The 63941-nt window shown below is 44.4% G+C and overlaps 7 protein-coding genes, 2 long non-coding RNA genes and 1 other non-coding gene across 10 annotated transcripts; 5 read left to right on the top strand and 5 right to left on the bottom strand.

Moving 5' to 3' along the window:
- Positions 1–7840: 7840 nt before the first annotated feature.
- Positions 7841–11794, top strand: LOC117842543 (uncharacterized). Its single transcript, XM_034723018.2, has 2 exons — positions 7841–8328; positions 11457–11794. Exons 1-2 carry the CDS (start codon positions 7951–7953, stop codon positions 11526–11528), a joined length of 450 nt encoding a protein of 149 aa, XP_034578909.1. The 5' UTR covers positions 7841–7950; the 3' UTR covers positions 11529–11794.
- Positions 11795–13464: 1670 nt separating this feature from the next.
- On the top strand, positions 13465–14439 carry LOC117843208 (uncharacterized). Its single transcript, XM_034723769.2, has one exon. The coding sequence runs from the start codon at positions 13568–13570 to the stop codon at positions 14066–14068; it is 501 nt and encodes a 166-aa protein (XP_034579660.1). The 5' UTR covers positions 13465–13567; the 3' UTR covers positions 14069–14439.
- Positions 14440–19146: 4707 nt separating this feature from the next.
- LOC117842189 (uncharacterized oxidoreductase At1g06690, chloroplastic) lies at positions 19147–22401 on the top strand. The gene is made up of 10 exons (XM_034722559.2): positions 19147–19502; positions 20364–20455; positions 20549–20586; positions 20675–20836; positions 20927–20949; positions 21028–21099; positions 21207–21374; positions 21602–21684; positions 21786–21848; positions 22012–22401. Exons 1-10 carry the CDS (start codon positions 19265–19267, stop codon positions 22195–22197), a joined length of 1125 nt encoding a protein of 374 aa, XP_034578450.1. The 5' UTR covers positions 19147–19264; the 3' UTR covers positions 22198–22401.
- A 4205-nt stretch (positions 22402–26606) lies between these two features.
- LOC117842087 (transcription factor PHYTOCHROME INTERACTING FACTOR-LIKE 13) lies at positions 26607–30298 on the top strand. Its single transcript, XM_034722437.2, has 9 exons — positions 26607–26789; positions 26896–26982; positions 27091–27562; positions 27655–27753; positions 27837–27902; positions 27991–28056; positions 28165–28458; positions 28545–28710; positions 29570–30298. The coding sequence occupies exons 2-8, from the start codon at positions 26936–26938 to the stop codon at positions 28671–28673; spliced, it is 1173 nt and encodes a 390-aa protein (XP_034578328.1). The 5' UTR covers positions 26607–26789; positions 26896–26935; the 3' UTR covers positions 28674–28710; positions 29570–30298.
- An 890-nt stretch (positions 30299–31188) lies between these two features.
- Positions 31189–31275, top strand: TRNAM-CAU (transfer RNA methionine (anticodon CAU)). The gene is given in 2 exon segments: positions 31189–31226; positions 31240–31275. It is a non-coding gene; the product is annotated as a tRNA-Met (tRNA).
- A 2064-nt stretch (positions 31276–33339) lies between these two features.
- On the bottom strand, positions 33340–37813 carry LOC117843291 (F-box/LRR-repeat protein 13). The gene is made up of 5 exons (XM_034723857.2): positions 37672–37813; positions 36595–36653; positions 34710–35621; positions 34463–34606; positions 33340–33945 (listed from the first exon to the last, which is right to left on the bottom strand). The coding sequence occupies exons 1-5, from the start codon at positions 37718–37720 to the stop codon at positions 33628–33630; spliced, it is 1482 nt and encodes a 493-aa protein (XP_034579748.1). The 5' UTR covers positions 37721–37813; the 3' UTR covers positions 33340–33627.
- Positions 37814–40344: 2531 nt separating this feature from the next.
- Positions 40345–41547, bottom strand: LOC117845238 (uncharacterized). The gene is made up of 3 exons (XR_011897521.1): positions 41234–41547; positions 40984–41130; positions 40345–40854 (listed from the first exon to the last, which is right to left on the bottom strand). It is a non-coding gene; the product is annotated as an uncharacterized lncRNA (long non-coding RNA).
- A 498-nt stretch (positions 41548–42045) lies between these two features.
- Positions 42046–48619, bottom strand: LOC140222026 (uncharacterized). The gene is made up of 3 exons (XR_011897522.1): positions 48533–48619; positions 43078–48457; positions 42046–42139 (listed from the first exon to the last, which is right to left on the bottom strand). It is a non-coding gene; the product is annotated as an uncharacterized lncRNA (long non-coding RNA).
- A 5542-nt stretch (positions 48620–54161) lies between these two features.
- On the bottom strand, positions 54162–56066 carry LOC117844795 (uncharacterized). The gene is made up of 3 exons (XM_034725584.2): positions 55835–56066; positions 55459–55720; positions 54162–54988 (listed from the first exon to the last, which is right to left on the bottom strand). Exons 1-3 carry the CDS (start codon positions 55937–55939, stop codon positions 54555–54557), a joined length of 801 nt encoding a protein of 266 aa, XP_034581475.1. The 5' UTR covers positions 55940–56066; the 3' UTR covers positions 54162–54554.
- A 374-nt stretch (positions 56067–56440) lies between these two features.
- LOC117844794 (DEAD-box ATP-dependent RNA helicase 53) lies at positions 56441–60229 on the bottom strand. The gene is made up of 7 exons (XM_034725583.2): positions 59629–60229; positions 58723–58850; positions 58223–58631; positions 57834–57932; positions 57524–57748; positions 57230–57391; positions 56441–57126 (listed from the first exon to the last, which is right to left on the bottom strand). The coding sequence occupies exons 1-7, from the start codon at positions 59959–59961 to the stop codon at positions 56671–56673; spliced, it is 1812 nt and encodes a 603-aa protein (XP_034581474.1). The 5' UTR covers positions 59962–60229; the 3' UTR covers positions 56441–56670.
- Between the last annotated feature and the right edge of the window lie 3712 nt (positions 60230–63941).

The raw sequence follows: 63941 nt of genomic DNA on the forward strand, positions 1-63941 counted from the left end.
AAGTGCTTACAAAGCGAAACCAAACCCAATAATATATTTTTAATTTAACATGTTTGATAATTATCGAGGAACAATATAGACTAAAGCTAATATGATTACCTTAAGGAAGAATAGAACTCCATAATATACATTGCTTATCATAAAAAGATAGTTCTTCGGGCATTTCTTGATGCAAAATCATCAAGGACGGTATTGAGATCAATAGTGTCCAAGATATCCCTCTCGATGGTGCACATAGCCAATCCATTTAACCTTTCTTGTGACATAGTTGATCTCAAATAGTTCTTCAACAACTTCAATTTTGAGAAACTTCTTTCTGCCAAAGCTACAGTCACAGGTACAGTTAAGAGGATTGGATAGGCAACTGAAACATTTGGATAGCAATCTGCAGCTATAACAAACTCCAGAATCTCAAACGCTGACATCAAAGAATCTGGCAAAGTCACTTGTAGCACATTTAATTCTGAAAAAAATCATTGATCTCAACATCGGATGAGTTATCCTGAGAAAATGTTTCCACAAAATTCTTGCAGTGCAGCCAAAGATCAGCTTCATCCAAAGATTTCAAATTTTTTGAGTTGAACAAGAACCCAAAAATGTTATCAAATTTTTTCATCTGCCCAAATCTACTAGTCAATGAATCAATTGCAGCATCAATCATAACATTGAAGTACTCTACTCTAAATGAGTCCACAGCAGATCGTTGTATTTCCTCATCTTAGTCATCTTGTTCATCAAATTGTTTCTTTCTCTTTCCTTGACGTTTTGTACGAAATTTTGGCTCTATATCCATTTCAGATGCAATGTTTTTTGTTGTATCCATACTAGAAGTGAAACTTTCATCTCTATACTTCTTAAAATATGATATGACACCTTCAATATGTTTGAGAGTATCATCTATACTCACAATTTTAGATTGCAACTTCTTGCTCACCTTATTTATAGAGAATAAAATATCGTGCCAAATAACCAAACCAACTAAAATTTCAAAATTCTCTAGTGCACTCACCAAAGATTGACATTCACTAACTGCCATTGGATCATCAGTTGAAGCCTTCTCTAGCGCTATTAAAGCTGATCTTATTTGAGGAGTTTGGAATCTGATAGCTTGAACACTTTTTATTCGACTTTCCCAGCGTGTATTAGACTATGACTTAACTGTCAATCCTGGAAAATTATCCACTAAAATCTTCCACCTTTTAGTAGATTTTGCAAACAATGTGTATATACGTTGGATGAGACAAAAAAAAGAAATAGCTTGCCTGCAAGATTTAACAAATAGTAAGTTTGAAACTTTTCCCAAAACATGACATATTATATGAAAAGAATGTATAATAGAAATAATAGTTTACCTGCAAGATTTTTCCATATCATAAAGAGTAAGATTCAGACTATGACATGCACACGGCATCTATAGTGCTTTTCGATTAATTTCAAGCAAGCGCTTCTGAACATCTTGGTGAGAACCCTTCATATTTGAACCATTATCATAGCCTTGTCCTCTCACATCATCAATATTCAAATCAAGAGAGGCCAATACATTCTTTAATTCATTAAAAAGACCTAATCCTGATGTGTCATCTACCTTCAAGAACTCTAGGAAGAACTCCTCTACCCTTGGAACATTCCTTGACATATTGACACACCGAATAATTAGAGTCATTTGTTTTTCATGGCTCACATCTGGAGTACAATCTAAAATAACATAAAAGTACTTGGCATCTTTGATGATCTTTAGTATAGTTTATTTCACACAATCTGCAAGAAGAGAAATCATCTCATTCTGAATTTTATGCCCAAGATAATGATGATGAATCTCACTATTTTGAATCCGCCTAATATGGTCTTGCATCACGGGATCAAATTCACCCATCATTTCAATTGTGCCCAAAAAGTTACCATTGCTATCTTGATATAATTTCTCATTTTTCCCTCGAAAAGTCAAATTATGTTTAGCAAGAAACTTGACAGCAGAAACAATTCTTACTAAAATTTATCTCCAACGCTCTCTCTCCTTTGCAATTTCTCATTGCAAATCATCATCAATTGTTTTATTTTTTGCTCAACCTTAGCCTAAGTTCATTCCAAGTATTCATGCTTGTTATATGCTCAACACTATTCTCATGTTGTTTGAGTATAAAACTAAGATGTTTCCAATCCCTCAATCCATCATGTGCTAGCAAACTTTTGCTCTGACTTGATTTGAACAATTTGTAGCAAAAACAAAAAACTTTGTCCACATGTTTAGAGTAAACCAACCATTTTCTATCAACCACCTCACCATTGCTTAACTTTCTGGAGTAGTAAGCATATGAAAAATGTCTATTAAGAGCATCTGCAGGGAACTCAAGATTCAATTCTCTCACCGGCCCCTTTTCAATCAATATATCTCTACCCTTATTATCAAGATTTTCCCAAGTTCTAGGATCAAAGACATCATGAATAGAAGCTTCTTGCACATCATCAATTGAATTTTCAGGTTCACAGGAAGGCTGTAAATTTTCATTCTCTGTAGCATCATCAATGTCATCAACTTGTTCACTTAAATTATCATTAATTTGTTGATATTGCTGCCCTTGTTCTTCAATATCAAGTGCATCTACAGGATTATCATCAGGCACAATACTGCTTGTAGCCGGAAAAAACTTATGTATAGCACCTTTTTGAGATTCAATAAATTGATCTTCTACTCTTTTCCGTTTTCTTTTCTGAGACCCCGACAAATGTTTCTTAGGTAACATTCTAAGTTTCTAACACCTAAATTAGAAGAAAAATACGACTATATGAGTACTGAGTACTAGAAGTCCGAAGTAATTAATTTAGATTAAAAACGATCAAGAAAAAAAAACCTAGATCATACCTATGCGGCTGACCCGCTGTGCGCCTATCAGCCTGTGCCGCACGCGCGGTGCTGCGCGGTGTGCCGGTGTCGCCGTCAGACTGTGCAGCCACGCAGGCCAATCCCCTCCGGTGGCAGTGCGGCACGGTAATCGACTAATCGCCTAATTGGCGAGACGGCGACTCACGACTCGGCGACTCACGGGTGAACGGCGTGCCGATTCGCATTCACGGATGATGGACCGACGGACGGGCGGTAGGCGTTTTGGCTTTCTCATGCTAGAAGCCTAGCGCTGGTGGCCTGCTGCAGTAGTCCGGTTGTGGCCTGTATGGCTGTATCTGTATACGTGGGGTCCTGGGCTAGGCCCCCCTTCTGTGGGCTCTAGGCCATCGCACCCCGTGCCCCCTCCCAGGGCCGGCACTGCTCCACGCCGCCCCTACCCCCTCCTCTTCTAAGGCCGCAGGTCATTGGAGCCCCTACCCCGCAACCCCGAACGGCCGAACCCTAACCCTAACCTCGCCGCCACCTCGACCACCACCCCAGCCGCCGGCCGCTCCCCCCATCTCCCACCCTTCCTCAGCTCTCACTCCGGCCAAGCAACTTGCCCGTAGGCGTGCGAGAGCAGCGGCGCAAGTCAGCGGTGCCGCGGCGCGGGCGTGAGGAAGAAGAAGAGATCGGGCCACACGAATCTCAAACACCGGAAGGTTCAATGCCTTCCCGCAGATCAGATGGTCTTTCCTTTTTTTTCTTCAGGGAGAAAGAGAGAAAAGAACGAACGGATTTATTACCTGCCCGCTCAAGCCAGCGACGGCCCATCAACCGGCCCGTGTTCTCATGTCCGTGGGCTAACAAACAGATAAGACAGACAGGCAGGCAGAAGCCGCGATCGCAGCCCATATCAGGGCATCCCGCCACAACCATGGGCCTGGTAGCGTTTAATGGGCTGGACTGGAAAGCGCGCGAACGGGGGATGATGGACCGGTGCGGTCCAGTCCAGCATGGCGCGCGCGGCATGCATGGGGGCTGAGGAGGGAACGTGCATGGCGGGGCGCCTCCACGTGGAGACCGTGCCCGGCGGCCGCTCGCCATGAGCACGCCTCAGCCCCGCGCCACCTCGGACGGCCGCGCCCTCACGGTGGCCACCGTCGCCAGGAGCCCTGATCTCCTGCGGCCTGTGTGCCCTGGCTGCGTAGTTGCCTCGCTGAGGCTCCAAACTCCAGTTGGCAGCGTTCGTTGATGCTTGATTAGAGCTTCACTAACCTAACGCCTTTGGTCAAATCCCATACTGCCAATACTAGTTCTGCTTTGCTCTCTTCACGCATGATTTTTTTGACAAAGCTAGGCAGCAACAACCATACGCCTTCCTTGGGGAAGGATTAGATTTAGAGTCACGTGTCAGCAACAAAACTACTAATTCCTGAGAGGTTGTGGTCTATATATGTATATGTAGATACGTAGCAAAAACTATATATCTAGAAAAGTTAAAAAGAATAGTAATTTAAAACGGAGGGAGTGCGTGACATCGGTAGACACGCATTTGCGACGTGACCCCAAAATGCTAAGACGACAAAATAAGGTAATATTTGGATCCGTTAGTGCTAATATTTAGCTGGCTACGCAGACAATAGTTGCTTCATTTTATTATTAGCATAGGGTTGTATCATGTATGGATCAGATAGTTGTTTGTTTGTGCCCACCAACTATTAGCACCCGTTACATGCAGTTTCCAACCAACTAATGGACTAATTGTTTGCGTATGCCTGTTTGGATCCCAAACTGCTAATTCAGTAATTCTATACATGCTAACTATTAGTCGTAATGGATCGAAATAGAGCCTTGACCAAGTAATTAGGGCTTCCGTCTTCCAACAACTCGATCTTAGTGGTTAACTATAAAGTATAAAGTCACTGTCAAGGACATCGCCTAATATAATATACTGCCCCGCTCAAGACTATACACACACACACACGCCCGTAGAAGGCCTATTTCTGCATGGACTAATAATTCCCCAGCTTTGACAGTAGATATCCGAGTAAGGAGAGTGATGGGAGTGCGGATGATGCCTGGGCTATACTGTTGGCTTGTAGGTACCAAGGTAAATATACTTTTCTAGTACCCCCATAATTAATTGTTGTTTCCTAATTCCTATACACTATGCTTAACAAAAGTAACTAGCTGGCACAGACAATCCAACGCCGTGAAGCCACGTCGGATCACGAGGTGCACGTCTCGGAAAAACTGGAAAGGAGCCGGCGGCATCTATGCTCTCCCAGCTTTCCAACGAGATCTGTCGATCGGCTGCTCGTGCAAAGCCACACCCCAGTGACCACAGTTGAAAGCCATCATGTCATCATCGTCGTCTTTCCCCCATCCGCACAGATACTGTAAGATCTTTTCCACAGCCGGCCGGCCGGCGACCATTCCTCCGGCGATTAACCGCAACCTCCATCTCTCTCCCGGCCCTACTCTGTGAAGAGAGCTCAAGGCTTCGATCTCGACCGCGTATGCTATATACCTGCGACGTGGCAACACGGACGCCGAGGAAAGAGACAGAGCAGCGCCTGACGACAATGGCTATAAATAGCCTGTTACCTGCTCCCCAAACCCTCCAGCAACCTGGCAAGCTTGCTTTCACACCAGCCAGCTCCACACTCACTGACTCACTCTCCTCGTTACTAATACTACTCCTGCTTGCTCGAGGCCGAGGTAGGTGGTGCGGCATGGCCAGGTCTGATCAATACGATCCCTTTGTATGGGCGCTGCCCATGGTGGAGGGCAGCAGCAACCTCAGGGGCTGCGGCGGCGCCACCGGCGACGACGACGACGACGACTTCGACGTGGCTCCGGCTGCATAACAACTGACGGATCTCTGCAGTGTATGCATGTGTTCTCGGCCATGCTGATCTATGAGCTGAGAGATCGTATATAGCGATGAGCTAGTACGTTTGCTGAGGTTTCCGATCGAGGTGCTGTATATTTCATGCCTCCGAGCTAGAAATAATTTCGCTCCCCTAATAGCTTGCTTAGCTAGCTCTAGTAGTTATTACTAACAATAAAGAAGCATCCATGCATGGCCATGTGTGTATATATGGAGCGCAGAGACCTAATGTGGGGGTTCTACTGATAGTTTTGGTCGAAAATAAGGGTAATTGCTGTCCAGGGCTTCATGATTAATGGATGCTCGTGCATCTTTGTTGGTGCACGAGGTCAGGAGTTGTACTTCCATTATGTTAAAGAGGCATTATTCATGCATGATTGATCTTGAATGATTGTTAGCAATCCTCTACTCTTTGGTTTAAATTCTCTGTTTGGATTTGAAGTGGGAGGGGTTTACTTAGGTCATTCTACATCATCTGGTGTATGGATTGATTTATATATGAACTCTTAGGATTAACTGACCAAAATTCACACATCATGGGGGAAAGGGTGAAATTGAAATGAATGGATATGGCTTAATGTACCACAAATTAACACAAAGGAAACAAATGAACTTGTATCGAGTAGTAGACTCAAAAGTTCTTTTTACCTTAAAGTTCTTTTTACCTTAAAGTTGTGCTTAATTACTTTTGGGCCTTACTCCTACCTTTTTAATACACAAAGAAAACTTCTGTGCCAAACCACAAATTAACATAAAGAAAAGTTAGATTTAGCTAAATGTGGGACCGTTCTAGGCCTTTACTTCTACTTTTTAACATAACAAGCAGCTCCCTAGGGTCAAAAAATATATATTCCAAAAATAATCTTCAAGAAAACAACCGATCTGAAAAGTATATAGTATTTCCCTAGGGCACCTTGGTAATCTTGTTCTGAATTAAATCATTCTCTTTCAACATTATTCCTGAAACAATTTTCTCTGAGCGTCTGCCAGAAAAGTTTGTGGCAAATCCTTTTGATCTTGACTCAGTTAATCATATACTTATTTAAAATAGTTTGAGATGTCTATGACTGATTTAGCACAACAAGGATGATTATTATTCCATTGGAGTTCATCTACGTGTTTAGATATAATTAAGTAGGAATCTTTTATTTTGGTGAATGTTTGTTTGTAATATAAGTTCATTTTTCCTTATCTTATAAATTTTTTAAAAGAATTGTGAATTCAACAAGAACAATGAGGATGATCTACTTAATCCATCATTTCAGATAGGTTAGAAACTTAGAACCCACCCCTACAACCATGGGAGTGCAAAAAACTAATTAAGGATGTTCGTCATGGCTAAGACTAAAAACAAGTACTACGCTGACGATGAGGCTTTTATAAGTAATTTCTTCTCAGACGAAAAAAAAAGAAAATTAATTTCTCATGAATGCAAAGTTAAGGCTTCAAAACTCATCTATGTGAGAAGTTTCTCTTGCGTTTCAATACAAGAACTATTGTTTATTCCATGATTATATTGATGTGCCAACTAGACGTACAACTTCTATCTGAAATAAGTCTCAGACACATTTCTAAGAAAATTTCTTTTCTTTGAGAGTACAACAGTTCATTCCAGAATTTATCCCTAATTGACATATACTACTCAATCATATGTAGCTTAATCGATTAGGGTCTATATGTATTGTTCTCAAGCAGCCAATTGTGTATTGTGCCCCATAATAATAATTACTGAATTTCCCTAACAATTAATATTAGGTTAATGGGACGACTCTATGCTATTCCAAGATCAGCACACAGCTTATCGTATGTACTAGTCGTTACTCGTTAGGTACACTACAGGCAGAGGAAAATAAGTCCACAGTTGTTGTACTTGCACGGTTGTGCCTAAGAAAACATGCCTACCTCAGCTTGTCAAGCAGAGGTCCTAAGACCATCAGGAATTCAGAACGCAGCAGTCCAACATCTCGCGTCATGCAAAGTGGTTTCAGCAGCTACAAGAAGGTGAGCTAATCAACCAAACTCCAGCGAAGCAGCCGCCATGGCTGCCCATGCTTTTGGAAGGCCAACAACCAATGCCACGTGGCGACACAGTTCTCAACTTCTGAAGCTATAAATTGCCCGGCAAAAGACCCGTGTCCTCGCATCTCCAGCAAGCAAAGCGGCTTCAGTTTCTATCTAGTTCTTAGGAACTCTTCCTGTTAACCTAGTAGCAAAGAGAACACCAAGATCAGTCATGGCTTCCGCCTCGGCTCTCTTCGCCACGGCGCTCGTCATGGCGCTCATGCTCGCCGGCAGCAGCACGAGCCACGCCGCGCGCCACCTCGCCGACACGACTCCGGCAGCAGCGCCCGCCGCCGTGCCGGGCATCCCTGCGGTTCCGAAGCCGCCGGTGCCCACCGTGCCCGCGGCCGCCCTGCCACCGATGCCCGCCGTGCCGACGATGCCCGCGGCGGCAGGCATGCCACCCATTCCCGCGGTACCGGCGGTCCCCGCGGTCACCGTGCCACCGATGCCCACTGTACCAGCTGTCCCCGCGGCGACCCTGCCGCCGATGCCCGCGGTGCCCACCGTGCCGAACGCGGCGTTGCCACCCATGCCTGCCGTCCCCAAGGTTACCTTGCCGCCGATGCCTACCGTGCCGAAGGTGACGCTGCCGCCGATGCCCTCCATCCCCAGCGCCGTGCCGATGCCGTTCTTGGCGCCGCCTCCTTCGGCGTAATCAAGCATGCGCGCAGTGCATGTGTGGAGACGCTGAGTGTCCTCTGTCAATTTCCCATGTCTGATTGTTGAGTCGTTCGTTCGATCGAGTATTTGCTGTATTTTCATGAACAGATTTGTTGGAGTTTCTTTCTTGGCTTCCATTTGATTTGTGTGTTTAATTTCTATTGTATATGTATTAGTTGGAGAGGTCTCAGGTTTTGTCATTGATTACTTTGTACGTGTACAGAGTGATCAGGATTCTCGTGTTGTATATGGATTCAGTTTGGTGACATTGTGTTTCATCATTGTATAATGGAAGTACTCATATCTTCTTTGCAATCTTACACTGAATTTTGCCCCTGCAAAAGCAAAAAAATAAAAAATAAAATAAATCTTCTCTTTCAACATACTTAGTTTTAGAAGGCCTTAAAAAGACAAGTTGGCTATTGATGGCTAGTGCGGAAAAGGCCTTAAAAAATTGTCCAAATGTTATTCCTCACAATATTGTGGATATAATGCCATTGATATCACAGGAGATGGCATTAGCCTAACACATTTTCATCACAAGATGTAACATGCATGTTGAAACCATTTTGTATCATTGCCAATTAATAATTAGTCATGACATTTACATAAAAGCCGAAGCAATTTCGTATGGATTATCTTATTGTCATGTAGTTCTATGCGCATGAACAAATATTTCAGGAAATTAAAAAACATCTAATAGATGTAAAATTTGACTACAAAAATTAAAATAGGTCTTATATATGGTGTTAGCAGTTTTTTTATGGTCAACCCCACCTGATTTGCCCGGGTGATAGGTAGAATTCGTTTCTACGTTTTACATTGTCGCATATTACATCGCGTCCGAAAACAATTGGCACCAGACATTAGCGACATGAGCCGAGCACCTCGGCAGCCTGCAGCGCCATAGCTGGGCATCGCTCCTGCAGTGTTGTAGTGTTTCCCGTAGCATCCACCGTACCACTCGCCCCGAAACACACCTTCATTCCACCGCTTCCACAACTGCCAGCAGCAGAGTACAAGTGCTCCTCTGGAATCCTCGCTGGCCGCTCCATCGTCTTGCACTCATGTGGACAGTGGCAGGTTGAACCCCAGCGCCGACCAGAAGGACCTCGCGAACGGGCAGCTGAAGAAGATGTGTTGTGCCGTCTCCTCTGCAGCGTCGCATATTTCACATGTTGCATCCTGCTGGATCTGCTTCCCCCACAGGTTGGCTTTACTTTGCACTCGATCACTGATGAGCAGCCAGCCGAAGAACACACCATCATATCCAACAGCGGAACCAGTTGGCCTAAAACACACAAAATCTCAAGCAGTCAGAAAGTCTTCACAAAATGGTCGTTGTGTGCCTCTGCTGCAAAATAAAAAGCAATATCTTACCTTGGCTCATTGGATGTGCAGCTTTAGCTTACCTCTCGGTCTCTCCCCGGCTGGGCTCATTCATGGTGTGAAAATAAAGGTAGAGTAGCATGGAAGCCCCACTCAAGGTTTAAAATTTTGGAGAAATTTCACAAACTTCATGCTTTGAGCCAAATAGTCAAATAAATAATTTGAGTCCAGCAATTTCATTAATTTAAATTTTGCTTGCGTTATATAGCTTAGACGAACCAATTGCAGCTTGTAGCATAGCCGGTGGGAGGCTCCTTCCCCATGAATTCTTTCTTGAAGAATAAGGAGAGAACCAGTAACAGTAAGTTATAGATCATGTTGAGTACTGCGTCTATAAACTTTATTAATAAGCTTTACAGAAATTTAAATTTGCTAATTTTTAAAAAAAATTGTGCCCGGAATTTGGAATGTCCCTGATGACTGATGAAATTTGGAAAACAAAATTAAAACCCTGGTCCCACTATCCTACAAAAAAAATCACACATGCATATGAGTTCCACAGGAATTTTACAATAAACTTTTGTCCTAGACCTTTTCTTTATTGCTATACATACTGACATCATTGGTCGTTGCTTATTTGTTAATCAAAGAGTTAAAAATCACTTTGTTATACCGGTACAATAGAGTCGTATAAACCATTTCTTTAAACAAATTGGGTAGGAAACTAGTCGATTATGTTAAAAAAAAGTTGTGTAAACCAATTGGATGCAGAGCATTTCCCCTTTTTACTAGTCAAACACATAAAGTTGTGGTGGGCAGAGGAGAGGACAACTGCCTACCCTCAACCTGATGCCTTTTTTCCATAACCTGAAGCTTTCTGAGAAAATCTTGTTGACTGTTGTTCTACCTAATGGTTAAGGAGAGGACTCTGTGGCTATATAAAAGTTCTACTGCTGACATGATCAGAGTTCAAAACCAACCATACCTGCAGATGCACAGCTTTGCTGTCATGCAGAAGGAAGGTGAGCTAACCAGAGAAGAAGCCCGAAACTGGCCGGTACCCACTTGGATCGCAAAGTTCATTGGTGACGAACAAATGGACACGCTGTGGCCTATAAATTGGCATGCATTGCCCATGTCTTGGCATCACCAGTAAACAAAAAGCTTCAGTTCCTAGCTAGTTCTTGATCTTGCAGCAGTCTTTCTAGCAGCTAGTAACCTGCTGCAGTGAGGACATCAAGATCACCCATGGCTTCCGGCTCAGCTCTCTTCGCCGCGGCGCTCGTCATGGCGCTCATGCTCGCCGGCAGCACCACGAGCCACGCCGCGCGCCGCCTTGCGGACACGGCGCCGGCAGCTGCTCCCGCCGCCGTCCCGGGCATTCCTTCCGTGCCCAAGCCTCCGGTGCCGACGGTGCCAACCGTGCCGGCGTCCGCTCTGCCACCGATGCCCGCCGTACCGACTGTGCCGGCGGTCACCGTGCCGGCAGTTCCCCAAGTCCCAGCGATCCCCGCGGCGACCTTGCCGCCCATGCCGGCAGTGCCGGCGATCCCCGCGGTGCCCGCCATGCCGAACGCGGCGGCGTTGCCCCCCATGCCGGCCGTTCCCGCCGTGCCGAAGGTGACGCTGCCGCCGATGCCCGCCGTTCCTAAGGTCACCTTGCCACCGATGCCCTTCGTCCCGAAGGTGACGCTGCCGCCGATGCCATCCATCCCCGGCGTGCCGATGCCATTCTTGGCGCCTCCTCCTTCGGCGTAATGAAGCATGGGTTCAGTGCATTTGTGGAGTAGTGTCTGCCATTGCCGATGTCTGATTGTCGAGTCGCTCGATCGAGTTTTCCATTTGCTTCCTTTTTAATGTGTGTGGTTTTGTATTTTTGCGTATTGGTTTGGAGAGGTGCCGGGTTTTGTCATTGATTACTTTGTATATGTACAGATTGAGTGCTCGACTATTTATGTGTATGGGTTCGATTTGGTCATTTGTGTTTCATTGTATAATGGAAGTACTTATGTCTCATTCGACAATGAATTTGTTTCATATACTGAATTTTGGCCCCGTAAAAGACAAACAAAATAAAATCCACTCTCATTCAACATGGTTAGCTTTAGTCCTCGCAAAAATAAAACATACATAGTGTCAAAAGCCACGTGTAACTGTCTTCTCGAAAAAAACAATGTTGCCATAAAAATGCCTAAATAATGCGCCCCTTGATTTACAAGAAAATGTAGATTGAATAATTCGAAGCGATGTCAGTTCAATATACTCCTTCCCTTCTAAATCATAGGTCTTTAAACTTTGTCCTAAGCCAAACTTAATCTGTTTATAGAAAAATATACTAGCATATAGAATATCAAATAAGTGCACTAACAAAATATATTTCATGGTCTATCTAATTATAATAGTTTGATATTGTAATATTTATGCATTTTTTATAAATATGATTAAAGATAAAAAAATTGACTCAAGACAAAGCTAACTTATGATTTGGAACGGGTGAGTAGTTGATAGGTGTATATAATCTCAGCAGGAAATAGTTAGTTTGACTCGAAAAAAATGGTCAGTGCACATCGATTTCTAAGAAGTTAATAATTATTTTTTCCTTTTAACACAAAATAATCATTTCTTATAATGATGAAAAGGTCTCAAATCCTCGAAAGACTGGATTCATCCAAAAAGAGAGGGAGAGCATGGAGGTCCCACCATGCTATAAAATTCACACACACGCATGAGCATGAGCTCCGAAGGAACTTTGCCCAAAAACGCAATAAATGCACATTTAGGAAGGCTTGGATTTATTATGTACTTATTTGGAAATTAAGGTTCAAATCACCTGGTCGTAAAAGAGTTGCGTTATGTAGCAAACCATTCCATTTCTTTAATAACTAGTCAAAAACTTAATAGTTTGTGGTAGGCAAGGGGCCTCAACCTGAAACCTTTTGAAAAATAATCTTGGTGACTGTTGTTCTCCCTGGCTAATGGTTAAAGATAGACTCCGTGGCCGTATAAAGTTCTGTTGGCGTATATTGTATTCCATCCATTTCAAATTGTAGATTATTTTTGCTTTTCTAGGTTTATAGATATTTCTATGCATCTAGACCTACACTATTTTGGGTGCATATATGTATCTAGAAAATCCAAAACGACCTACAATTTGGTACTTTTGGACCTACAGTTTGGTACGGAGGGAGTAATTAAGAAAAAACAACAAGATCCCAGATGTGTCAAAAGGATAACATTGTGTAGGCAGGTATGTAGTTGGAAGGACACAAGTGCCTTAGCCTCCACCTGATCGATGCCTTTTTTTTTAACTAAGCATCTGCTTGTTGACTGTTGTTCCACCTAAATACCTAATGTTTAACGAAAGGACTCCCGTGGCCGTATAAAATTATTCGTGTGCTGGTGTGATCATAGTTCAGAAACCAACCACCTATATGTGCAGATGCCCTTCGTTTTTTTAAAAAAAAACAATGTGCAGATGCCCAGCTTCAGCGTCCTGCGTGTTGATGTCATGCAAGAAGGTGAGCTAACGAGAGAAAATGCGTAACCGGCCGGTATCCACCTCGATCGCCGCATCTCCGCCTTCACCAAATTCTTGAACAACTGTCTCGGCATGGTGCGGAAGCTAACCAAAAGCTCATTTCTGACGACCGATTTGCACAAGCCGCGTGGCCTATAAAATGGCATGCATTGCCCATGCCTTTGCATCACCAGTAAACAGCTTCAGTTTCGAGCAACTTCTTGCAGCTATAGTGATCGACCGGCCGCCGTGACTCGTGAGCACATCAAGGTCACCCCCCATGGCCTCCGCCTCAGGTCTCTTCGCCACGGCGCTCGTCATGGCGCTCCTCATGCTCAGCGGCACGAGCCACGCCGCGCGCCGTCTCGCGGACGACGACACGGCTCCGGCGGCCGCGCCAGCCGCCATCGTGCCGGGTATCCCTGCCGTGCCGAAACCGCCTGTGCCCACGGTGCCTGCCGTCGCCCTGCCACCGATGCCCACCGTGCCTGCCGTCGCCCTGCCACCGATGCCCGCCGTGCCTGCGGTGGGCGCCGTGCCAGCGATCCCCGCGGCCACCGTGCCGCCGATGCCCGCGGTGCCGGCGGTCCCGGCGGCGACCTTGCCACCCATGCCCGCGGTGCCTACCGTCCCCGCGCCGAAGGTGACGCTGCCGCCGATGCCCACCGTACCTAAGGTTACCTTGCCGCCGATGCCCGTCGTCCCCAAGGTTACGCTGCCGCCGATGCCGTCCATCCCGAGCGTGCCGATGCCGTTCTTGGCACCGCCTCCTTCGGCGTAATCAAGCATTTGTGGAGTGTCCGCCATCTGCCGTTGCCGATGTCTGATTGTTTGGTCACGCGGTCTCGTGTGTGTGTGTGTGTGTGTGAGTGTGTGTGTGTGTGTGTGTGTGTGTGTGTGTGTGTGTGTGTGTGTGTGTTTACACTTTACAGGGCAATGTTATCTTGGCATGAACAGATTTGGTTGGAGTTCTTTTTTCTTTAATTCACTTTTGATGCATGTGATTCTATATATACATTTGTGTGTTTTTAGTTGGAGAGGTTTCGATTTTTTGTAAATCCTTGTGTATGTATTACAATTTACAATACGGAGTGCTCAGCTATCTCGTGATGGGTTATTGGGTTGGGTTGTATATGAGTTTAGTTTTTCCCACATTGTGTTCCTTTTTTTTTTGTCAGAATACGTTATCATCATTTTTCCATACACTGAATTTGCCTGCGAAAAAAGAATGATTCTTCCCTTGGGTATGTCCAGTTAGCTTCAGAAGGCACGTATAATGTGCATTTTGTGAAAACATTTGCGTGAAAATACCTAAAAATATGCTCCGATTATTAAAAAAGACATCAATGACATGTCAATTTAGGGGAGAACTCGGTGCAGCTAATTGATTTCATAATGCTATTTCGGGGAAAGAGGACTCTTTCAGCTAGGATTGTTATATATCTAATTCTTAATTCCCCAGTGGATTTTCCCATCTTTTTTCCCTGAAAATAATGAGGATCTAATGTCATCGCCATCCTAGCCCTAGACATTTTCTCAATATGTACCGAGCTCGTTGAATAAATTGCCCTGCTGTACACTATAAAAGCCAGTGCAATATCTATATGTTTTTTGCATCAGTTTTATATATTTATATTTATTAATATTAAAAAACACTATGTAATCCGAGAAGATTGTGTGCATCTCCCTCAACCGTGGGTACTTCGCTGCTTCGTCAGGTTACGGGGCGGTGGTGGCTTTCTGCTTCCGGGCCAAAATTAAATGGGCTGATCCTTTGTTGGGCTGACAACGGGAGGAATCCGAATGAAAGAAAACGCACGGCCGCAAAAATGCCAGGCCGTCTAGCAGCCCACGCGGCCGAGCAAAAACTCTCAACCCGCCGTGTGGACGTACAGGTCAGTAGTCGTGCCTGCACATTCGAAACTCTATACGTGGCGCCTAACCACATCGACTCAGCTGGTCTTTCTCTCAATGAGTATACTGTCATAAAAAAAAACCTAAAGTGTACCGGCTAAAAATTCAGAATTGATGTAGAGGGAGACCTAAAGGAACGTTATTTCCATATCGTCTTTCTCCTTCACCTCCCGCCTCATCTAGTCATCTCCATTCTTCTTTTTCCTTTTTTTTTAAGATAAAAGACCATTGTTGGTCCGGCTTTATAAGAAAGCAGGGGTTTCACTGGTATATCAGTTTACAAGGTTAAAAGCTTTTAGTGCCATTTAACTAGTATTTTCAGGCATATTCTTATACAAACCCGCCACTTAGCACCTGAAATAATCCAATATTCGCATGTGTGTTGTGTTTTGAACTGTATTGCATAATCATAGGAAATACGTCATAAATGAAGGGTTTTTCTACGAGCTGGGCCCGACTTTGAATATTGGAAGGCCCAAACACGAACATCGAACTACAGGCCCGCAGGAAGAGCTGAAACTTGTACGGGTCATATCTTCCTCATTCGAACTCTAATTGTGGTGAATTTACATGGAAAATTGCATAGCTCGACGAGATCTACAACTTTCGTATGAAGCGCTTGGGCATTGGAGGCCAAAATAGGGCAGGCCGATCAGCCCAGAGAGGTCTAGGGTGATCGGCTTGGTCCGTTTCTTGCCCCGATTGTCGTGCCAGAGGAAGCCCACGATGTTCCTAGAGTTATTTTCCAGAAGCTTGGCCTCGAAGGCACCCAACCGATGACACCACTATAAAATATCCAAAACTTTCAACAAGGAGGAGAATCCCGACGAGTTTAGACCCACCCGCCGTCGCTACAAGATGAAAAACAGGGATTAGATCAGATCACCGCGATGACCAAAGCCGGCGGGAGTCAGGAGGCACAAGGAAGGCCTCAGGCCGATCGGCCTAAGAAGCCCTAGGCCCTAGGGTGTTCCTACATCCCTTTGCCACCATCTTCGGTGACGACGTTCTCCAGAGTCTCCTTCACCCTTTTTTTATCAATCTCTATAATATGATGGGGTAAAGCCTCTATTCATCCCTAGGATTGTTTGGATCCTTGATATGTAATTGCTACATGTATTTTATGCCTATCAATTCTTCATGGTCTATGTCATTGCAATGCTTCATTCATATGTGATATGCACCCGCTAGGATTGAATCCCGATCTTTCGATGAGAGGCATGGGATAACTCGATTTGGGGATGGAGACGACGTTCACGGCCCGACTACAACCATCCAAGGATGCTACGCCTTAGCAACCGATACACCACCTCCAATAGTCACCACAATCTTGTGGAGCACGATCAACCAAACCACTAGTATAATTCCTGTAAGCAATCGAGGAATAAGCAAGAACAAGTAGAACAAGCAACTCGATTGCAAATGTGGAGATAGAAACCAATCCTAACTCACAAAGTTGGGGCTTTGAATCGAGTAGAACGGATGGTCTAGTCGACACACGCGTCTACAAGGAAGTAGCAATGGCTAAACTTTCAACAAAACAAAACCCAATCTGTTTGTGGTGGCTCTAATCCTTATTAATACCTAGGAAAATGACCGGGAGGGTGTTGGGGTCGTGCTCCAACCCTAGGACGTGTCCCTAATGGACCCAACTTGATACACGCCCATCGGGCCAAAATAAGGTGACACAACACCTTTGGATAGAAAACCTCTCAGTAGTAATTTGGTCATTACAGCCGCATCAGAAAAGATATGGACATGAGTCCAGATCCGTATGAAAATATACTTTGTAAGGATTCCAAAGAGTATTTGAACGCCCAAAACGGAATCCGGATGAGGTCGTGGCGGCCGTTGCAAGTTGGCGCAGAGCTGCAGTCCGAATCTAGCCCCAAAACATGTTAGATTGGATCTCTTTGTTTCCTTGGACCAAAAGTGACGTAGTGGCCTGGTGGAGGATGTTAAGAATACTTGGACTTGACCCCAATCTACTTCTTTGATTCTCCATACCTTCCATGTGTGTTTAACACTATTTTTGATCCACGTATGTATTTCTGAAATTGACAACGAACACACATCATGGTGCAACATCAATTCATCAAATGTATCAAATACAATCGTGGTAAAGAATTATTTCACCTGTGAATTAAAAGTTACTAATGTGGTTGTATCTGAGCAGGTAATGTCCTCATCAATATGCGTTCTAATCAGCAAATATTCTTAGTAGAGTTTGTGATAATCGTGGTGATTAGCTTAAGGTTGTTGAGTACCCCTGCGTAGTGACGGTATGCAGGAGGGAAAGAGCGGAGCGAGCACATAACCGCTGTGAAGCTAGTGAAGGCAACACCTCTTTTGTGTAGTAGATGCATATTCATGTGATGTGAACCTAGATCCTAAGGAGGGAACACATATCTATCTTTATTTTCTATCATGTATCACCCTTTGCATTTTGTTAGTTTAGATTAGTTTGTCTCTCTACGCAACTCATATTGCTTGATTATGTTAGTAAGATTAGTATAAAGTGAGAGCCAACATCCCACTTGTTCCACGGATTGATAAACTTTGGGGGGATATTTTTAAGGGAAAAGCTACAACTGATCCGTGCGTTTGCAGTTTACGGATTGACACGTTAACTACCGGCAACGATAAACTAACAAACAGCTAATACTTTAGCAAACCCAATCTACTCCTCTCTCTTAGCAAAATAAGCGACGCAACAGATTGTTTTAGGGCTATCGTAAAGTTGATACAGAAAGTTTAGATGAACTTCAAACTCTCTCAAGCACCCTCTGAAGCAGAGAAAAGAACCAGCAGAAATCGTGGGAACTAGATTTTGTTATTCCTTCTTTTTTCTTCTTTTTCCCCTCTTGAAGCTTCATTCCTCTCGCTGGACGTGATCCACGCAATTAGAAAGGTAAAGCCCAACAACAATTCTAATTAGCGTGCAATTCAAGGCAATATGCATGGATGCAAGCGCACAAGTTGCTGATTAGGCATTTTACGACCGTTAGACGTGACTCCTAACTCGTAAACGCGCTCGATATATCTTTACATCGACAGGAAACTACAACATCATAAAAGTTAGTTAGCGAGATGCACAACGTGCTGACCGCATAAAGTGATACGTAAAGGCATACTACGTCTTGAGCAGACTCCAGCCCTTACTGGCACGAGACTTGACAATATCTTTCACATTTATATGCTGATGGTTTATAGAAGGTAGGGGAGCTTATGCCCCACGCACCCATCCACACACACAACACCCATTAAATGTAGTTTGAGATGAATGGATATTGAGGATACATGTATGGAATTTCACTTATTTTTACTATAACTGATATGTAACATAAAGTTTGTGCATCTACACTACATGCTACATCATATTTTATGGTTACTTGTGAAAAACAGATCCATGATGAATCTTAATGTCAATCGGATCGCTTATCTCAAAATTTTTCGAAGTTTTCGAGTTTCATGAAAAATTTTACAAAAGTAGTTCTTGAAAAACTTTTACTTAGCAAGTTTTCCCCGCTCGTTGAGAAAGTTTTTTTTAAAAAAAATATAATTTCTATAAAAGATTTATCGAAAAGTTTTACTCTTTTTTGAAAAAAATAATATATATGTTTTTTTAGAACAAAATGCTTGAGAAGCAGTCATTTGTGCACAAGTTGGCATACTGTCATGACAAATTAGTAGGATCCTTTATCATATGTCAAGTTTTATCGTTATGTACCCAAAATTTTAGGTCACTCGCTCTGATGTGGTGAACCGGTGAACGGTGAACAGCTGAGGTGCGGAAAGAAAAAGAATAAACTGTATCAGGGCCTGCTTGTTCTGGCATCCGACCGAACCGAGCCAGGCGGACAACACGGCCCACAGGCACAAAGCTCCTCCACGAGTCCACGCTCGCTGCCCGCCACCGACCCCGTCGGTCCTCATCTCCTGGCCAGACAAATCTCGCGCCTCCCCGCCACCAGAACACCACGGCCCCCGCGCCAGAAACCCAGAGGAATCCACGGCGAGCCCGTGCACACGCAGCTCGCGCGGCTAGCTGTCTGCCACGACGATGATGGCCCTGCAGGTGGCCGGCGGCGTCCTGCCGCCCCTCCTCGCCCGGCGGGGCCGGCGCCGGGCGTTCCGGCCGCCGCGCGCGGTGGCGTCCGACGCCGCCGCCGCGGCGGCGGCGGCGAAGGAGGAGGACGGCAAGGTGGCGCTGGGAGGGTCAGGCGTCACCGTGACCAAGCTCGGCATCGGGGCGTGGTCCTGGGGCGACACCACCTACTGGAACGAGTTCCAGTGGGACGGTACGTGCTCCTCCTCCTTGCCAATTCTTGATTATTCAGGATTCCGCGAATCCCTCTCTCTGTTTTTCTCCCCTGCAAACTGATCGGTCGCTTAGTACCTAGTAATACTTTCCCATGTTTATAGCCTGGTAAAGCAATAATGCTATGCAAACTTGGTGTCACAATCTCTAGCCGCCCAGGAACAAGCAGTAGAGTGGCATCTCCAGCTGATTGTTGTGTCATAATAAAGTAGATGCAAATGGTACAAGGCATAGTTCTTAGATGAGTGAATCTTGCAGGACAGAGCACACCAACGCTTTTGCAAGTTAGCTCATTCCGTGATCTCTTTGCGCCCAGCTTGCTGCAGCTCTGAAACTCGGTTTAGATTTATGACAAATTCAGAACAAGTGTAGAGACACAAAATTACAGATCGAAATTTGATACTAGGATATACTGACCAAACACGACATGGTTCACCCCACCCCGGAGGACGAAAGAGTGTGACAAGGAATTCTGTACTTGGATTCCTCATTTCTAGCATCTTGTGGCCGTTGGTTTGGTTGGCCTCAAATCCTGGTCACACTTCCCATGCACATCAGGTGCCTGTTGCATTGCCCATAGGAGACCATGTACTGTCCATCTCACATACATGCTCCAACAGATATTTTTCTTGCAACGGCAACCAACGTATAGTTAACTACTGTCTAAAAGACTATGTAATAGTTGGTGCAACTGGCAAAATTGCTTTATACACTCTTCAGCTGTAAGCAAATATACTACCTGCCTTGCTTGCCTGCCAGTTCGGTTACATCATCATTATTTTTCAATTGCAAAACATGGGAATGGCTGATCTGACACGCACAAACACTCTAAAAATACCAGATAGGAAACTGAAAGCAGCGAAAGGAGCATTTGATGCTAGCATCGATTGTGGAATAACTTTCTTCGATACTGCTGAAGTATACGGAGCAGGGGTAAGAACCAAGATAGTTCTTCTTTTATATCCATTCCCCCAGATCATGTTAATGCAAAACTAGCATTACTTTCTGAACTTTTATGCTATTTAGGTATCAGGAGCTATAAATTCAGAAAGTTTGCTGGGAAGGTATGCCATGTATTGGTATTCTTAAATTCCCAGCAGTATTTACCATAAGTTTGCCAAATGCAGTTCTCAAATCCTCTCTTTCTATCAGATTCATCAAGGAAAGGCAACAAAAAGAACCGGTAGAAGTGGCCATTGCAACAAAGTTTGCGGCTCTACCATGGAGGTTTGGCCGTGGAAGTGTCATTTCTGCACTGAAGGCCTCATTAGATCGCCTTGGCGTCTCTTCAGTTGAGCTCTACCAACTTCATTGGTTGGCTCATCAGCCTTTCAACTGACTTTATTGTTTTTCCTCAGTTGACTCCATTAATTAACTTAGCTGCTCTTCGCATCTCCTTTTCAGGCCAGGGATATGGGGCAATGAAGGTATCAACAAAAAAAACTTATCACAGAAATATGTAACCCTCTTTAGGACATCAATTTCACTGTTCTTACATGGTTCAGGTTACCTGGATGGCCTTGGAGATGCTGTTGAGCAAGGTCTTGTAAAAGCTGTTGGAGTCTCAAACTACAGCGGTTGCTCTCTGACTTGAGAATTTAGATGATCTGATCTGTTTGGCTAGTTTCTTCTTTTTCAGTAAAACTAATTCAAGGTCATCTTCAATTTTCATAATCGGTACCAGAAAAACGTCTCCGAGACGCTTACGAGCGGCTCAAGAAGAGGGGGATTCCGCTCGCTTCGAATCAAGTAAATTACAGTCTGATATACAGGAACCCCGAGGAAAATGGTGTGAAGGCAGCTTGCGATGAGCTTGGAATTACTTTGATTGCGTATTCCCCGATCGCGCAAGGTAAAACAACTTTTATCGTGTACACATTTTTTTTCTTTATCGTTGTGCTGGTGCATAAGAATCGTGTCGAGTAATTTCCTATTTCAGCTAGCATTGTGTACTGTGTACACAGATTGCCTATTTCAGAACTGAATGGCTTGCTTAATGGATGCTAAAATCGACCTTTCAGCTGTATTGCCTTATATGAAAAACCCTGTCCTAATGGTTTATCTGTTTTCTTGGTTCAGGTGCTCTGACAGGGAAATACACACCGGACAATCCCCCGAAAGGGCCTCGAGGACGGATATACACTCCAGAGTTCCTGACCAAGGTTGCATTTCCAACTACTATTATACCGAGACTGGTTGTGCCTTGTTCCTTGCTACTCTGTAGTCTGTACCCACTGAAAGTCTCTTTGATGATGCCATGCAGCTCCAACCGCTTATTAACCGGATCAAGGAGATTGGAGGGAACTACGGGAGGACCCCAACCCAGGTGCAGAGCTCAACTGTACAAACTGCAAAGTGCAGGCATCATCGGCAAACACATTCACATATTCAGACAGTTCTTGGGTGTGCAGCACTCTGCTCGAGTAGTACAATGTCAATTAGTCTCTGATGACATGTGGTTGCTGTGCGTTTTGAATCGTGGTTGTCAGGTGGTGCTGAACTGGCTGGTGTGCCAGGGCAACGTGGTGCCGATTCCCGGGGCGAAGAACGCGGAGCAGGCGCGGGAGTTCGCGGGCGCGCTGGGGTGGAGCCTGACGGGGGAGGAGGTGGAGGAGCTCCGCTCCATGGCGCGCCAGGTCAAGCCCGTCATCGGCTTCCCCGTGGAGAAGCTGTGACGAATTTTGGATCGATGGCCATCAGTGGCATCACAAAGACCTCATGACAAACGAAGTAGTAGTAGTACAGCATGTATAGTACTGTAGTATGATACAGAATTACAGATAGGTCGACAAGCATACCATTTCGCAATGAAAACGAGAACATGCATTGGAAAAACAGAAGAAGATTACTAAGGGGGTGTTTGGGATCCTGGAGCTAAAGTTTAGTCCGTGTCATATTGAATATTCGGATGCTAATTAGGAGGACTAAACATGAACTAATTACAAAACTAATTGCAGAACCCCTAGGCTAAATCGCGAGACGAATCTATTAAGTCTAATTAATCCATCATTAGCGAATGTTTACTGTAGCACCATATTGTCAAATCATGACTAATTAGGCTTAATAGATTTGTCTCGCGATTTAGCCTAGGGGTTGTGAAATTGATTTTATAATTAGCTTGTGTTTAATACTTCTAATTAGTATCCAAACATTTGACGTGACAAGAGCTAAAGTTTAGCCTTGGGATCCACACCCCTATAGTTGATGCGTTGGCCTCGCTGCTCTTTTTGTTCGTGCTGACTGCTGAAGTGCTGAGCTCTGGGGCTGGGCGCCGTTGGATGCGATGCTCACGTGCACGGCTGCAGCCTGCAGAGTCTTGTGATGGCGTCACCCAGCGCCAGACGTCCCTGTGCCGCTGTGCGTGTGATGTGATGGTGACCTCCTGCAAAAGGGAGCTCCCTGCTCTGCTCGCCGTGTCGATGCTGATGCATACGCACGCACGCATAGGAACTTTGATACTATGTAAAAAGAAGATTTCCCATCACATCAAACTTGCGATACATGCATGGAGTACTAAATGTAGATGAAATTAAAAACTAATTGCACAGTTTTGTTGTACTTTGCGAGACGAATCTTTTGAGCCTAATTAGTCAATATTTGGACAATAATTCACAAATACAAACGAAACGCTACAGTGTGCTACAGTGCTGTAACAGTAATTTGGCACCTCCCAAATTCCCCAACTAAACAAGGCCCAGCAGAGAGCCATCGCCGGAAGGAAGCATGAAAAGATCTCCGGCTCCTCCATGTGCAGCTTCAACCTAGCAGGCAGCAAGCCTCGGGTCAGCGCAGCATCAGCACAGCTGCACAGGGACCCGACGACCTCTCATATCCTATATTTGGTTTATTTAGGAGCTTCAATTCTTTGGAAATTCAGATTAGAATAAATTGATCAATAAACCATATGGAATCCTCAGGAACTGCTGGCTCGTAGAAACACGTGCTTTTACCTGAGACTGAAGAAAAGAAAGGCTTCTTTACTTGTTGGCATCTGGACTCATGCCATGCCCCAGCAGCAGCGATGGTGATGTGATGCCACGAGAGGCAGAAGAGCAGGTGCCATCCCATCAGCATCAGCACGTCCACGACCGCAAACACCGTCTCTCGAGTATGGACAGGCAGGGAGTACGGGCCTTTGACCCTTCGTCCCCGGCGCCGGCGAGCCGGAGCCGGTCGTTTTGTTGCACTGAGCCTGCAGGGCAGGGGTGGATGACGCATGCGTCCGCGTCCCCGGCGACGGGATCACGGAGACGCAGCCGTCGTGCCCGTTGTGTGCCCAGTGCCACGGCGCAACCCTTTGGGTTGTCCGCGCTACACCCGTGTGTCCACCCACCTAGCACTCGGTGCAAACGTTCACGGTTTTAATTTTTTTTAACAAATGAATACTGTATTTTTACTGATGTATAGTATATCAGACGCTACGGCCGTGCAAATTAGCCCATTCCAAAAGGGAAAAAAAGATCCCCTAGAAGTACAGTGTCTATGAACAATGTTGGTCACAAACTTCAAGGTTTCTTTTAACCACACAATCTCATGACAATTGGTACAGCACTACATAAAAGTGTATAATTTTTATAATGCATGTAGATGGAATTCTTTAATTTGAACCATTCATCATTTAAGTAAATCTACCAAGATTGATTGTATGTAGATAATGAATTTGACGTGAAAAGTATTATCATGGTATAACAATTTTACATTTTTCATCACCATGTTCATATCAAAGGTCACGATTAAAGTTTCGCAATTACGCTAGGTTGATGTCTTAAAGATCTTTTTTTTTTCCTGAAACCCCAAAAGATTAATTTTTGCTGATATCAAGTTTAGAATACTGGACCATGGCGGTGGCGTCCATACCGTTGCAACACAAATCAAAGCGGCTGCCGTTTAGTTCAGATTTTAATCTTTTAACCACGATTAAAAAATCTTAAATTTGGCTCGCCTTTACGTTCGTCACAACCAACACAACACCGTTGCAACCAGACGTTAGCATGGCCCATAACGCAGCCATTTGGGTGTCCTCTGGGGCCCACACGTGTCCAGTTGCCACACTGGCACTGCTACTACTCGTGAAGATCACGAACGCTGCAAAAATATCGAAGTGCAGCCGGAATCGGGTCCCAAGTGGTGTTCAGGGTTCAGAGCAACTGGGGAGTTCTTCCAACTTGTTCAGAACTGACAAGGGCTCCATCAAACTGGAATCCAAGCCTGATCCAGAAATCCACAAGGAAAAAAAAAACACATTGCTCCTGTCCTGTACCACCAGTAGTCCAGTGCAGCAGTGAGCAGTCAGCAACTGGCGACTGGTGCTGTTTGTGCGGAGGAGTTGCCGATTCCGAGGGGTTAGACACCGGTTTTTGACACACGAGGAGAGAGAAAAGGATCGCTGATAAAGTGCGTTGACCACAATTTTGAGAACATATGGAAGACCGAGCGAGTGCAATACTAAGCAGAATCGACTCCACCAAATAAAAGAAAACGTAGAAATTTATCTTTAGTAGTTTTTAGAAATAGTTGTAATAGTCATGTCGTTATCGATTACGATTTTATCTTGCTCTAGGGCATAAGTATAAACCCATAAGCCTTGTAAAGAATAATCATCAATTAATCAATACAACATTTCGGCACCATGCCATCAAAACCTAGGAGTAGGAGTAGAGTAGATTCGATAAATTCCTTCTAGCGTGCAAGACTGCATCGGCTTTGATCTTGGACGAGCTCGTAAGTACCGTCACCCGGTCATTACGACCTCTATCAAAACTTTCTAAATTAAGTCTTATATTCTGATATTGTCGTGTGGCTAGTTATCGAGTTATCTTAGATTGCAAGTAGAACTTTGTAGGCTTTGTCTAATATTCTAATTGTTTTCACGTTGCTCAAGTTATCGAACGGTTTAGATCTGGTTATGTAGCTCCCTTGCCTTGTTTAAACGTTCACAGTTATCAGATCGTATCAGCTGGTAGACTCTCCATGCTTTTACTGCTTGCTTTTTATATGCTAGGTTCGATAGATCTTTACCCATGCTCCTCATATTGCTAACTGTCAGGCCTCTGACGTCAGCATGCTACCATTGAGAGCCGATGCTTCGGTCGGGTCTTATACTTATCTCACGTAAGCATGATGACGTCATTGAACCGATAGGGGCCCATGCGAGGCCTTGCTGCCGCGAGCCTGTCTGTTAAGATTAACGGATCGAAGTTAATGTTCTCTCACCGTGTTACCTTGTCTATCTTAAGATTAACGGATTGACGTTAATTTTCTCTCACTGTGTTACCTTATCTATGTTAAGATTAACGGATCGAAGTTAATACCCTCTCATCGTGTTACCTTATCTAAGTTCAATCATACGGTCAAGACATTGATTAAACTTTGTTACCTAAATAGGCTCGTAAGCGGTACACTAGAGGTCTTTGGTGATTGTGCTCTAATCTTTTACGTTGTCAAATCGAGGTTAATGCCCTCTCATTTATGTTGTCTTGTCTAAGTTCAACACACTTATCAAGACATTAATTAAGATCTGATAATGTATCTGGCTTGCGTATAGTCAGCATCGCCTGATCCTTGTTGCTATGTTCTAATCTTTTAAGGTAGTAGATTGATACCAATGCCCTCTCATTCGTAGTATCTTGTCTGAGTTCAATACAATTATCAAGATATTGGCTAGATCTGATAGCTTATCTAATAAGCGTGTGGTTAACAGGACTCTCCTTTTATGGCTGTTATGTTATAGTGCTTTATCTTAGTTCGTCGGCTGACACAGCCGATGGCACATGTCATTAATATTTTATTCATTTATACCGTATGCTTACATTAAATATCTATGTATATTTTAAGAATGCCTACCCATAAGTTCGAGAGATTTCGTCGCCGATTGGCTCAGGATTTAATGTGTACCACGTCAGCCAATTTGAAACTACGTTGGAGTTAAACAGATCTCCCCATTCCTCCACGTTGTTTAACGTCGAAGCATGAGGTCCATATTTTGAGTCGAGGTGAGCTGACGGCGACGCGTCCCGGCCCAAAGATCTCCGACAGCGATGTCAACTCCTCCCCTCCATACAAATGCCGGACGACCACTGCTACTGTTCTCCCCTCTCTCCTCTCTCTCTCAAACCGACGCAGCCCACGGGTTCTTGCGTTCTCTGAACCTGAAGAGGAAGGAGGGAGAGAGCGAGGGAGCCCGGTTTCGGTTTGCGGCGGCGCACCACACGCGCCTCTGATCGGAGCATCGCTGGTAGATACAAGTTGCGGAGCTCTACAAGAAGAGGTCAGGTTCAGAGCTCAGCTCGTCGATCAATTAATTGTTCGCTGCTCTTTTGCTGTTTCTGCTCTACAGTAGCATCTTGTGTCTGAAATCGGGGTATGGGCGTTAGGTACCTCGGCGAGCCCGGGTCCAAGAAGTGGATACTCGCCATGGACGGCGGTGAGAGGCCGGCGGCGAGCCAGAAGAGGCCATTCCCGTAACCAAACCTTCCCCTGCTCCATTGATTTCGAGTTGCGTGTTTTTTAGTTCGAGTTCTTGATGCGTGCAAGCTTTGTTCTGTTCCTGTCCAATCGGCGCGGCGCAGCCCGGACGGCGAGCTCGTGGAGCTGCTGTGGCAGGACGGCGCCGTCGTGGCGCACTCGCAGGCGCAGCGGGCCTTCGCCGGCGGCGACACGGGCGCGAGCGGCGTCACCGGGGAGCCGCTGCCGGTGTGGCTCCCGTGCGGCGGCGGCGAGGGCGGCGGGGACGTGTACTCGCAGCTCTGGCAGAGCATCGTGCGGGCCGACGGGCCCCGGCCCCGGCCGCCCGCCAGGAGCGGGAACAGCGGCGCCGGGTCGAGCCGGACGGCCGGCGGCGAGGTGGGGTCCAGCTTCTGCGGCAGCAACCTCGTGGCGGCGGCGCTGCACCTGGACGACGACATCGACGACGTAGCGGCGCTGCCGCCGCCGCCGCCACCGGACGAGCCGGGCGCGGGCGCGGGCGCGTCCACGTCCAGCGGCTGGAACAGCAATGCGCTGCTCAAGAGGAGCAGGGACGAGTTCGATAGCCGCGACGAGGTTGTCCTCTTGATTCTCTGTCGGTGACAGTGCGTTTCAGATTGCATAAATTCAGTTCAAATTGGTGAGAGAAAAAAGAAAAGCATTTGCAGGACGCCGACTTCGACACCGTCGACGAGACGCCGCCGTCGAGAAGGCCGGCGTCCAAGCGCAGGACGCGCGCCGCCGAGGTCCACAACATGTCGGAGCGGGTATGTCTTGGGACCTTCAGCTGGTGGTGCCATTTGCAGCTACCATGGTGTGTTCTTGATTTGGTTGATGTCTCCTGTTGCAGAGGAGAAGGGACCGGATCAACGAAAAGATGAGAGCTTTGCAAGAACTGGTGCCCCACTGCAGCAAGGTCTGGAAACAATCTCTTCCCCACGCTTACGTTCTTGTCCAATTTGATTTCTGTTCTGACAGTAGTGTTGATTCGGACAATTGTTCAGACCGACAAGGCGTCGATACTAGATGAGGCAATTGAGTACCTGAAGTCCCTCCAAATGCAAGTTCAGGTCTGAAATGCAACTCCCAATTGCTCTACATATATGCAACATTGTATCCTTCTTGATCATTGCTTGAGTAGTCTTGGTATGTAAACTGATCTGTTTCCTGTGGCTCAGATCATGTGGATGAGTACTGGGATGGCGCCGATGATGCTCCCGGGTGCTCACCAACTCATGCCTCCGATAAGCATGGGCTTGAGTTCAGCTTGTATGCCACCTGCGGCGCAGTTCCTCAGTCAGATGCAAAGAGTACCACCCTTCATGAGCAACCCGTTGCCGAACCAAATGCCTCAGATCTCATCTGCAGCTACCAATGCACCCAATGTGACAAACCAAGTTCCAAGCAACCGCATGGCCCAGCCGAGAAATCCCTTTCTTCATCCTAATGATGCACTGACATCAACACCTCAGGTTACTGTCGGAATTTTCCCTCCTTTATATTCAGAATATTCAGAAACTTCACACCAAGCTTAGCTCAGGGTCCAAATTCTCTGCAGGTGCCAAGTTTATTTGGCTATGGACCACAGATGGCACAACAGAACGAGATTCAAGAGTTACTGGCTTGCACCGCCCCTCCAGCTTTAGGGGTCGAGCCACCGTCTTCCTCTGACGCAACCGGAACGTAACACTAACACCACCACAGTCCAGTAAGATGTTTTACAGGTAAATGCACAGTTTTGTTATTGGTAAATTGAAATGCAAATGGATGTGCACACAACTGATTACCTAATTGCATCACCTTTTTAGCATTTCAGCTTAACTTATTATAGCATTCCAAGTTTGAGCATATTAAATTGTCGTCACTTGGTCTTTTAGAGGAAACATTGTCGTCGATTGATCTGATACCAGCATCGGATAGATAAGTTTTGACATTTAGTTCTTCTTTGGCGGTTTGCAGTCCTATCTTATCACTAGATGCCTAGATGAACTAGGCTGCGGCAGTTGTACATCCATTTCACTCAATCGCTGTTGCATTCAATGGACTGTTCTGTCAAATTAGCGGAAACAAGTGGACTAGTTTACAAACAATTGGGTTCAGCATTACTTTCTTGATACCGACAGGATAAGGAGTGCAACAAGGACTTGCATCAGGGCAGCAAACTAGTGCACATACTAGCATCATGAGTTAGAACCTTTATTCTGCTCTGCATGTATCAACAACCAACATCCGCGTAGCGTAATCTCTGAAAGAATTCATAAATTGGACCTGCTCATTTGGCCGATCCAGAGGCTAATCATACCAAATAAGGCTTGACCATATGGTATTTGGGATCTCATACCATTCCACGTTCTATATAATTTTTTCTACTAGATTGACAATGCAAACATAATATAAAATGTCAGGGGAAAACCGACGCGTCTGTCACATTCTAGCACAGCGGGGTATATAGAATATCTCTCGGCATATAAAAATCTCTTGCATTCCCTAGAACTATAAGCAATACATAGAATATTAGTAACGAAACTATATTTTGCTATTTCCTTTTTCTGATCATCTTTGACCCGTTCGCTATGTGTGCAGTGATCAACCGGCAAGCAGCTAGGGGGAATGAACAGAAGAAGTCAATGCAGGTGGTCCTGCAAGAATCAATTGGATACTAAGATGCAGTGTGCTGTAAGGCCATGGGCAGATCATGCAACCTTGAGATTTTTGGGAACCTCTGAGCATCCAACACGTATGCGCGGTGGCACTGTGCCGACATGATACGGTTCTTATCTGAAGAATAGTCTTGGAGGCTTGAACATCACCTTTCTGTTTGTGGAAGGATTTGGTCTACATGAGACGAACTTGGCGAGGCCATCAGGAGATGTGCTCCTGCTGATGCTTTGGACATGGAGGTGACATGCTGGATTGGTAGCATCTCAGAAGCACAAGGATACAAAGAATCGACGTTCTTTTCCCTCCTTTTCGCTGATGTTACACCACTGTTACATTGTGCCTGATGAGTGCATCTGGTGAGCTCTTGAGGGTTCTTTTCCAACTTTTACTCCAGCTACTGGTGCTTCAATTGGGTGGCCTCAAGGAACATGATAATGTTTGCAAGGGTAAGAATTATCCTTTGCTGTTAGGGCACATGGCATGGCTGCAGGGTTTCATTTCATTTACTGGGACCCGATGAACTTGGGCATCAGCTGTAATTAGATTTCACTAGAGTTTGATGCTCAGATTTATGAAATCAATATCTGAATCTGAGCATTTTTTTTTCTGAATCTGGAGAAATTTATGCAAACCAAAATCTGTTCCAATTTCCTTTTGCTTGTACGGTTATTCTATTCTACTGGGCGGGACACTTGCGGAGATCGAACAAAACAGCATCATGTTGCATTCGTGCATGAATGCAAATCATCAACATTATTGGAAATTTGGACATGCACAAATATCGCGCGAATTCCGCGCTATGAACTGGTGTCCGCCACACCTACATGGATCTAGCTCCAGGCGCAGTTGCTTTCGCCTTACCTTACATGTAATGATACACTTTTCCTTGTCCTAAGTTAATAGGAGAGTGACGGACCAGTCCATCTCGTCTGCACATCATCTGTGGTATTGTGCGTCCATCACAGTCGCTGTCGGTTGAGATTGGAACTTGGTTTTTGCAGTTATAGGTTGGGATTTGGTTCTCAAGATCGATTCGGTTGCGTATTCTTTTCTTTATATTTGAGATTGAAAATTACATCTGACATCAGAAAAGGGAAAAAAAACGAAAAACATGAAAAATTATATATTCGAGCTGACGTTCTTACCAAATGGATTGAAAGCAGGTTGAAAAGAAAATACAAGCGGCAGGCCACTAGCCCATTACCATGCCGAAAGGATGATTATACAAAACAATGTAGTAAGCCCTAGTGAGACAAGAATGATTAAGAATTTAAATGCCACTACCACCATGAAAAGGCTTATGTTCTTTGGTCTAATGTCCTCTTTGAAGCGTGCGATCGTGTTGCCACTGGATAAGCTCGATTTTTTGTGCCCATCACGCTGCTTGCAATCCCCTCGATCCGCATGGTGCTTGTAGATACAATGAACATGCACGCATAAAACTTCACTATCGTTGAATCGTTTCAAAAAACGAAATAATACTTCACTAATTCCTGAAATAATATGTTTATATACCTTTTTTACGTAGGAGATGCATCAACGGGGTGGTGGCGCAGTTGGCTAGCGCGTAGGTCTCATAGCTATTGCGAGTGATCCTGAGGTCGAGAGTTCGAGCCTCTCTCACCCCAATTTTTTTTTGTTCGATGTTTTTCTGGGTACCTTCGGATTCAGATATTCAAGAAGCGCATGTTTTCAACATAAATGCTAGTACAAGCCCAACGCACACCCGACGGTAATTCTTTAAATTTCATATCATACTGATCTCGTAAAGAAGCGAAATTCCAGTGTCCTTTGAGATGCTATTTCATAGCATAAGTGATAATTTACTGATTACTAAAATAGCAACAACTCTCACGGTTAGTTTGGTACGTTCTTTAGAGGACAAACCTGTCAAAAAAAAAGAGGCAGAGTCATAGTTGATGCCACTTCACTGGATCATCCGAAAGCATCAGTGACAAACCATTCACATTTCTATAGAGTATACTCAGGAGTACTTTGTATAAGCAAGAGCATTTGGTACATAAGACTGATCCATTGGAAACAAAGCTGCATCCAGTACTCTAATTACCTCCTAGGAGGTAAGAGTTTAAAGAAATCATAGCCGTCAGCTTTTAGATTAAATGAAACATTAAATAGTAAAAAAATTAGGAAAAAAAACTCCAGAATATATCTGGCGTCCATCACCCAGAGCATCTCTTCTTCATTACCCACTTTGCATGAGGAATATCTTCTTCTTCTTTTTGTTCTTATTAACAGTAATTAACGAAATCTTTTATTTTCCGGCGGCACACAACAATGTGTTACATGCATGTGCACACATTGTTTGCATGATGTGGGTATGCAATTATGCACGGTGGTTCTATTCACGCCGTACATATTGCAGATACATGTGCTTTTTTAAGGTACCCGTATATCTATACGTACATATAGGCAAGCAGATATATACATGTAGGGATCTATCACCACTCACCAGGGACGGAGCCAAAGGGGGCTGGCAAAAAAAAAATGATTTTGTGTCAAGACTTGATTAGGGGTGCTATAGTTCGTATACAAGTAGTAATTAAGTTAGATAAGCTTTTAGCAATTAACTATTGAGATGAAGTAGTACTTAGTTTCAAAATAAAACTAGTTATTTGGACAAGTTATATAATAAGCTCTCAAGTGCATCCATGGATTGATTTAGTTTTATCCAATACTTCAAGCTAGTACTTGGACTACACAAATATTCAATATTTTATTCATTTTTTATATATATTTAGTGCTTGTTTAACAACTTTATTCTATGCATCTAGTTTTAAACTTTTAACATATCGTACGTCTTGGTGCACCTGCGTGAGCACAATCACTATGTGCTTACCTTGAGAGTGAGTTAGACACATTCGTAGTTTAATGCGCACATTTTCTTAGTAGCTCATCAAAAGTTCGAAAAAATTCCACTTATGTAATTAGTCATCCAAAATAACTCTTAAGAAAAATACACCACCAGAATGCTCATAGATCACGACTATATTGACCCCCTAATATTTCGTCCCTGTCTAGAAGTTAAAAAAAAACCGTTACACTCGTATCAATGGGACATTTATACGTTAGTAAAAATAGGAAAATGATTTATTAATATTTATAATTTACAGTACCAACTACGGGGTGGTGGCGCAGTTGGCTAGCGCGTAGGTCTCATAGCTAAGTTGAGTGATCCGTTTGTTTGAATATCTCGTGTTTTCACCAAATGCAGCCAAATGGTTGTTTCAAACGCACGGACCGAAGCAAATTTCCTTTCTTTTGGAAAAAAGAACATGACCGAATCAATTTTTTTAAACGGTAGCAAATGCTTTTATCCTTTACTTTTAGACCAAAACACACGATAAATCTCCCACCTGAAATTTCGCTCTTGATTCTTCAGTATTTTAGCTTCATGTTTTTGCAAAACATAAACGAGAAAGCTTCTTTGGAATCCTAGACCCTCGGTTGGAGGATAACAACGTCCCGTTATGAGGAACACGCTCAACACTACTACTAGATCACAGCTAGTTTGCTACCAAGATCCCAGTAACCTGTAGCCCCTTGTCTGCATAGCTGAAGCCACTGGGTTTCAGTGTCCTAAAATGGATATCTGATCAGCAACAACAAAAATACAGAAATATAATGGTTATGCTCACAAGCCTCCTCAGATATCCCTTCATTACAAATAGACGTTCGGAATGCATATTAGCTATTAATCAGTTATAGATAGCTAATGGAAACTGTTTTTCACATTAGTTTCACCATTTACAAATATTTGAGCAGCAAAGTCCACTCCAAATTAAACTATCACAAAAGAAAAGCAAACCACCGGCACAAGCACAACCTGCCACGGCATTCCAATTTACTGCTTTGCACTTGCACCTGCACCTGCATTGCTGCCCAGTACCCAAGTCATAGCAAAATATTTTCTGACCACAACTTGCCAGCGGCATTGGCATTCTTGTCTGTAATCGCGCAAGTCATCTAACTCTAAGTGTCACGGTAGATGGAATCTCAAGGGGCAAGTGTGTCAAAGCCACCCCTCTCGCATAATAGCACCTCGTGGCATCTTCAGACTTCTTCCTCTTCCATTTGTTGAAGCCACTGTACTTGTGTGGATGTGTGTCAATATCCAGTTTCTTCAGCCAAGGCGACCTCTTTAACAGAAAGGACAAGAGTCGCATCAATTCTGGTTCCCCGCTAAACCCTCTGATCCTAATAGCGTGGAGCCTTCCAAGTATACATTTCTTGGGCCATATAATTTTCAGCTTACTCTGCGGCTGCAGATTTCCATAAACCTGCAAATAAATAAACCAGCATAAGGTAGTAAAATGCTGACAGATAAATGACCACACATGTTGCTCGAAAAAGCATCAGTAACTATTATGTTTTGTTTAAAAGCTACTCCATCCGTCCTAAATTACTATTCGTTTTGATTTTTCTAGATACATAGTATCTAGACATAATATATATCTAGGTGCATAGTAAAAGCTATGTATCTAGAAAATCCAAAACAAATAGTAATTTGGGAGTATGAAATATCTGTCAGAAATTAGCAAATAGTAGGGAGTATGAAATATCTGTCAGAAATTAGCAGGATATAAACATCTGCAGGACCTGGCTCCATTCTTTCACCATACTCTAGAGAGAACCTAATTTTGTATGAAAGAAATGTTGTTTAAAGGCAGAATTTTTCCAAAAAAAAGAAAAAGAAATCAATAACCTCTAAGATATTAGAAACCGTTGTGGGACTCAGAAAAAATTCCAAATCTTGGCACTTTTAACCCAATGAACTAGCAAGCACAACTTACATACCTGAAGAACAAGTGTTTCAACTAGGGGAGCATCTTTAAGGAGGTAAGCCACCGAACGGATGCTTGTTTTCCAAGATGTCAAGAGACACAGCACGATGTTCTTCAAACCAGCAAATCTTTTACTGTGTTGCAGTACACGAGATACCTGAAGGTAGCACAACAAAAAAGGGAAAAGATAGAAAAAGACAAATTCAGCAACAATACAACTTCTAGAGATGTTACACACCCATGTGACAGTTCTTACATACCTGTAAACATGTGGGAAACTGCAAGGTCAGTGCTGTGAGATTAGGGAGATGACCCAAGAAGTATAAAGGACATTCATTATTCTTCACAAAGAAAGCACGAAGTTTGTGAAGAACTGGTGCGCATTCATACTCAATATCTACCTTATGACCCTTGTATGAGAAATACTTCAACTTTTCAGCATGAATGCTAATACTGATTAAGCCCTTACAACCAAGTACTACCAGATCCACCAATTTCGCATGAGCGAATCTCATATTAATCAACCGATGGCATCGTTGCAGGCCAAAGCGGCGGATAGCACAGCAGCTGGACATAATATTCAGAACAACTGAACCAACCACCGATACACGGTGAAGTGAAAGGGAATCCAGATAACAAAAGCCACTGAGTTTTGCAGACACTATTTCTAAACTGCACATGGATAGATGCAATTGGTGCAAACGGCAACCTCCCAAGTCAACAAAATGCTTCAAAGGGAAGCTGTATTTCTCTGCATGCCGTGTGGCCCCCATGCCATGATAGCCAGAAAGGATAAGGTTGAGTGTTTTTGAACCAGATGTCGCTGCAAATTCAACCCAGTGATCTAGGTCCGCGGAATGTGATGAGGATAATGGGAATTTGACTTCAATTTTTTTGATTCCGTTACCATTATGATGGTGCAAAACTTCATTTACTTTACTCACAAACTTTGTAGCTTCTTGATTCCATAAATCAGGATTTTCGTTATTATTTGAATTTTCTGGCACTTGCATCTTAAAAGTATGCTTGTCAAGGATGAGATGGTCGACGTTTCCCCAGAGGTGTCTCCATCTGGTGGACAGACAGGCAGTCACTGCAGCCTCCATTACTGTCATTAGCGAAAGAATTTTTATCAAAATGTCATCTGGTAGTGCGCTGATCCTGTTATTATTCTGCAGAAGAAACAGCATTATAAGAAGCAAGGCACTTCAACAACTACATATTTCATTAAAAAAAACAGGTGGCACTAGGCTCGAAAAAAAGTGGCACTTAACTTTCAACATAAGAATTGAGTACAATGCCTAGATGGATAACAAAAGAATATCTTCCTTGAACAAATACACATGGAGGATTGCTAAACTTTTCTTCTGTTTGCATAATACTTCCAGATTGATCTTACAACCAGTTCAGCAAGTGAAAGCATCATGTTTGAGGGGGAAAAAAGAGCAAAAGGTCAGGAAAAGTGTGGACCCAAACATCTTTTCATCTCCTACTACCATTTGATTTCTGTTATCTAGATCAGGCCTGATTGGTTCATGCCTCATTACAAAACTGGACACTGTATAACAAAATTTAGAATCTATGACCTTTGAATCAAACAACCCCTAATGCCATTGGAAACCTTTATACATTGAAATTACTATCACCTTTCTGGTACTATGCTTATATGCCCGTGAATCTGTTGAGATTAATACCAATGAACAGTTCTTATGAGAAGGAAAATGAACGTTGATGCTACATTCAAGTGTCATCAGATTTCCTTTGAAACAATTAAATTCATATCTATTGCAACAAAAATACATACATCCTTTAAAGAATCTAGTTAATTCAATGGCTGAACCTTCCAATCCTCTCCACATCTTATCAAGACCATTAACTTCTAGGATTATCTCTACATAAAGCCTGAGGTGAAACTGTATTGCTTACTTAGAAATATCCTGTCACACAGCATTACTCTCAAGCATAAAATGAGCACAATTGTTCTTTCTATGGAACAACAAGCAAAATAACTACAAAGGAATTTTTCTTATTGAGGTATGTAAAAATAAAATGCACTACAGGAAAAAGAAATGTGTTTTCATTACAGTGATAGAAATGCACTTGTTGAAGCTAGTATAGTAGTCAAACAGTAAAAGAAAGTTTTACCTGCGCAGGTTGCTGGACACTGCAACAAGTCTTCCTCTTCTTTGGCAGGATGCAGTCATCTAAACATAAGTTAAAAAAAAATTCTAAGCTGAACAGTTAGGTGAAACACTTGTATTCTAGCTGTTGATGTTCAGGTAAATGCAATTAAAGGGGAAATGTCAACTTTGAGGCATTAATCTATTATGCTCTTTCAAATGCTAAGGTTAGGAGCAATAAGCCTTTTGAGTTGTTTTCTCCCCTATACTTGCTACTAGCTCGCTTGCTCGCCACCATATTACGTTGAACAGGTGAGTGAGGTACTAGGAGCACATATTGCTGCTTTCAAAGCAAGAGTTGAAGTTGGGGAATCCTAACTTCAATAAATTTGGGGGTGGAATGTAAATAACCATTCACTGACTTTTTTTTGAACCACACAGACACAGACGCTCACATACACGCACGCATACTTGCCCCTACGAACACACACGCAACCCTACCCCTATGAGCACCTTCGAAAGAACTGAGCCGGCAAATCCTCAAGATTGATGAAGTTACCACTAGCATCTAGTTGTCGATGGGTACATCGCGTACCACTGAAAGAATAGTGCCTAGCATTCACTGACTTAATCCCCCATCCCCCAATTGTTAAATTGGTGGAATTTCGTTCATATATGTGTTTCACACCACCCAAACAACAGGATAATGTCGTCAATCCCCGCCAACTAATTTGAAACATAGTCCCATCCTCACATCAATAGTCCATGGTCAAGCAGAATTCGAAGCATGCAGATCCGAGATCTGATTTCTGGAAAAGAAACTCGATCTTGGCCTAGGATCGAAGAGTACTCGAGAAAATTAAGAAGCCTGTCTATCTATGTGTCTCTAATCTGTACTGAAAATCCCCAACAACGCTGCTTAGGCACAAGTGCAATATCCCCCTCCATCCGCTACCGAATCACACACGAATCACCAATCACACACACGGATGCTCATCAGCAAAAACCCTAAACCTCCCGTTCCATTTCGCAGAGCCAGCTAATGGCTACCTTTCTACTCCTAATGCTCATCGGCAACAGCGGAGAGGGTGGAGAAGATCACCTGCGGTTAGCGGCGCCCAACCCTGCGCCGGCGACGAAGTGGGCTCCATCGCGGCCGGTCAGTTCGCCGGTGCGGCCGGGGGCGAGCAGCGTGGCGCTTTGGTGTGGTAGCTTACACGAGAAGCCGCACCAATCCAGCGGTGGCCGCCGGCTGCTTTAATAATAGGGCCCGGGAGCTCAAAGGTCATTTCATAATTATTTTTTTTTCATTATTTTTTCCGAGGCACGCAGTGGCACACTAGCTTACTATTTACTCAAAGATAAATAAAAATAATTGAAAACAATCCTCACTCACCCAAAATTAAGGGAGTTAATTGGATCCATATATCATTATAATTTTCCAATTTTTGACCACGACACTACTATTTGCGTTACAGGGGTGATGCCATTACAATTCTTCGTATGTTTGAGATATGTCATTTTCTACGTTTTCCAGACCATTAGACCCATAAACAAGCCATTATATTTTCATATGATCTAGAGTGCCCTCCTGCAACTCTCCCTCTCCACTCACTGAATTGGATCGGCTTTGAATCAAACAATACGACAACGCACAATTGAATCGGTTGCACATCCAGTGAATTGGAAGAGAAAACAGAGAATTGAAGAATAGTGATGTGCCGTTGCCGTCTCCCGGAGGCGGCAGCGAGCTATCTGAACCCCTTCATGAGCGAGTACCTCCCTTACTTCAGAGCGACCATGTCCAGAGCGCTACCGCCCATGCGCACGGCCTCTGCCAACTCCACACTAGTGAGCGCCGCGAGTGGGGATTGGGAAGGAGGGCAGCGCGGGGGTGAGAAGGAGGGGAATGAAGGAGGGAGGAGGGGGATGACGAGTGGGACCCACACATCAGTGAGTGGAGAGGGAGAGCTGCAGGACATAATCATAGGGGTAATTCCGACCATAAGGTTATATGCGCGGTAACCTGCAGTTGGAACCGATATCATCCTAAGCGTGTATAATGGCACATCTCAAATAATATCAAAATTGTAATGGTCTCTATCATCCTATAACGCAAACAGTAGTGGTGTGGCTTAAAAATCGGAAAATTATAATGGCACGTATCCAATTAACCCAAATTAAGCTCCATTTGATCGAAGAGGAGAGGACCAAAACGGAACGAAAAATTTCCAGCTCCCCAGGAATATTCACCGTGCCTTTTTTTTCCTCGCATCCCACCTTTCCAGCAGAAATTTAGCAATCAATCAACCAGCCAATCAGGGCACCGATATGGCCCTTCCGTTCATAGGTCAACGGGTCAATTTTCCTTCTCTAATTAAACTTAGGCATGCATGGAAAGTATAGTACTTCTTTCCTTTCTTGAGCAACTCCAAGAGTATGCTAAAAAATTCTCCCCCAAAACGAGGTATTGGGGGCTATGCTAAAAAAAAATTCCCCTACAAATGTATCAGCCCACAGCAGATCGCTAAAAATTACCCCCAATAATTCAAAACAGGCCACGTCATCGTATTGGACTCATTAGGATCCGTGCTTTTTTTTCCCACCACCGTGACCAGAAGACCCTCGCCGGTGTCGAGTTCCAGATCTGCCTTGTGTTCTTGGACTCGATCGAGGACGAGTCCATCTATCTTCCCCTTTATCTTCCTCTACTTCTTGTCCACCGAAGCATCTCCATCGATGTGCACAGAAATTCCTCCACTGCGTATAGCAATTCCTCCGCTTCGAGCTCCAGGTCGACGCGAATCCTCTTCTTGCCTGCAAGCTCGCCGCCGCTACCTTGCCTGCAATTTTCCTTCCATCGCATGCAATGCAATGATTCCATTACGCATCCACGGCTCAATGGATCTGACCTTGAGGCGTCCAATTTATGCTCAGCTTGGTTCTCTGGGCAAAAAAGCATCAATTAATCTATCAGCTGCCAGCCTTTTGATGCACGGCCATGAGCATGGCATGTGGTGTGGCTCTGGTCGACAGCACCCAGGCGCACAGGCCGCCGACGCCATGCGTGCATGGAGTTGCTGTGCGTGCATACGTGGGAGACGGTGCCTCAGACCTGCTGCGGGACACCGGCCGGAGTCTCACACCTTATTTATTCATATACGCCGGGAGAGGAGGGCCGCCACCGGGACACCACCGGGAGAGGAGCGCCGCCTTTGGGAGAGGAGGGCGCCGCCGGGAGAGCAGCGCTGCCACCACTGGAACCAATACCGGGAGAGGAGCGTGCAAAGGGGGCGCGGGAATGGAGGTCGGGGGGATTGGGGGAAGGCCGCACGTCGCTAAAATATGCGGGGTGAAGGGATGTTTTTTAGCGTTGCTAAAAAATTGGGGAAGATTTGGGTGGACTGTTGGAGTTCGTTTTTTCTCTTTTTTCCCTAAAAAAAGTATTGGGGGTAAGATTAGCGGCCTCTTGGAGTTGCTCTTATACGACAATTAGCATTTCTTTCCTAATTTTAGTGCACGTAAATTTGTTTCTTAATTTCCATGCACATCAATTAGCGCTGGCCATGCATGGCAATTATCTAGTACGGCAGCCATGGTAGCATACTCATGCATGCTGTCATGCGTGTACATGCATTCGGATTGCCCAATTTCTCAACATCCTAAAGCTACATGCAAGCATGAAATCCTCCCTAAATTGAGGTTTTCGACCGCTATACCCGGAGATACGGCATCCCAGCTGTGACAAAAGGAAGATCAGAAAGAACACGCACACTACCATCAAGTTACCTTGGGCATTCTTGATCTGCAAATAGCTTTTGGAAACGATTTTCAAATTAGTACAGCAACCATGCATACAGCATTCCACCAACCTTCTTCACTACACTCAGTTGCCACCAGCTACCAAGTCATAACAAAATATTTTCTGACCATCACTTATGGCATTCTTAGTATCATGTAATAACTAGCTTAGTATCAACAAGTTACATGATACTAAGCTTCACGGTGGACGGAACATTAGGGGCCAGGTGTATCTGTGCCACCTCTCTTGCCTCACGGCATCTTCAGACCTCTTACTCCTGCTCCACAAGCCTCGGCACTTGGCTCGGCCACGACGGCCAGTGTCAATTAGCAGTGTCTTGAGCACAGAAAAAACAATAGTTGCAACAACGAACTCTGATTCCCCACTAAACCCTTCAATCCTAATAGTCCTGAGCCTTGTTTCCGCAAAATTCTTGGGCCATCTAACCTTAAGATCTTTCGGTGGTCGTAGGTTGCCACGAGCCTGCAAATAAATAAACCAACATGAGACAGTACAAGGCTAAAGTATAGCTGAACAGTGACCACTCAGTTAGTGGGACCGTGAGGGCCAGAAAAAATTCTGAAATCTGACTGTTAAAATTGTGTTACATACCTCAACCTTAAGTGTTTCAACTAAAGGGGCAACTTTAAGGACAAAAGCCACAAAACGAATGCTCTTTTTCCAAGATCTAAATAAGATACCCAAAGTAATATCCTTCAAACCGGCGAATTTTCCACTGTGCAGTAGTACACAAGATATCTGTAGATAGCCCAAAAAAGAAATAGAGGAAAAACAGAGACCTGTTTAGCAAGAACATAACTTCTATAGATGTTACACGAAAAATTGATGGTTTCTTGCATACCTGTAAACGTGATGGAAATTGCAATGTCAGCATTTTGAGCTCAGGAAATACACCTAAGCAGTTTAAAGGGGATTGGTAGCTAGTTTCCACATGAGATGCACTGAGCTCTCAAAGAACCGGTGCACACTCGTACACAGTATGTACCCTTGGATGACCCATGTATGAGAAACTCTTGATCTTTTCAGCATGAATACTGATACTTTTTATTCTACTGCAGCAATAAACTTCCATGGCCACCAATTGTGCAGATTTCTCAATTTATTGCAACGGCTCAGATTCAAGTAGCAGAGAGCCTGACAGCTGGACACGATACTCAGAACAACATCATCAACCACTTGCACATGGTGGAGTAACAGGTAATGTAGATTGGAAAATCCATTGAGGTTTGCAGGGCTGTTTCTAAAATGCACTTGTCTAGAGACAATGTATGCAATTGACAGCTTCTGACATCAGAAAAATGCTTCAAAGCGAAGACATATGGCTCTGTATGCTCTGTGGTCCCCCATGACATGCTTGTCACCAAGGAAAAGGACAAATGTTTCTACATGGGATGCAACTGCAAACGCAACCCAGCGATCTAGCTCAGAAGCATGGGCTGAGTTTAATGGGAAATGGACCTTGAACATCTTGATTTTATTGCCATTATGATGGCTCAAAAGTTCATTAACTTTATGCACAAACTTTGTAGCTTCTGGGTTATAGAAATTTGGATTTCCATGATTATTTGAATCTGCTTGTACTTGCATCCCAAGAGCATGTGGGTCAAGGATGAGATGGTCAACATATTGCCCAGAGGTGTCTCCATCTGGTGGAAAGACAGTCAGTCATTGCAGCCTCCCTTACAGTCATTAGCGAAAGAATGCTGACCAAAATGTCATCAGGTAGCGAACTGATTCTATCAGGAGTCTGCAGAAGAAATAGAATCATAGGTATTATGGGATTTTAGCAACTGAATGTTTAACTTATTTTGTTTACAACAGAGAAGGCATAATTTGAACATAAGCATTGAGTGCAATGTCTATTTGGGCACGAAATAAGTTTCTTCTTTCTTGGCAGACTTGTAGCTCTAGCGTATAAGCTCACATAGAGAAGAACATATTCCTAAAGATACAGAATAAACACATTTTCGTTCGATTTGCATAATGCCTCATATTCTATCCTTCAATCAATTCAGCAAGTGAACGCACAAGGCCAAGCAGAAAGAGGGTCCAAACATCTCTGTATTTGCTACTAAAATATTACCATTAAATTGCTTTAGATCAGTGTTGTTTGATTCAAGCCACATACAAACCACGAGCTTCAAACCAAACAACCCCTAATGCCACAGCAAAACTTTGTGTATTGAAACTACCATCACGAAATTCTGGAGATCAATATCAGTTCAATATCAGTATCAGTGCGAAGGAAAATGATACTGCCTCCAAGTATTATTAGATTTCCCACAGACCAATAAAATTTGCATCTATTTTATCATCCTTTAAAGAATCTGATTAACCTAATGGACCTTTCCGATCCTCTCCATGTTCTACAACAACCATCAACTCCTAGGACTATTTCTACATAAAGCATGAGATGAAATTGTATTGCTGAACCACAAATATCATTTGAAGCATCACCTTCAAGCATAAAAAAAATAACACATTCGTTCTTTCATGAAACGTCTATAAAAAGAACCACGTAGGAAGTTTTCTTCAAGTATATGAAAGAAATGCACTATAGCAAAAGGATGACTAAAACGTATAGAATTGTTTCTCCTATAACATTAGTAAAAAGAGATGCACGTTTCACCAGAGTAACGGAAAGGCACTTGCTTAAGCTATGAAGAAAAATATAAGAGAATTTACCTGGACATGCTGCTGGATACCGCACAAAGTCCTCTTCTTTAGTGGAATGCAGTCATCTTGAGAAAAGTAGAAAACAAATGCTGAGCTGCTCAGCTAGGTGACTCAATTGCGTTCAAGCTGTTAGGGTATACATTTTTTTTTTACCAAAATTTCTAATTTTAAGGTGACTCAAAGGCAAAATGTGCAGTTGAGGTGTTGTGCCATTCAAATCCCGAGGAAACATTCAAGAAGCCATTTCACTATGTATCTTCCATCTATTTGTCTACCCACAAATATTATAAACAATAGATCAAGTATCATCAACTAATTTACTAATTCCCATCCCTACACCATCGTAACCTCAAAGCTCAAACCGAAGCCCTCTACAGTTATTGAACAAGCCTAATTCGGCTAACCTAATGCATATGAACCAGATTGCAATTTGAGATGTGGTTTCTGGTAACTCAACTCAGTTCATTAGAATATAAGGAAAAAGGTTGCCTATCTGTGCATCCTACCTGTACCCCAAAAATGTGGCTTCAATAAAAGAGAAGTAAAAATCCCCCCTTCCGATCCCCCTCCATCCCCATCCCCATATCCTCTGTGGCTGTGTCCGCTACCGGATCCTGCCCTCTCCCTAAAACACTCGCTCGTTTCTCTTATACTCCTGGTGAAAACCCTACGCATTTCCTTCAATTTCGTGGACCTTAACGGCTAGTGCTCCTTGGTGAACATCTGCAAACAATGAAGAGGGTGGAGAAGATCACCTGCGGAGTCCGGCGGCGGCGGATCCCCCGGTGGCGCAGTGGCCATTACGGTCGCTGGCCTGGTGCGGCCGCGAGGGAGAGAGGAGACGGAGCGAGCAGGGCAGGAGGCCAAGAGCAGCGAGGAAAGGCGAAGTGGCCGCTGGCGCTGTTCATCGGCTGGGGGCTCGATGGTCATTTTATAGTAGTTTAGGCGGACGGTTCGGCTCTCGTCCCCGTGTGAACCTGATAATTTAACCCTTCAAATTTTTGTGTAAGATGATTTGGAGTTTACTTTAATGGGTTGTTTGGTTCCACACTTCCACGGACTAAATTTTAGTCCCTGTCATATTAAAAATTTAGATATTAATTAGGAGGATTAAATATGAGCTAATTATAAAATTACTTGCACATATAGAAACTAATTCGCGAGACAATTAAATTTACAGAGAAGAGCATTACTTATTCTTTCCTATATAACATGCCTACCACTACCACCAATTAGTTTAACAATATGAAAATTTTGTTAAAAATTGTTATAACAGATTTGTGGTTAGAAATATTATAAAATGCCTACCACTACCACTACCATTACTTATTCGATCCCAAATATGAAATAACATGAGCATGCAGCTTTATGGCGAAGTTGGACTTGGAAGCACTAGGAACTCATGCCGCCACTTTCAACTGGGCCATGTTTAGTTGCCCGATTTTAGACAACCAAAAATACTGTGCCAGCACTGTAACATACTGTAGCGTTTCGTTTGTATTTGTGAATTATTGTCCAAATATTGACTAATTAGGCTCAAAAAATTCGTCTCGCAAAGTACAACCAAACTGTGCAATTAGTTTTTGATTTCGTCTATATTCAATACTCCATGCATGTACTGTAAGTTTGATGTGATGGGGAATCTTCTTTTTACATAGTGCCAAAGTTAGGATTTAGGGGTACCTAAACATTGTCCAAGTTTCGGATCCACCAATAATTCTCAATCCTGCCTACGGTGATTGTTGAATTGGTGGAAACCTCTCCTCCAAACAGGACATTACGAGAGAGGATTTATCACCCAAGTTCCATCCCCCACATCATTATTACTGAAAGCTCAACCAGAGGCTGAGGCATTTTTCAGTTCTTTCCAACAAGCTGAATTCAGTGCACGCTAAACTAGATTTCAATTCAATCTGCCAAGTGGGTGATTGAAATCCCTAGGATCAAGAGAGAAAAAAGATTGTTCATCTATTTGTGCGTCTCATACTCTCATTTCTACCCCAGCAATCACCCCCATTATCTATACCGTTTGATCTTCTTATTCCATTTCATAGAGGATGATGGCTACTTTCTAGCTCGCTCGATCGTACTCCTAAATACTACACATGAGAAACAACGTGGGGGATGGATAGGATCACCTCACCTGCGAATGCGATGGCCCGCGGCGAAGTGGAGCCCGTGTCCGCCGGCCGGTGTGGCCGAGAGACCGAGGAGGCGAGCAGTCAGAGTTCCCGATCGAGAGCATCGGCTGAGGGCTCGGTGGTCATTTTAGTCTCCATCTCCGTGTTTTCTTTTTCCTATAGCAACGCAAAAGAAAAAAATGGAAAAAGGCCAGCCCTTTGCATCCTCCGTGAGAACATTCAAATATCGTCGAGTGGTCGATGCTTGAATCCTGCCTAAAGTTTTCCTACGAAGCCTCTGGGAAGTTGGAACAAAGGACTTGAGTTCACACAAGTTCAAAGGAATCTTAGGGGAACGATATCAAGGATAAACATTGCAAAAAGTTCCCTTTGTTTCACTATCTATTTTTGTTTTTTATGTGCTCCGTCTAAACGATCATTCATGCAGTTTCATGTGTAACTTCATTCTTCAGTCCATATGATTGAAGATGGCAATAATGTATTCCTACGTTTTCTATCTCCGCGGTTTAAGAATCATTGCGTGGCTAGCTGGATAGACTGAGCTCCAGTGGTTGGCCGCCGGGCGCTGGAGACAGGGAAACACCTCTTCTTCGATTCGAGTGTAGGTTTTCAACACGCATCTGGACCCAACTAGCTACTTGGCTGCAGTACCGGAGATTCTCCCAGCGAACTAGGAGCAGGCCACTTAAGGGACTACGATCGCCTATCATTCTCATTTGCTGCTGGGAAGTGTGGAAGGAGCGCAACACTCGCATTTTCGATCGAGTCATCAGCATCAGTAGTTGCTTCAAGAATCAAGGACCCGCGAAACATTTGGCAAATCTTGTGTATAAGGTGTAATTTCCTGTAGCACCTGTAATTACTTTGGGCTTTCTAGCCTCTCTTTCTTTTCAATATAACAGGCAGCTCTCAAAAAATGTGTTTCGAATAGAGGGAATGGCATATGCATATCTACCATGGATCATATGGCGTTCCACCGGTAGTAGAAAATATAAGTTCATTAGGATATTGCGGTCTCCAATATTACACTTATTTGATTAGTAATATATCTACAAAATATATATACCATCTTACGTGATAAGAGACGTATATCATGAAAGTTAAACTTTTAAACAAATTCCCCCTTGCTCGACTGGATGGATATGAACGACCAAACGTTGAGTCGTAATCCTGCTGCCCAATGCCCGCCGTCCGGCCCAATGCCGCATAGTAGAGTTTAGAAGAAAAGCCCATAGCGTATGGCTCGCTGGGCCGTGGCATTTGCGACGGGGCCACACAAACTTCAACGCGTCCGTCTCCCTGGGGCCTGGGCTGGTTTGTCATCGTGCGCGCGCCGCCTCAACCCACATCACACTCTCACACACGCAGCAGCATACACACACATGACACATGTATATATCAGAGTTAGGAATCAAACTTGGATTCCTAAATAAGAAATGATTAACAAAGGTGTTTATGTGATCGACCAGCTTCCTATAATACAACACTACATATGTTTATGTGATTAACAAATGTGTTCTCTTCAAGCTATAGAAGGTACCTTTCCAAAAGGAGAAGAAAAGACTAGGAGCATTATGATACGAGTCCAAGAACACATTATTAAGTTTTTTTATTAAAAAATAAAGCCAATGCATGAGTACATTATTTTCTACTCGTGGAAGACTCAAACCTAGCTACACACACCCACAGCAGTAGAGATTTCATCACAGCTGTATATATGCCAGCTTCCTACAATACAATAGTACTAGATGTCTTATGTGACTAGCAAACTAAATGTGTTCTTTTCCAAAAAAAAAAAAGAGAGACTAGGTGTTCTACACCTCTTCGAGCTAAAAAAAAACATACATGCTTCCCCAAAAAACTAGAGTTAGTGGGATATGAGTCTAGTTAACCATGAATCATGAATTATATATGAATTCTATAGAAAAAAAAAGCAAGCACTGCATATATATGTACGTACGATGTTTTTCTTTTCTGGAATGCATATGCACATATGCACAAAATTTCACAAGACAACCACTTTTTTAACTTGGGTAGCAGGGCTCAAAGCACTTCGGCAAGTTGGTCCGTACAGTAGTACATCAAAGGCTAAATCTGTATATAATCAACATTAGATTCAAATAATGTTGCATATACTATACGAATACCTCATACAAAGGATAAAGGTTAGCATGTGTGAGTCTAGCTTCTCTAGCCTTTGCGAATGCACGGGTCAGCGACTATATATTATGTGAATAAATAAGAAATGCTAAGCAGATCAAATGAGAGAGAGAGAGAGAGAGAGAGAGAGAGAGAGAGAGAGAGAGAGAGAGAGAGAGAGAGAGAGAGAGAGAGAGAGAGAGAGAGAGAGAGCAGGGCCATGCTTGGCACCTCGCACGCCAGCCGCATCGGCCACCGATCGATCAGGGCTCCGATATGATCGTCCAGGTGGTAGCCGTGCGAGTGGCATACAGGGAGCCAGGCATATTCCCTAGTTTTCACCTCTCTTCCTCCTGCCGCCATCTCGCCTCCGACCAAAATATGCCTTGCACGCAAGAGCACATCATGTCCTGTGTCAAGACAAGCTCAAGGGATGCTTTCACGCCTGCAAGATCTTCTCCATTGCTAGCAGCAATCGCCCTCAACACAGCTCACATTATTCTTTCTCCCTCGCACATACTACACATATGAACAATGAGTGAGAATAATGGGGACTAGGCGACTAGATAGCTGAGCTAGGAAGAAGCTGGAGCGAGGTCGAAGGTGTTTGGCAATAACAAATATATAGAGCTGATCCGGACCCCAGGGTGATGATGATGAGATCAGGCCCTCGATGTGCCCTAATCCCACGCACTACAGCACGGCCACACACACTCTAGCTGCAGTAGCTCCTTTTTCGAAAGACCTAGCTGTAGCTCCTCACCACACAGCTGCTAGCTCTCGCACCAAACCCTAGCTAAAAAGCCTGCAGCCATTATCTAAAGAAAAGCTAAAAGGCCAACCTCTGATCTCCATCTTGCTTTATTAATTACATGAGATATGCCGCGAGCAGAGACAAACATAAACCTGCACGCAGATGCGGAAACCCTAGATCAGGATGCCGGAGCGCTAGTCGCCGGCCGGCGACACATGACACTAGCTAGCTCTGTCAGGCGGCCTTTCTCTTCGTCCTTCTTGCTATAGCTGCTGCTGCTGCTGCTCCGATCCATGCGGCCGGCCTGTGTGTGGGGTGTGTAAAATCTTGTGCTTGTACACATCTGCACACTGACCTGATGCACGCACACAACACATCACGGAATTAAATTAAATGCAAATTAAGCGTACAGTTAAGACGACGCACCTACCAAGAACACTGGTTGAGCTTTTTGTGTGGATGGTTGCGTGCAATCTCTCTCCCGGTCCCTTTGCACACAGTAGTGCTGTCCTCCCTGGACTGGGCTTTGTCTCCCAGCGCTTGGCTTTGGCAACAAGTAGGATTCCCCTGTGCATGGGGTGTGTGTGGAGTTGTGGACCAAACTTTTGTGGGTCAAGGCACTCCGCACTCGTATATGATTTCACCGGCCTGTCTTTTTTTACTGCCATGTGTGCTTAGAGAATCATGCACAGCATTGCAGCCTGAGCATGACAACGCCCAGCCCCCAAACCATAATCTATCACACATGCATGAAGGAAATCTAGCTAAACCCTATACTCCAAGAGAAAGGTTATGAGTTATGACAACCATAAGCACTGTAGAAACCCGTTTCTTTTGGAGACTAATGGTGAAACCGAATACTACTACTGTCATGGTGAAAGGTCCTGCATGCACAGCGCCGCACGGCCCTTTCTAGGTACGTTTCCTTGTTTACTTAAAGCGCTTGATAGGACTCTTGTCGTTTTCGTTAACATTTTGTACTTGTCACGTACGAAATCCAGTCTCAACTTGCGCGATTTTTTGCTTGAATTCCACAGCGCAACATAATACTGCTACAAAGATAAGTGACCACAATGGGTATATATGCACAGTCATTTTTCAAAATATAACCATTGGCTATGTGGAGATCTGCCTCCCAAAACCTAACATTATACCCACAACTTCACTGGCTTCACATTGGTGAAATCTACTATCTCGATCAATGTCCTTCTTTGAGCTCACAGTAGAGACATGTTCTACCAACATTCACTCATCGCCATGCATGTCCTATCAACGTTGCAGCAAATTGAAGTTATGGTGAATCTTTGAACAATTAACCTCCACAAAAAGACCTCATGAATACATAGATTGGCAAGCACTATATATATACTAAGCAAAATATCGAATTTTTGGACGCTGGGAAATAACCAAGCGATGTCAAATATGAAAGGTTGGTTTAGATATTTATTTTAGGGTTTTCTAGGATTTAAATCCTATCTGATAGAACATTGAATATTACCAAATTAGCCAACGTGGTGATCTGTCTGAAAACCTAACATTTTTATAGTTCCTACCATCGGAAATATAATTTCCTCTAATATGATTGTCCCAATAAGTTAAACTTGTTCACCTTTGACCATAAATATATAAAACTTTATATAGATTGACAACAAAACATTATTGTCACTAGATTCATTATAAAAAAAATACTTTCATAATATATAAATGTTTCTACTTTATATACTACAACTTTATAGACATTGCTAGTCAAAGTGTGATCTTGGAGCACTACTACAAAATTGATTTGTAGGAGCGAGCCTTTTTTTTCCAGGGGCGGACCAAAAGAATAGCCGACCTCGGAAACCCTGACGTTTCCAGGCATGGGTGACAGCATCGTCCGCTCCTAAAAAACGACGCGCGGTGGTTATGTGCGGGACCCACATGCCCACTTCCTTCCTTATGTCTTCTTCCTCTCCCCGTCCACTCTTAGCCTCCTTTTCCCTTCCCTCTTCCTCAACTTCAATTCTTCTCCCCGTCCACTCCTAGCCTCCTTCTCCCTTCTCTCTCCCTCAATTTCTTCTCTCGTGGGCGGGTGGCTGCCTGGTGCTCGAGAGGCGAGGCGCCAGCGGCCGACCCAGCTCGGCGTGGGAGGTCTAGAGGCGCGGCGGCTGGCGGCCCCAGCAGGTCTTCGATCTGGAGGCGCAGCAGCCGGGGGCAGCACGACCCCCAGGAGTGGGGGTCCAACAGCGGTGCGGTTGGGTGGCGGGGTTGTGCCCTTTTTCTTTTTTTAATTTTTATTTCATTTATGGGGTCGGGTGAGCATCCATCCTTGCAAATCGCTACTTTTAGCTGCGAAAAGCAGGTGCAGCGGGTGCAAGATCCACCCCTGCAAACGTGTTCTTGCCCGGTGCTAGAAACCATTATTTCTGTACTAGTGGAGACTATGTCAACATGTACTAACCGACTTATATCCGACCGGACGAGGTAGCCACTAAAATAACTTCATTCATTGGCTCGAGCACTCTTATTAAAGCTAGGACAAGCCGACAAGTGGTGAATCCTCGATTGTATTGCCTCCATAAGTGCAAAATGTCAAATTGTTCTGGAGGCTATGAGAAGTTGAGAACAACCATACGGCAGTCAAATTGGAAAATATTTGGTTTAGAAATTCTAAGGTTTTCTCTTTACGATTTAAGTTGAAATTAACTAAACCCTCATAACACAACAGAATCTTTGATGAGTAGCACCACATCAGCCGGCCATGTCTGCACGTGCAAGAGGAGCTGTGGACTGCGGCGATCGATCGATCACCGGGCCGGCCGGCCGGTGATGGGCGGACGCGAGAAGATTCGCCATGGCCGCCGCTACACAACAAGACAACAGGCAAATAAAGCAAACGCTGGCGCTGGATGCCAATTAACTGCGGCCACGCGGAGCAGGTGATCATCGGCGGGGTGGGAGCACGTACGTATGCCCGCCGCGGCGGCTTGCGCTTGTCTTGCTCCGCTCGCCGTCTTCTGCTGCCGCACTCTGATCTGCCACCGCCTGCAGTGCAGCGGCTGCCGGCCGGTGGCCATGGCGCGTGAGTGGGTGGGGGCCGGCCGGATCCACGTTCCTGGCCGGCGCCGGCCGGCTGCATGCATGGCCGCTGCGGCGCTGCCTCATCGCCTCTGCAGCTCGGTGGAGCATCCATGCGCTTAAATAGTTGACGCTGCCACGCCACCGCGATTCAGCAAGTGGCCGTACCGGGCAGGATTGTTCAGGTCCCGCCTCCTCCCTGGTACTGTTCACTTTGCATGCATGCACGTTCAGGTCTCTGCCGGCCCGTCCATTTACTATTAATTTCTCTCTCTCACACACAGAAATTCTACAGCTCTCTAGAGGAACAAGTATGCTTGATTCTTGTATATAATGGAGTACGTGCATTGGTCGTCATCGAAATCATCCTTCGGTGCAATAATTCTTGTTGTGTGCTATGTATGCCGATTCTTGTATATATGCAGTATGTATGCTATGTACGCTGATTCTTGTATGCAGCATGCTAGACGATGTTGAGAATTGAAAATGAGATTGTAGGTGGCAGTCATCACTTAGCTCCAGTAGTTTGGTACAAGGGAGTACGTAGTCGAATCTTGCTTTGTTGGTTATTAGCCTAATATTCATGGTGCGCTAGACAACCTCTCACCAAGAAAAAAAAACCCTTTTTCTCCTGAAAATCAACTATTCTACTTTATTTCTATGGTCACAGAAAAGGTGATGTTTTTGGGTTGTCTCAAGCCATCTATTCTACTTTTTATATGTTAGAGAAGATTTATCTCGCAATGCCGTTCCATCAAAGTATCTTTAATTTACTATATTTATAAATATTTTAATTGTAGCAAAATGTACTAGCCAAAGTTGTGTTGCAAACCGTGTCACTTATTTATGACTGGAGAGAATAACATGGAACTTTTGATTAGTAGCTTAGCAGTATTGATATTTTGACTTCTTCATTTCATAAAAGAAAAACATGTGATTACTGATATGGCCTCTGAAACACAATTTGGATCACTGTAGTAGTATATTAGTAAAACAGTGCAAAAACTATTGTAGTACGAGCTACGAAAGATTCTTGTCATTTTTCTCAAACGTCCGATTTCAACTACCTTAGGTGTGTTGTGGATAGAGGTTACTCTTTTGTTGAGTACCTAAGTACTGTATTCTTCTGAATGAATTTTGGGTCTCAGTACGAAAATGGCATCATCAACGTTAAAAGCGTAGGTAAAATTAGACTACACCCATGCAATGATGCGCAGTAGCTACTTTTGTTGCCAGAGGAGACAATTTTTTCCCCATAGCTTTGAGCGAAGACAGGAGGAAGATAATCATTAATTACCGAAAGCTGAGATATGTAATGGCATTATTGTTGCCTATCTGAAAAACATCTCTGGAAGAGGAAATTATTAGGGCAGAGGCGAGCCTGGGAGGAGGATGAGCGCCATGAATGCATGGGCACTGGGCCCTGCCGCCGGCAGGCCGGCTGCAGAGGATGGCCGCCGGCCGGCCGGCCGGGGTAGAGGCACAGGCACCTGCTAATCACCATGCTGATGATTTGATAGGCCTGGGCAGCACGTCGTCCCCACATGCTTGTCGCCAACGACTATCACGAACCAATCCTCTCTAAAGCCCTCAATAGTCGCATGTGCACTCATGCATGCCATGCATGCAATGCCTGGTACACCGTGCATCCACATGACAGTCATGTGAAGTGCAATAACCTCAAGTACTCACGTCCCTACAATCACAAATACGAGTAATTTTTAGATTTGTCCAAAGTCTATTTTAACGACTTTGATCATTTTTTTTTGAACGAACGGGCACGAGAGTGTGCCTACTTCATTGATAGAGCAGTAGAAACGACTTTGATCATCAATAGCTAGCTAAAAATACAAACAGTTTTGCAGCATAATGTAGATGTTATTAGATTGATTGATCCCTCAAGTTTGAGCCTAGTGCAAAAGATGATTCCACATTTTATATTTCCTGGCAAGTCTATGAGAGTCCTACTACTACTACGCTCTGATCTTTAGCTTGAATGGCCGTGTTACCAATGGGGAGGTTATCGTTAAACCCAGTCTTCGCTTGATACTATTATAAAAAGAAATTCCATAGTATAAACTTTTTTATTTAATCATATTTTTATGAAAAATTAGTCAAAGTTTCAGTCGATGTCCTAATTAATAAACTGTTTATATTTGTGATCAGATGGAGTATATATAGAGAGATCAACGGTGTCTTTGCGTGATGATGGTTGATGGAATTTGAAGAACACCGTGCAAGATTAGGGAATGATGTATTGATGATGTAATCTTATCTTAACTTTCTTTTGTAAAGCATGTCATCGTTCCTAGATGACGCTGCAGAACCATGTAAATTGCCACTCCTTTTCCTCTTAATGAAATACGTGTCCCAAAAAAGATTAGGGAATGATGTATTGATGATGTATAACCGACTGGGCGACCGACGATGGAAAGGTTCACTTCAGACTCGTCGTAATAAAGTCTTGCAAAACACTTTGCAGCGTGATAGAGAGAGGTTCACATCCATCCGTCCTAATCCTTGAGCAGGGGATGCAACCGAACACGTAATGGCCAGCGTGGCAAGATGTTTTCAGCAAATGGACGACGTGCAGGAGCATTTCCGAGGAGCAAGGTGTTTTCAGCAAGCGGACATCACATCATTTCTGAGGAACAAGACTTGTCCCCAAGAATCTAAAAAGGTTCAGGAAAGAACCAAGTGCATCTGTGGCTGTGAGCAAGAACAATATCAGAGAAAGTACCAACCAGCTATGGACAGCGCCACCACATTACTTATTCTGGGTTTCAGTTCCAAGTAGCTCACATACAGTGGCAGTCTGGTGAGAGCATTGTGTATTTATGTTTGAATCACTAGCTACAAGCCATTCACATGCTCCAGTTCCATGTCTTCAGACAGCTACTTTATTCATCTAGTGCAAAAAACGTACGGCCCTCCAAGAAACCAGAGGTCCAAGCTGTTAAAATGTCCCCAGTGTACACTAAATTCATGCTTCAACAATACACTTCCAGACATACACCGGTATCACTAGATTCATGCTTCAACAAATACACTTCAAGGAATTACACAGTTTGACCATACACTATCACAGATGTTGGCTACAGTTGTGGGTATACAATATAAGTGGAAATTTAATTCACATTACACCATTGTTGCAAAATGCACAGTGCTTGAACAAAAAGACAGAGGGCATCATCATATTTACATACGCATCTACGTAATCAATAGCTAGATCGAATATACCATTTTCATTAAGCAGGAATAGTTTCCCCTTCCATAAGTCTGGGAAAACTCATACCAAAACAAATGAAAATTGGTATATCGCCATTTTTGAAGTTTGCCGTGGTGGTGCCTAATCACTTATAACTGATAACCAGCTCTAATTTTGTACGGGTCTTTTAGTGAGGCCAATGCTGATCTTTGAAGGCCCTGATGCATTCCACGGCGGACTGGATGCTGCTCGACACGCCCTTCCCCAGCTTGGGCAGATCAACTCTCAACACGCCCTTCCCCAGCTTGGGCAGATCAACTCTCGACACGGCGCCCTTCCCCAGCTTGGGCAGATCAACTCCTCCTGAAACCGGATCAACTCCTCCTGAAACCGGATCAACTCTCGACATGCCCTTCCCCAGCTTGGGCAGATCAACTCCTCCTGAAACCGGATCAACTCTTGAAATCCGAGGGTTGTCCTGGAACCTCAGAAGCTTCTGCCAGGATTCTTTCCTTATTGCCCCTACATTGCCCGCATAACTGATGGCATCCCAGACCATACCTCTGATGATGGTTGCAGCGTAATACCTTGCTGAATCAAGTGACACATTGCTTGCAAAACCTACAGATCAAATTCAGAAGGCAAATCTGTCATTTATGTGTCATATACTTGTGTATCAAGGATGGTAATTGCACCCAACAATTGGGTATACAGGTCACAAATCAATCATGTATTAGCATAAAGCATACTGTCAGCTTGCTAAATCATGTGCATCAACCACGTTTACTGCCAGATTGCAGGGAATCCAACAAATTTATAACAGGACAAACGAAGCATGGTTGACTGAAGATCCGCTACAGGGCATCACAATTCGCAACCATGGTACTGAAAATACAAATTGTTTTACACCAGTTACTTTCTAGTTGACCCTATTTTTCATGTTGTTTTTCACATGAAGAAATTACAGTACTAGTCACCTACTGAAGCTCCAACTAATCTGAGATTTCATTTAATCCACCGATACTGATTGCAGTTAAAGACGGTTTATCGAAGTGGACACGAGAAAAGAGCACCGCGGAGCAACAGCTTACCACTGTCTTCGATGTTCCTGATGAGGCCGTGCTGCGGCAGGCCGATGCCGACGCCGGCGAGCGTGAAGCCGACGCTGAACCCCACGCCGCAGCCGGCGCCGACGTACCCAATCACCTCGGGCCCGAACCCCGGGCCCCAGCCGACGCCGCAACCGAGGCCGAGCCCGACGCCCCAGAAGGTGCCGGCCGTCGGGTGCACGGGGTTCCAGCGCTCGTACCGCCCGAGCACGCCCTTGATGATCATCGTCGGCTCCACCGCGATCTCAACAACAGAACGGAGCAGCAAGTCAGCACTCAGCAATCTCAGCAAAGATCCGATTTTTATCGCTCAAAAAGGAAGAAATGGAGGGTGGGATACTGGGATGCAGTGAAGTACCAGGTTGGGCTGGGCATTTGCTGCCGGTGACGCTTCTGGTGTTGGGCTGGCCGGCGGCGGCGGCGGAGGGGGAGACGGGTGGCTGAGCCGGGAGGAGTCGTGCATCAGAAGCCTCTGGATTGGTCGTGCCGCCGCCAGTTGAAGCCGTGACGCCGCCTTGATGGAGCCCCACGCCGCCGTCCGTGCGGTTCCCAGCTACAGAGCTTTGGCAAATCTTATCGTCAAAGTTTCAAAAAAAAAATCTTATCGTCGGCGACTCGTCGTCCGCTCGTTCTGGTCCCAACCCAATCCAATGCGTCGCCGTCGTGGCGTCGTGGGCGCCTTTTCTGGCCGGAAAACGAAAGCCCGTGTTGCACTTTTGTTATTTGGGCCGTGGACGATTTTGCCCACTACTTCTTCTGCGTGTTTGTAGTAGAAGTTCGGCCCGTCAGATTGATCCGGCCTATTCAACCTGATTACCTGAAACAGAGGAATTCCATGTTAGCTTGAGAACAAAATCATTCTTAGATAAATAGTTTGATCCCTGAAGTTATTACACTTCTCTAATAAAGGTGAGATCGTGCAACACAATACACATGCAAGTTAACAGGAACAAAAAAAAAAGGGTTTACTTTTATCAGATTATTATTAAAGAGAACGGAATCAGAACATACAGGGGCCAGTAGGCACATACACAAATTACAAATACAACATAAGTTCTGAAACAGCACTACACAACCAAACTACTAGTGATTAGGCCAAAAGCGCAACAAAGCGCGCCTAGTTCTCTCAGGCATGGAAGAAACAACAGGTGCTAGAAAAAAGTTCAGAACTGTACAAGAAGAAAGACATTCCACTCATCGCTTGGAATCCCCGTAGCCACCGAAGTTGCCGAAACCAGGAGTGCCAACACCACTGGATCCTCTGCCATAGCGCGAGGATCCTGAATCATCGGAGCTCCGGGAGCGCCCAAAGTCAGGGCTGCCACGCCTGCTGAAATCGCCTTCTCCAAAGTCGCCAAATCTATCGGAGCGACCGAAACTAGACCTGCCAAAGTCATTGGAAGGTCGTCTGAAACCTCCAGACCCACCACGGTATCTCGAACCAGAGTCGCGGGACCTGCCACCGCGATCAAAGGAACCACCAAAACTGTCAAAATCACCAAAGCCACCGGAACGGTGATCTCCGAAGCCACCATAACTTTCACGGCCAAAAGTCCCACCCGTTCTTCTGCTTCCAACTGATCTAGAGCGAGTATCTCTCATGACATTAAACATGTCTGCGGCCTCATCTGCAACTGCCATCTTCGGAAGCTGCACGTAGTAAATGCAAATGAGTGAATTGAGTTTCCATAAACCGTCTCAGATACCAAAATAACTTCAGGATTCAAGATGTATAGCTCCTCAAGTACTTTACCTCTGTGAACCTGCAACCTATATCTTGCTCGATGACCCTTACAGCTCTAGTTTGCTCATATGTGTATATCAAAATTGCACTGCCTTTCTTCCCTGCTCGTGCAGTTCTCCCAGATCTGTGAACAAATAACTCCGAGGTATTTGGAATCTCATAATGTACCACCTGAATAGATAGGGGGGGATAACAGTTCTTAGTCAAAAACTCGAAAGTATGCAAATAAAACGAGTCAGTTCCTGGGCATTGAACAGGTATGTGTGCTAAACATCTGCACATAATATACCTCAGGTTACTTACTAGATCAACGTTGGGTATGTCTAATCCACGAGCTGCAACATCAGTTGCCACAAGGATATTGAAGCGACCATCACGAAATCCTGAGAGTGTCCTCTCTCTTTGATTCTGTGAAATATCCCCATGTAGCGCCTGACATGGATAACTCCTTCCCATAACATATGCCAATCTATCAGCTTCTCGTTTAGTTTGAGTAAACACAATGCATTTTCCACCATTAGCATGCTCCTGATGATGTGAGGGGAGAAAATGATTATGCATTGTATTCAACATACAAACCATAAAACACATCTGCAATTAGGAGAATACTCACTTTAATCAACGGACCAAGAATTGATGGCTTCCCAAAGTTGTCAGAGGCAATGGAGTACAGAGAGATTCCTTCCGGTAATTTTTGGTCTGAGTCACCAACCTGAGGAAGAAGAGAAGTGAATGTCAGGGAATGCCCCTAAGAACGTATAAACTATGCTGAGAAGAAATCCAGGTAAACTTCAAGTGCTGATTTGGTGTTCTTTTATATGAAGGAAAACTTTGATGCTCAACGGATGGTTCAATAATGTTCTGGTACCAGACTACCAGGAAGATCTATTCAAGACAGGACTTCATATGTAATTTGTAAACAACAGCATGCATGATTGTCACTAGAGAAGCCAGGAAAAGTAAGATGAAATTCACAGGAAAATTAAGACAAAAAGCACTCACAAGGTCAATTATAACTGGATCCTTTAAGTACTTGTTTGAAATTTTTCTTATCCAACTAGGCATTGTTGCAGAGAACAGCATACTTTGACGGTTCTGTGGCAACTGCTCCATGATCACCTCAACATCTTCATCAAAACCCACAGCCAGCATCTGATCAGCTTCATCCAGAACCACAAACTGGATCTCGGAAAGGTTTAAAACACCTCTTCTCAAAAGATCAATAACTCGACCTGGAGTTCCAACCACTATGTCAACACCATAGTTAAGAACTCTCATTTGTTGGTTGATAGGAACACCTCCATAGACACAGAGCGTGTCCAAGGGAGCAGATTCTCTAAATTCCTTCTCAACCTGCCGGGCAAGTTCTCTTGTTGGTGCCAAGACTATAGCTAAAGGATTCCTACCACTTCTGCATGCATCACACTATGCAATTATTACAATAAATTCTATCTCTCTGGTACATAAATTGAAAGAATTCCAAATGTGAAAGAGAAACTAACCCATTCTTCTCATTGTAGCTAATAATCCTGTCCATGATAGGAATACCAAAAGCTAAGGTCTTCCCAGTTCCTGTTCGAGCACGGCCAATCATGTCTTTTCCTTGCATTGCTGGCTCAAGAACAGCCCTCTGAAAACAAAGTAGCATGAACCCGATCAGATTGTAAATCCAACATATTCACACAGAAATATATTGCACACAGAAATTAGTTACAAAATACACAACATAAGGAGCCATTATATTGGTTTAAGCAAAAAAGGCATCTTATAACTAGTTTAGGCTCATGGGAAGCATACAGCAGGATAGCAGGGGGGTTGCATTATAATCCACCGATTCCAACTTAACAGTTCCAAGCAATGATACAGCTTAGAGGTTTGAACAAGTCGCTGCAAACCTATCAACAGATTGCAGCATACAAAATCAAGAGCTCACATTGCGTCATACAGATTACTATACAGCCCTGATGCTAAAAAGTATGAAATGCCATTTCCTCCCTTCCATGACACAATTATATCAAACTCGATTAAAGCTACAATTTCAGTTACCCTCAGCTCATATGCATCTCTGAGTCAGATTGTAAGCCTAACATATTTACATATATAGTGTCTTTTCAATTAAGATGGCAGTGGAAACATGTGCAGATGCACGGCACTTGTTCTGAACTTCTGATCTTCTGAGTTTCTTAGTAACTACACAAGTGGTTACACGAAACAATTCCATGGAATTCAGTTAAAGCTAGCACTTCGGTAGCGCGTAATTTGAGTCACGTCCCAAGAATCCTAACAATCCAGAAGCTTGAAAGGATGCGGACACCATTTCCATTCAGAAATTCAGACCAAACTAAGCTTAACCTGATGAGAGTAATAGACTGCAACTTCTGATCAGAACGCGAAAGGAGAGGAGGTACCTGGATGGGGAAGAGCCTGGTGATGCCCCGCGCGGCGAGCTTCTCCACGATCCGTCCGGAGATCCCCAGCCTCGCAATCTCCAGCCCGCCGTCCTCCCCCGCTGCCACGCCCGCCCCCGGTCCGGGCCCAGCCCACGACGCGGGGGTGGCCCTGAACCCCAGGGGGGCCCGCGAGCCGTGGAACGCCCGCCTCGGCGGCTCCAGCGCCGGCGCGCGGCGTGTAGGGCCGGGAGGGGCCGGCGGCGGGGAGAGCAGCGCCGCGAGGAGGGGCCTCCGCCACCGCGCGGCGGCCGGCGCCGAGGAGGAGACGGCGCGGCGGAGCAGGGAGATCATCGTCGCGGCGGTGGAGGGGAGTGGCAGCTCGTGGTGGAGCTAAAACCTCGGGGTCGGCGGTGTAGAGGAACAACTGCTGGAAAGCTCAAAGTCTTTACTGCAGTACGGGATTCATATACAGGATGTCGTGCGTGTGTAACTACTGATCCTATATTCTAGGAGTAGAAGCTGTGAGACTATGCCGTTAGGCTATGCCGTTGATGAGATCCTAGACCAGGTCGTTTACATGGGGACCTGCAGCCAGCAGCAGGCTGGAGAGGAAGGGAATCGAGGAAGAAGATGACGAGTTTTTTTTTTTCTCCTCCATTTTCTCGCGGGCTCATTGAGTGGGCTGGGCTTGGGCTGTACAGAGGCTACATGGCAAATCGGCCTAGAACGTGTTTGACCTTTTTCTTTTGTCTTTGTTTTTTTTGGGTCAAGGGGGGAGCGCCCCACCTGATTCGTTATAGGGCTGTTTGAAGGCCAAAGACATTACACTTTTGAGTTTCAGCAAGAAAACAAGCTAGGGGGGTTTGTTCATTATCTAGTTCAGGTTTACATTGAGCAAAAAATAGAGCACCAGGACTCAGCAATCTCGCGATCCTCTAGGCAGAACTGCTGGCTCTAGAGTCGCGCTTCATCTCGACAGGATGCCCAGAACCTTGTATGAGACGGTGTAACTCGTTGAAAGACCGTATCATTGTGGTGCTTCCAGAGCATCTAGGAAATCAGAAGGAGGAAGCTTGTGAAGTGGCGCGCCGGGACCGTTGTCGGACGGTGAACAGTCCAAAGAAGCTGGACAGAGGCATCAACTGTTTGCGCGCCTAGCGACTCCCAAACCTGAGAAGCGAAAGAGCAACGGAAGATGATGTGGTTGCAGTCCTCCACCTGGCCGCAAAGCTCACATGACGGGTTGTCCAGGATGTGCTTCTTTACCAAGTTGGCGTGGCACTGGATTTTGTTGTAGGCGGCAACAGTTTGAAGGACCATGACGTTCCGGTTTAGGGGGCAGTGACGCTGGTCATCCCCTTCCCGGAGGGAAACTCGATCGAGCAGGGCGTTCAGCTGAACCAGTTCCTCGCTGGCCAGACGCGAAAGCTGCGGGGCAAGATGCCTGCTCAGTCCCTCTTCTATGATCTGCGCAACCGAGACTTCACCGCCGGCGGCGTGCAAGTGCAGCAAGGGAAACAACTCACTCAGTGTGCCGGCTGATAGCTATCGGTCGTGCCAGAAATTTGTTGCCGCTCCATCGTAGACCTCAGAACAGATGATGGCGCGGTAGAGCGGCAGCAGTTCCTTTAGAGCTGCCTAGTGCGCTCCCTCGATGTCGCCTCGCAGGTTCACAAGATCAACATGGCTTCGGACCCAGCGCGCCCAGGACGATTCCTCGGGGTGGTGTAGGCGGTGAAGGAGTTTGAGCAAGAGACTCTTGTTCTTGATGGTCAGGTCCTTGATGCCGAGCGCCCCCCCCCCCCCCCCCCTCAATCTTTTGTCTTTGGGAAAATATTTGGTGCATTAACATTTTAAGAAGACATGGTCTTTGAATAAAAATGCATTCTCTCATTTTGGAGCATTAACATTTGTAGAAAAAAATGGTATAATATCATTCGGGCCATGTATCCGATCAGTTGCAGATCTGCATACTCTCCTGGTACAGTATGACAAAGATCGAGCTGCCGGGTAGTGACATGCACGAATGTCTCTCCTTGAGACGGCATCACGGCATGAAGCATCTATCTTGCTATGTTGTATTCATGACTCCTCGGATCTAGTGGGCAACTAGCACATGACATAATCCAAGAAGAGACATGCAAGGGGCCGGGCAAAATGTATATAAAAAGGGAATAACAGCCAAAATGCAAGCAGTCAATCTGTCGGCGTGTGCAACTCGCTAGCTCCTGCTCCCTTCGCATCGAATGTTTAGATACTAATTAAGAGTATTAAAAATATATTAATTATATGAAGGCTAATTCGCGATACAAATCTATTAAGCCTAACTAGTTCATGATTTGATCATGTGATCATGCTACAGAAAATATGTGCTAATCATGAATTAATTAGGCTTAATAGATTCGTCTCTCAAATTAGCCATGATTTATGCAATTAGTACACGTTTAGTCCTTCTAATTGGTATCAAACATTCGATGTGATCCGAACCAAAAATTAGTCCATGGATCAAACACGCCCATGCATAGCAGTGTTGCCTGCTCAGGGATGCTTCGTGTTAGATTGGGCATACGGTGCCCTTTTTTTTTCACCCGACGGCTTGACATGAATTATGTGACTAGCTAGCATCCCCTCCTCTTGACAACTACAGTAGTAAAGATCATCCGGAACCAGCACCCGCAATGTGCAGCTGCGACATCGAAATCAATGGTGCTTGTTGTTAAGGGCAGCTCCAGCGTACGTTTTTTCAGGGTGCCAAGGGAATCTTTTGGACTGGCACCCTGGCTAAACGGTGGAGCGCAGGGTGCTAGCCCTAAAAGCTTAGACGAGGTGCTCGTTTTTGCACCCGGTTCCAACGTTAAAATATTATTCTTCGACAGCGGCAAGATCTTTATTGCACATGATCGTTGGAAGAGTAGTAGCCGTTGCACAAGTCTGCTGATGCTTCTACAAATAGCAGCCAGCTATATCTCAACATTTGACCTAGCCATCTCATACAGAAGAAAAATTACAGAAAAAAACTATCATGGATCATACGCATGGCTTCAATCCTTCAAGCTCCTCACCTTCACAGCAGCCAAACACAAGCAACCAATCCACCCAAAGGCCCTCACCATCACAGTTTGCCACCAACTTTCCATCTCAATTCAGCCAACAATTCCGGTCCCAATTCCCTCCCAACTTTAACCCTTTCAATCCTTACGGCTTCCCTCCAAATTTCAACCCTTTCAATCTAGGCAATCCGTGTGAAGGCAGCTTCAGCCTTTCTCCCAATGGAGGAATGGTTGGAAGAGGAGCGGCAGTTGTTCGGTCTTCATCGCTAGTTGAGTCCATGCCTTTTGTTCTTGGTGCTGGCAGATCAAGTCCAGCCTCCCCAATGTCTGTAGCACCACAAATCAATGGAGACTTCAGCAATCAAGAGTGGAGTGATAATAGTGATGTTGAAGAAAAGAAAGGAGGGCGTATGAATTGGACTAAAGAAGAGAATCTGAAGCTAATCAGTTCATGGCTACAGCATTCCAAAGATTCAGCCAATGGGAATTCACAGAAAGGTGAAAATTTCTGGAAAAACATAGTGGCAGAATTCAATAGCAATGTTGCAGAAGATCGAAGAAGAAAAGTTGCACAATGCAAAACCCACTGGACAAAGACCAACAGGCTGGTAGTGCACTTCAACGGATGTTGGATTAGAATGATGAGACGTCGTGGCAGTGGAGAGTCTGATGACCAAGTTATGGCTAATGCACATGCAGTGTGCAAAGAGGAATCAAAGATTTGGGAGTCAAGAGAGGTGGTGTTTGGTTGGCACAAATGTAACGTAATCTGATTACTGAAGGTAACGAATTCCATTACATATGTTTGGTTGTGGCGGTTTGTAATCAATTTACACTGTAATCTAATCCCTTACCTAAATAACATATATACAAGCTTGTTACCCCTCCTCCCCCACTGTAATCAGATACAACACCCACACCGTAATCTGATTACGTTACCAGAGTGCAACCAAACAAAGAGGGTAATCACCCATTCCACCACTAAATACACTGTAATCTGATTCCCTTTACGTTTACGTTACCTTAGCGCGAACCAAACACTATCTTAGTTTAATTTGTAATACTATAAAATAATATGTGTCCATGTTTTAGCATTTGGAACTTTTTTAGTTGTAAGTTTATTTTTATTATGCCCATGCACTAGCAGTGAGAATTAATGTAAAATCTATTACCTATCCAGGGAGAAGCCATCAGGAATTTATTCTCAATCATGTGTTTCACGAGAAATCGCTTGGTTAAGCCTGAAACTTGCATATCTATATTATGCTATTCATCACGAAA

The sequence above is a fragment of the Setaria viridis genome, chromosome 2 (genome assembly GCF_005286985.2).
Source record: "Setaria viridis chromosome 2, Setaria_viridis_v4.0, whole genome shotgun sequence".
Taxonomy (NCBI): Eukaryota; Viridiplantae; Streptophyta; class Magnoliopsida; order Poales; family Poaceae; genus Setaria; species Setaria viridis.

Bases quoted from the DNA above. Each gene is read 5' to 3' on its own strand.
- LOC117844794 (XM_034725583.2), bottom strand. From the start codon at position 59,961: ATGATCTCCCTGCTCCGCCGCGCCGTCTCCTCCTCGGCGCCGGCCGCC. The intron at 57,749-57,833 runs GTGAGTATTCTC...TCACATCATCAG, and splicing joins TTCTTGGTCCGTTGATTAAA to GAGCATGCTAATGGTGGAAA. The intron at 57,127-57,229 runs GTAAAGTACTTG...TACTACGTGCAG, and splicing joins TAGGTTGCAGGTTCACAGAG to CTTCCGAAGATGGCAGTTGC.
- LOC117843291 (XM_034723857.2), bottom strand. From the start codon at position 37,720: ATGGAGCCCACTTCGTCGCCGGCGCAGGGTTGGGCGCCGCTAACCGCA. The intron at 35,622-36,594 runs GTAAAACTTTCT...TTTCTTCTGCAG, and splicing joins GTGTCCAGCAACCTGCGCAG to AATAATAACAGGATCAGCGC. The intron at 34,607-34,709 runs GTATGTAAGAAC...TGCTACCTTCAG, and splicing joins AGTTTCCCACATGTTTACAG to GTATCTCGTGTACTGCAACA.
- LOC117842189 (XM_034722559.2), top strand. From the start codon at position 19,265: ATGATGGCCCTGCAGGTGGCCGGCGGCGTCCTGCCGCCCCTCCTCGCC. The intron at 20,587-20,674 runs GTATGCCATGTA...TCTTTCTATCAG, and splicing joins TCAGAAAGTTTGCTGGGAAG to ATTCATCAAGGAAAGGCAAC. The intron at 21,100-21,206 runs GTTGCTCTCTGA...AATCGGTACCAG, and splicing joins TGGAGTCTCAAACTACAGCG to AAAAACGTCTCCGAGACGCT.
- LOC117842543 (XM_034723018.2), top strand. From the start codon at position 7,951: ATGGCTTCCGCCTCGGCTCTCTTCGCCACGGCGCTCGTCATGGCGCTC. The intron at 8,329-11,456 runs GTTACCTTGCCG...TTCGTCCCGAAG, and splicing joins CCATGCCTGCCGTCCCCAAG to GTGACGCTGCCGCCGATGCC.
- LOC117844795 (XM_034725584.2), bottom strand. From the start codon at position 55,939: ATGCACGACTCCTCCCGGCTCAGCCACCCGTCTCCCCCTCCGCCGCCG. The intron at 55,721-55,834 runs GTACTTCACTGC...TCTGTTGTTGAG, and splicing joins CAAATGCCCAGCCCAACCTG to ATCGCGGTGGAGCCGACGAT. The intron at 54,989-55,458 runs GTAAGCTGTTGC...TTTGATCTGTAG, and splicing joins CAGGAACATCGAAGACAGTG to GTTTTGCAAGCAATGTGTCA.
- LOC117842087 (XM_034722437.2), top strand. From the start codon at position 26,936: ATGGACGGCGGTGAGAGGCCGGCGGCGAGCCAGAAGAGGCCATTCCC. The intron at 27,563-27,654 runs GTTGTCCTCTTG...AAGCATTTGCAG, and splicing joins AGTTCGATAGCCGCGACGAG to GACGCCGACTTCGACACCGT. The intron at 28,057-28,164 runs GTCTGAAATGCA...CCTGTGGCTCAG, and splicing joins CCCTCCAAATGCAAGTTCAG to ATCATGTGGATGAGTACTGG.
- LOC117843208 (XM_034723769.2), top strand. From the start codon at position 13,568: ATGGCCTCCGCCTCAGGTCTCTTCGCCACGGCGCTCGTCATGGCGCTC.